The sequence below is a fragment of the Paroedura picta genome, chromosome 12 (genome assembly GCF_049243985.1).
Source record: "Paroedura picta isolate Pp20150507F chromosome 12, Ppicta_v3.0, whole genome shotgun sequence".
In the NCBI taxonomy this organism is placed as follows: domain Eukaryota; kingdom Metazoa; phylum Chordata; class Lepidosauria; order Squamata; family Gekkonidae; genus Paroedura; species Paroedura picta.
The window spans coordinates 2,136,710-2,197,151 of record NC_135380.1 but is presented as its reverse complement, the minus strand read 5'-3'; the positions used below and the strand labels follow the sequence as shown (position 1 = coordinate 2,197,151).

Genomic DNA, 60,442 nt, shown 5'->3' with positions numbered 1-60,442 from the left:
GCCAGGCCTCGGCCTGAAGGAATGCTGGAATGCTGGCCTTCTTGTCCAAAACCTCCGTCTTATTACCTCCCTGTTGATCACTGAACTTCTGTTTATATCACCCCCTCTCGCTAGAGAGAAGGACGTGGCAAGAGAGGGGAAAATGCCAGAGAGGGCCCCCAAATTGCTGCCACACTGCTGTGCCAATTCCCATCTGAAAAAGGCCTTGCCCTCATCAACAGGAGCGGTGTGGTTTTTTCTCAGCTTCTAAACATGCACAGTTTGTTTTCCGTTTAAGGGATTTGCTATCTGGCCAGATGGTGCAGAGCCGCAATGGGGGCAGCCATGAAGGAGTGGCTAATTGAGGCTTGGACGCGGCAGCGATGGCTCTCGACAAACAAAATGAGCAGACGGAGCAAACACGAGTGAAAAGTGGATTGCGGTGAAACTGGGGAGGCTTCCTTTTGTGTAGAATGTGCTTTGACCGAGGCAGGGACCTGCCCACTGGCCGGGCTGTAGGCCTCCCCGACTTAGCATTGCCAACTCTGGCCAGGGGCAGCTCTGCCGCAGAGACCCTTCATGGCACCTGTGGCCTGATGCTTCCACGGAGATGCCCCTGGGTGCTTCTGCATGGAAAGGCACAGCTCACCTCCAAGACGAGCGCTTTGTCCTGGAAAGCCGAGCAAGAAGGGCTGAGATGCTGCTCGGCCCAGAAGGTTGTCTGGTGTGCAGGCTGCAAGGAGCCCCAACTCCGCCCTCTGAACTCCTGCCTGCCGCAGTTCCACAGAAAGCAGATCAGCAGCGCCCCCTTTGGACAGAGTGGGTACCTGTAGAACGAGGCTGCCGGGTAGGGCTGATGGATGCCGGGCACCTGAGGGGCCAGGTGAGTTGTGGGCAGCCCCACCCAGTTCTTGGGGCTGCTGGGGTGGGGTGGGGTGGGGTGGGGTGGGGTGGGGGGAGCCCCGAGGCCTGTTTCCCGGAAGACTGTGCTGCTGGCCAGGGCATCCAGAGGACAAGAGCCGGCCTTGAATTCTGCCCAGACCGAAAAGGACAGCAGTGAGCATTTGGGCAGTCCCAGAGCAGCTTTGAAGTTCTCTAATTGACATTTAGAGAGCCAGACAAGGCAAGAACAAAGGCTCAGGAGCTCCCGTCAGTGTCCTTTCCCTGCAATTTTGGCACCAAATGCTGCCTGTTTGCAAATGGACCCAACACCTCGGGGGAACTCTGCCCCCCCCTTTCCTTTTTATCTTTTCTCTGTGATGTAAAATACTTGTGGTCTGCTGGCACAGCTGAGCCATTTGCCCTCAAGTGACAAAACAGGAGGCAGCCTGGAGGAGATAGAGTCCTTGCAAGATGAACGTTTGACCAGATGCCCTTCTCCAAGGGACGAGGGCAGCAGGATCAGAGTGGGGCTGGGGGTCACCAGGGGCCAGCACGAGATCTCTGCCATCCCTCCAGGGCTTTCTCTGGGCGGGCCCCTCCTTCCAGTGTGACTCCCCTCGCCCTGCCTCTTCTTGTCCTTTTGCATGTTCATTGCAGACTCACCTCAAGCCCGGTTGTGTGCGGTGATATTCCTGTAAAATATCGGACTGACTTTGATTCATGACCCAGCGAATGTTGCTAAGGCAAGCAGCATTTCAGGGAGTTTATCCCCCCCCACCCCCCGGCAGATGCACCTGGATTGAAACTGTCCCAAATCCAATTATTTCATCTGTTTGCATCTGACCTCTTATTTTTCCCAAGGATCCCACCAGAACTTTGGGATGCCAGCCTCCAGGTTCGACCTGGGGATCCCCTGGAATTCCTGCTCTTCTCCAGAACTGAAGCCAAGCGTGTTCACATGACTCATTGCAAGAGTGCAAAATTCCAGAGCAGGATCCTAATAATTTTTCCAGCTGACTTTGTGGATTGTTAAGTGCCCTCAGCAACCCTGTTGTCTGTGCAGAAAGAGCCTCCTGGACTATGCACTTTTGTGCAGTGTGTGGAAGGCCAGGTGAGGGGGCCTCCCTGATGTCCTTGGACAGGCCGATCCCACAGGTGGGGGCCACAACAGAGAAGGTGCCGCACGCCCAGATGGTTGCCAACCTTGCCCATCTGCAAGTTGGCAGTCTCAGAAGGCCCTGCTCTGAGGACCGAAGGTGTTGTGGTCTTACAGAGATAAGGGTCCAAGGCAGCCTTTCTCTGCTTCCTTAACACTGAGAGACCCCAGAAACCTCCTTCAGGCTTTGAGAAACCCTGGAAATAGCACAATTGTGCAGAATATGGCTGGGAAGCAGAGCTGGGTGGACACTCACCCAGGGCCCTTTCCTCCCCCCTCCCCTCCAGACCCATCAGTGGCCACTGGGGGGGGGTTGACACTCGATAAACGTTGAACACATATTAAATATATATTTTTTATTGTTAACCTGTGTGTGTGCAGAAAGAGGAAGAGAGGGAATGTAATTCTTTGACCCCTCCTTCTGTGTTTGGTAAAAGTTTTCCTTAATTGAAAAAAGGGCCGCTCCATTATCTCCCTATTTGCCAGATTACAGAGTAAACGTAGGCTGCCGACAGATAATTTTCCATCCCTTTTCATCTTTGATCCATTTCCCTCTAAATGTGCTTTTTTTTCTGACGTTAAAAAAATGGAGTGTGTATTCATTAAATGCACGGCAGTTCATTAAAGCTGCCTGTTAATTACATGATTCATGAATGAACGGAGCTCTTTCCCTCCCAGCTTGCTGCTCTGATGGGAACATCTGCCTCTCAGGCAGGCAGCAAAGAGGTTCAGAAAGAGAGGCTGGACCCCAGCAGGGCATGGCTGCTTTCTTCCCCCCCCCTCCTTCTCCTTACGTGAAGGGAAGTCGCAGGAGAATATCGGAAAACTTCCCTTAGCGCTAGGAGTCCTTTATCTTGCTCATCAGGAAAGGCCACATGGGTGGAAGTGAAACTCTCCAGGCGGTAATCGATTGTAGCACTTTGATTTCTGAAAAGCCCAAGGATTTAATTGAGTAACCAGGCACAAGATGGATCTGTAATAGCGTTTCATGTACAGACAGGACTCTGTCTGTGCCAGATTCCTCGGGACGCAAAAACACCACGGGCAAGACCCCGGTCTCCTTTTCTCAAAACGCAGTTTCTCATTTGTGATCAAATGGTACAGGCAAGATGGCTGCCCCAGAGCTCACCTGTCTGGATTTCAGTGAGGAAAACAGGAATGTTTCCTGGGAGAAAGCCAGGCATGCAAGAAGGGTCACAGAGCTCTAGCTGACCCTCTGCCAATTGCCTCCTTCCCTGAGATGCTTTGGAAGGATCCCCCAGGCTCTGCTTTCAAATCTGGTAATCCCATCCAGAAAGCCAGCCTGGGGCATGTCTCCCTTTTAAGGAAAGGGTTGACTTACAGTGAGACGCCGGCCATTCACAGAATCATAGAGTTGGGAGGGGTCAGAGAGGCTATTCCCAATTGAGAGCGAGATGGTTAGCCGTGTTTGTCTGTCTGTAGAAGCAGCAGAGAGCAAGATATCTGAAAAAGCGAGCAGCGACTCACAAAAGCTTCTTCCCGACCCCATCACAATTTTCTTTAGCCTTTCAGGCGCTCCAGGACTCTTCCTCTTTTCTGCTGCCAGAATTACGACTGATCTCCAAGTTGGCAGCGTTTGAACGTGCAGAGAGAGGGAATAAAATGGTTTTTATTCAGAAGAGAAACAACTTTGTATAGAAAGAGAGAGGGGGAGAGACAGGGAGAGAGATCTAATTACTTGGCTAGCTGCAGTCATTCTTCTGTTCAACCTCTGTTCTGGAGGCAAGCAGGGAGGAAGTAAGCAGGAAGCGTCCTGTTGAGCCAATCCGGTCACTGGAGGAGATAATTTTTAAATCACCTGGAAGTTTCTAGCCTATCTATCCTAAATACACATCACTGATGCCCCCTGCAGGGCACTCTTTATAGTCCGTTTGGTGATGCACCCAACAGATCTTGCAACAAATAGTCTAGAGCAGGGGTAGTCAACCTGTGGTCCTCCAGATGTCCATGGACTACAATTCCCTGGCAGGGGCTCATGGGAATTGTAGTCCATTGATATCTGGAGGACCACAGGTTGACTACCCCAGCTCTAGATCTCACAGATCAATTCCCCTGGAGAAAATGACCACTTCCGAGGGAAGATGCTGGGGCATTAGATCTCTGCTGAGCTCCTTTCTCTCCACAAACCCTGCCCTCTCCAGGCCTTGTCCTCAAATGTCCAAGAATTTCTCACCCCAGAGCTGAAAACTCTACTTAATGGCGGATGGGGGGGGGCTCCAAATGATGGTTTTGGATTCAGAGCTACTAACTTACAGATCTTTTAAAAAGGATTAGAGCAAAGACATCCACAGGATAAAGTGGTAGAGTCCCCAAGGCCTAGAATGGGCTGTACCACTTCACAGTGTTCCATAAGAGTCAGTGTGGTGTAGTGGTGAAGAGTGTCAGATTAGTATCCAGAAGGCCTGACTTTGAACCCCCACTCTGCCCTGGAAGCTTGCTGGGTGACTCTGGGCCTCTCAGCCCAACCTACCTTACAGGGTTGCTGTGAAGCCATGCAAGCTGTCTTGGGTGTCCACTGGGGAGAAAGGTGGGGTTATAAATGAATTAGCTAAAAGCTGTGTGGAGCAAGCCATATTTCTGGATATTTATGGATGAGCCCCTGTGGGGGGGAAAGTACCTTCCCAGGTGAACAAGACTTTCCCTCCTGCTGGAAGAAAACAATTTCGGTTGAAGAGGTTACCCTTGGCAGCAACTGGCAGGTGGGGGAGCAGTGATTTCAGCTGTGATTTCTTTCTCAGACTGTTGTTAACTCTTCATGGACGGAAGAAGATAACACAAAAAGCTTGTTCTTCAAATTAAAAAACAAAACGAGGAACAACTGGTCTTCCCTCCGTGAATGTTAGTCTTAAGCACAAGGAAAGAGATCTAGTGAAAAAGAATGGGGACAGAACTTTCTGCTAGCTTTGACTCGAGTGTGACAAACTACAATTGTGTGGGCGGACAGCCGCATTAGTATTCTTATGGAAGGAATTAATTCACTGAATTACACCCAGGTTCCGCTTGGTTTCCGTCACCTAGTCTGAGCCCATCAAATGTGGATCCATCTCCCAAATACTGCGAATGTAAGCCACCTTCAGCCAAATAAGTGAACATCCACCTTTGATTTGCTGTAATAATTAAAAAGCCGTTTCCCGGGAGGATTTTGCGGTTCTGCCAAAGAGGTTCCATATATTGCAAAGTGCAATTTTTAACAAAATAGTCCAGTCAGCTTGGCTGGTTTCTGCCCGGCTGGATTACTTATAATGGCCATATTCTTAACACCGGGAAAAAAAAAAGTCCTTCTGATTAAAAAGCCACAAAAGAAACGAAAACCATTATACAAACGTTTGTTTTGCTGGAACGTGAGGCAGTTGTCATTGGGGCCATCAGAGACTGTCCTGCAGTAGACTGTCTGCTCGGGGAGCAGAGAACAGGATTTCTACCTGCTCATCGGGAACGTCCTGTCCAGCTCTGCCTTTCCCCACACCAGCGATCTCATCCTGCTCTGCCATAATCAGAAGTTGAGCTGGAAACCTTTTGGATTTCCTCTCCGAACAACCAGATCAAGGGGAGGGAATCCCTTGGAGCAGGGGTAGTCAACCTGTGGTCCTCCAGATGTCCATGAACTACAATTCCCATGAGCCCCTGCCAGCAAATGCTGCCAGCAAATGCTGCCAGCAAATGCTGGCAGGGGCTCATGGGAATTGTAGTCCATGGACATCTGGAGGACCACAGGTTGACTACCTCTGCCTTGGAGGGAAGAGCCTAGCCAGGGCGGGGGGCGGGGGGGTGTCTCAGTGGGATGGAATGCCCTAGAGTCCCCCTTCCAAAGCATCCATTTTCTTCAAGCAAATTGTGCCCCCTCCCTTGCCTTCACCCCCATGCTGATGTTGCCCCCCCCCATGCCTGTGAAATTCAGTAAGATTGAGAAGCATGATTGGACAAGACAGCAGGTTTTAAAAATTGTTTTATCGTGTTTTAAATATGATTGTATATGTTGTTAGCCTCCCTGAGCCCGCTTGTGGGGAGGGGGCTCAGCCTGGAAATCAGGCCTTATTGAAAGCCTCAATGTCTCCTAAGTATGTGACCAGGATCACTTGCGAACGGCTCTGATGCGCAGGTGTTCCCTTGTACACCTCTGCATTTTTAATAGCCTCTGAAGATTCAGATGGGGACAATTTCCATTTTTCCCAATTACCTCTTTTATAGAATTCATTTTCCTCCAGTTCATTTATAATCCAGCCGTAGAGGAGGACATTCCATTCATCTGATAGCATTCATATGTGCTATTTATGTGCTACTGAGCCTTTGTGTGCACCCTCTCGCTCGCTCTCTCTCTCTCTGTCATGCTGCACTTTAAACAATTAAAAGAAGCCGCAATTAAAGAAAACCAATTGCTTTTAATTCAGCGACTCTCTTCCTTGAGGCCTTTTGTCTCCAGGTCGGCCTGCCTTTGATGCTGAAGTGGGGCCTCGGCCAGCTGTCCCACAAGCAAAGCGATGGGGTGGAGCAGACTTTGTGTTTGGATTGAGCAGAACGAGATAGAACAACGGCTTCCGGCAAGGCCAAGCATGGCTTGACAGACGCATACATTACTCCTGTTTTCGTAGCAGAGGAAAAGAAAAAGAAAAAAACAACAACTAGCCCTGTCTGGTACGTACAGTTTGGAGAAGAAGAGGGGCCTCGGAGTGGAAAACAGGGTTTTGCTTCCATGTGTTCTGGCTGGAACTTGGCTAGGGGCTTTCAGGAGGCCACCAGGAAGCTTAACCCAGCCTCAGCCTCCCTGGGCCGCCCCTTCTCACACCCATCAGGTGACCCTCCTTGCCTCTCAAGGTGATCCCTCTGCAAATGAGGTGGGCTCAGCGGGGAGGAAGCCAGCGCTGCTCTGGGGGGGGGGATTTTGGCAACCTGACAAATTGCCTGCTAGCCTGTGTGTACGTGAGGAAGCACTCTCTCTTGCTGACTCAGCCCTGCCCTGGGTACCCAGGCTGAGCATCCCCAGGGGCCACATGAGGAGGGTCAGACAGGCTGACCATGCCAACACAGCTGAGAACAAGAGCCCTAAGGGCTGGTTGTACCCCACTCTCCCCAAAGGAGTCTCAAAGCGGCTTCCAATCGCCTTCCCTTTCGTGTGAGGTAGGTGGGACCGAGAGAGCTCTGAAGAGAACTGCTCTGCGATAATAGCCCTAAGGACTGTGACTAGCCCAAGCAGCATGTGGGGGAGGAGTGGGGAACTACACCCAGCTCTCCAGACTGGAGGCTGCCACTCTAAGACTAGGGATAAAACCAAACATAGAAAATTAGAAACCATTTACTAGGAGAGCTCAAAAATGTTTACAAACCATAAACGAATGTCATGTCTGTTGGGCACACTTAAAACATCTCTGTGTGTCCAGCCAAATGCCGACAGGTTCAGGCCTAACACATTTCGATCACACTGATCTTCGCCAGGGGGCAATATAGAGATACACACGGGTGTATATGACATTCCCCCCTCCCCCCATTTACTCTTTAATCTGCTATGGCTGGTTCTGGTCCAGCAAGGGGCTGGTTTTGGCAGAATGCTCAGCCAGCACGTATTTCCTGTTCCTCCCCTGGGCACTGGAGAAGCCTGCTGGGGGCTTCTCTGCAAAAAGGTCCAAAGAGAGAGGGGGTGGGGCCTGCAGTGGGCGGGGTTTGGGAAAGAGCGGCACTTTAGTGGGTCCAATGTCGTGGAGTCTAAACCCCCAAAAGCTGCCCTTTTTCTCCAGGTGAGGTGTTGTCAGGAGATCCCTTGCAATCCCAGGAGATCTCCAGGAACCGCCTGGAAGTTGGCAAGTCTATTCTTTGCTGCCCCTTCCCCATAGTGCAAGAGCCCTTCTTCTACTGTTCTTTCTCTCCGCTTTTCTCAAGCCTCCAAGAGTACCCCAGACCAGGCATTACAGTGGGGCAGGGGAGGAGACCCCCAACCGAACCAGAACTGTTGGTCCTTTCAACTGACTGGGGGTGGGGGGTGGGGGGAGCTATAGTCAGCCCCAAAATTGCACCAGGCAGCTCCTGCTTCTGCCATTTCCTTTGGATCAGGAGGAATCTATTTGCCAGAGAACAAAGGCAGCCGGGAGGGAGGGAGGGAGGGAGGGAGGGGGGGAGAGGCAGAGGCTGGACGGCAGACCGGCTGAACGAAGTGGCCGAATCTCAGCACAAGCGGTCAGCCCGACCGGTTATTCCGTTATGCACGCTGAGAGCCGGAATGAAGCGCTGTCCTGCTAAACAGGCATCTAACTTTACCTTCTGGGTTCAGAGTCTGTGGGGTTTTCCCCGATCAGCCTTTCTCAACTCTTTTACCGTTGAGAAACCCAAGAAGTGGAGCAAGTGTGCAGAAGATGGTTGGGAAGCAGAGCTGTGGACATGCCCACCTGGGGCCCCTCCGTTTGCGGGGCCTGAGCCAGGGTGCTTTGCAGGTCAAGAACTCACAGAGCGATGGCGCTTGGCACATCCATATGCTCTGGGCATTAGGCCAGCTGGGGCCACGGAACCGGTTCCGGATCACACCAACTGGGCTGTTGCGAAAGTGCCCGAGAATAGCTGTCCGACCCCCACCTTTTCTCAGCCCCTCCTGGGCCACGTGGAGGAAGGAGGCAGCATGCAGCTAATCTACCCGCAGTGCAGCCCTGCCCACGGTCATTAGGCACGGCTTTGTTGAGCGAGCTTAACAGGATTACACAAAAGCGAAAGATTAATTTCTTCCATAAAACTCAGGGCGGCAACAAATCCTTTCCGATCCGGAAGCTGGAAATGCCAGACTTTGGGAGGTCTCAAGACAATGAGCACCCCCCCCCCTCCGTGCACCCGATCTTCAAAGATCCATGTGAATTTACGCAATCTGAGGAATCAATTTGCCACCCTTGTAATTAAAAGACTCAAACGCCCTAAATGTCAGCGCTTTTGAGAGAAAGTGAACGGTAATTTTCTGGCAAGCTCCAAACAGAGAAATGTCACCCAGAACTGCCATTCATGTCGTCAGCACCACATAGAAGGGACTGGAACCTCAACATCGTGGCCACAGTGCAAAAAAAGATGACCCCCCTGGAGCATCGATGGGCCTAAACTCTGCAAATCCCCTCATTTCATGCCGGATGGAATCGGTGAATTAAATCCCAGAGAGAACTCTTTCCATGTCATTTTATTAAGGGACCCTATAATATCTGCAGCAATCGTACGAAATGCACCGAACTGGGTACAGCTAGCCGCTAACAGAGCCGACAGAATTGCAGCCAATTTGGGGAGATGATTGCCAGCAGAGAGCAAAAGGGTGACTTGGAAATGATTCTGTAGAAAAATGCTGGGCTGGCTTAGCCAAAGACCCGCTGGAATGTTCCGGTGAATCCGGACCGTGGGGGGGGGGGGAATCCAGGCTTGGATTCTGCAGGCTAATTTGGGGGGGGGGGGGGGATATTCCTCTGTGGGAAGAAGCCACAAAGAAAGTTTGGCTCTTAGCGGGATAAATCGCATCTCCGGTGGCGGTGGGACGTGGCCTTGGGTCCCAGTTGCCCGTGGCAACCCCACCGGGTTTTCCAGGCCGAAGGCATTGCGAGGTAAATGGTTGGGGGAAATCTGGAGAGGCCCTGAAGGACATGGAGCTTGTTCCCCCAGGAGAAAGTTTTTGAGCTTGCTGGTGGAGAGCCAGAGCCTGACGTCAAACAGCAGATTTCATACAACAACAGCAGCAAATCTTCACCCTAAATAGCAGATTCTGTTTATCAAGAAATAAAAAACAGTGTTGCACCTGTAGGACCCTGATCCATTTCCTTCCTAAAAACAAAGACTCCCGTCTGTGCTCAGGGGGGGAAGCAATCTTGGGTAGCAAAGGAGCGAAAACAAGGAACGTGCCTCTCGCTGCCCCACCCCCACCCCCACCCCATCAGCGCATAATGGATCAACCCACCTCGGACAGGCAAATGGGCCCCTCGCCCTGGTCTTGTCTCTTGGAGCTGCTGGTCCAGGGCTGGGGGAGCACAGGGGCTCAGGAACTGGGGTTGCCAGGTCCCTTGTGGGCTACCAGTGAGGAGGGGGGTAGGGGTTACTGGATGCAGGTTGGGAAACTCCTGCAGATTTGGGGATGGGGCCTGGGGAGGGCAGGGACCATCTCAGTGGTGAACACTGCCAAAAAGTCCTCCATCCAAAGCATCAATTTTCTCCCGGGGATCTGATCTCTGTAGTCTAGAGATGAGCTATAAAACCAGAGGATCCTAAGCATTATTGAGAGGAGAAGGTTTTTCACTACCCAAAGGAATCCCAAAGCAGCTTGCCAATACCTGTGGCTTCCTCTCCCACAACACAAGCGATTAGAGAGCTCTGACAGGACTGCTCAGTCAGAACAGCTCTATCAGTGCTGTGGCGAGCCCAAGCCCCCCCCCCCCCCCCAGCTGGCTCACCAGATTAGAGTCTGTGCTGCTCTTAACCCCTTCATCCTGCTGGTTCTCGGGCTCCCTTAAACCACTGGTCTGCCTAAGCCCATGTGGATTCATGAGCAGCAGCTCCCCGGGTGGGAGATCTTCCCCAGACGAAGGTCTTTCTTGTCCCCTGATGCCCCAAAAGCTCTAACTGGGCTGCATCTGGGATCGTCTCCTTGCAAAGCATTCGCTGGCAGGGGCTCGTGGGAATTGTAGTCCGTGGACATCTGGAGGGCCGCAGTTTGACTACCCCTGGCCTACACAATGGCACCTGCTCAGAGAAGATGCTAGAGTGGAGACAACCCAGCTGAATACGAAGCACACCACACAAGACAAGAGTGTGGAGCTCTTGTTGGTTCACGTATCTGTTTATTTTTTTGGCTTGGGCTTTTGCTCAATTCATCCTGTTTATTCATATATACATTGGTGTTTCGTTATCCCCCACTGAGCCCTAAGGTCCCGTTTCCCCAGGGTGCCCTTCCCTTGGGTGCACCGGGCCGGCAAGTGAGTGCTCTTAGGGAGCCGGTCCCTCCAGGCCTTGGCAGTTCAACCCCACCCCAAGAGGACAGCGAATGTTTGAAGGCAAGCTCATGGCCCCCGAGGACGGAGGGGCTCCTATTGCAAAGCAGGCGGGGCGACGGGGGGGTCTTTGGTGGTGAGAATCGCATCCTTGGTGGCCATGCACAAGCGGTCCGTGATGCCATCCTGGGGCCAGCGCTGTGGAGGCCGCGTGGACCTCAAGGGGTGCCGTGGCGTGGGTGCCTGTGTCCGCCGCGCTCTTGTTTTTTTTAAAAAAGCACAGTGCATATGTGGCAATTGAAATGAACTCTGTTGCGCCGTTCCCTCCGAGGAGTCCCGGCATCACCGCTCCGGCCCGACAGCTTTCTGCCAAGGCGGCCGTCCAGGCAGGAAAGGAATGGCACGTGACTCTGCCAGCTTGTCTGCGGATCCAGCGCCCCCCGGGCCGGACTGCGTGGTCCACACACCCGTGGCCTTAGCAGTGGAGGATCTTGAGGAAGGCCTTTCGAAACTCCACGTTGAAAGTGGTGTAGATGATGGGGTTGACCGCGCTGTTGACGTAGCCGAGCCACGTGAAGGCATTGTACATGCCCTGGGGGATGTCGCAGTGGCAGTGCATGTTCAGGATGTGGGTGATGAAGAAGGGAAGCCAGCAGATGATAAAGACACCTGGAGGAGACACGTCGGAGGAGACACGTTAGCCCTGCGGAGGCCGAAGCACTCTCTGCAGCCAGGGTCTGGTCGTGCATCAGGGCTTGGAACCACCACGTGGGGCCGACTCGGAGCCCCGTCACCCAGGGCTTGCCAAGCAAAGGAAAGGCATAGAAAGAAAGAGAATTCCTGCATGGCACCCCCCCCCCCGGTATAATAAAGTCAGAGTCCAGGAGCACCTTTAAGACCAACAAGGATTTATTCAGGGCTCACGCCCTGAATAAATCTTGGTTGGTCTTAAAGGTGCTCCTGGACTCTGATTTTATTGTGCTACTTCAGACCAACACGGCTGCCCATTTGAATCTACCCCCCTCCCCCCGGTATGTTTGTCTAGGCATGGATTCACAGAACATTCTGGGGTTTAAGCTCCCTGTGAAGTTTTGCACACATGGGTTAGTTTGAAAACCTGTTCCCTGCAAGCATCAGCCTGTGGAAACACTACCTGGAGAGCGGCCGTCTGTAAGAAGGGTTCCTGGGAAGAGGACCAAGCAGAAATCCAGGTTCCTGTTCCAGGATTCCCCAGGAAAGGGTTCCAGACCCCCTTGCCATCTTTTCAAGTGTAGCTTACCTAGCACAATGGCCAACATCTGGGTGGCTTTCTTCTCCTTCTGCTGTGAAAATTTCCTCCTGCTCATGCTCTTGAGGGAGGTCCTGGTCTTGCCATTGGGCAGGGTCTGGATCTCGAAGACCTTGGCCGCCTTGGGTTGGCTGGCCGTGTGTCCATTCTTCTCCTGCATGGATGGGCTGCCCATGGGGGACTGCAGGCCAGGATGGTCACCCTGCTTGGAGGGGGCTGGTGGGGCCAGCTCGTTGTTTCCAGCTGCGGTGGACTTGTGGTGTTTGCTCTTCTCCGGGGGGCTGGTGCTGGTCGCCATCTCCACCTCTCCAATGTGATTCGCGGCCTCCTGGAGAAGGACCAAAACCATGAAAACAGAAAAGCAGATCGACATGAAGCCAGACAACCCGCAAAATGCCAAAACGAACCCACAGACCAGTCACAACGGTAGCAGCAAACAAAGAACCAGCTGGGGGGGCGGGGGAGAAGAGGGTTCTAAATTGGTTTTATGAAGAAACACAGAAGGGAGTGTCTCTCTGAAAGGAAACACACCTCTGGCCCCCTGAAGCAGCCACTTCACAAGAGCATTCGGAGAGCTGCCAGCTCTGGGCGCATTTTGGATTCAGTGAAGCATGAACTGCACCTGCATCCCCTGCAAGCCATCCAGGGCTAGTGGGACGGTCTGGTCTGTGGGTGTGGTCCCATAGATGCTAAATCTTGGTTGGGGGGCAGAGCCTGGGGCAGGGAGGGAACCTCAGGGGGTATCCTTAGGGCTGCCAGGGGGCACCTGGAGAGCCCCTGATATTACAAGTGACCAGTTTCCCTGGAGAAATTGGAGGGTGGGCCTGGGGCATGAGACCCAGCTTAGAAAGGACCAAGGGGCAGATGGTGTGAAAGACTTCTCTGCCTGGACCCTGGAGAGCCCCTGCCAGTCTGATGGACCCAGGTTCTAATTCTGTACACAGGAGCCTCAGGTGAGAATGCTGTGAAGATATTACGAAAAGGATAGAAACACCGTAGAGAAGGATTTCCCTGCCTCCCCTCTCTGGATTCTGGGGGTGCAAATCAACCTCCCAGAAGTTGCTCCTCTCCTCCCGCAGGCAGAGGAGACGGACTGCTGGGCATGAAGACGCCACTCACCCCTTTGTGCTTATTCCCCAGGAAGCTCCCATTGGACTTCACCATGAGTGGGCACAGCCTCACGTCTTCTGGGTGGGTGCATTTGTCCTAGGGGGAAGGGGCGGGGGCGGGACAGGAGGCAAGGAGGGATACACGGGTTACGTAAGAAGACCACCACTGGAGCCACAAAGAAGGATGGGGGGGGGGCAGAAAGCAGCAGAGGGCCCGAGACAGAGGCAGAAGGACTGCGCTAGGTCTCCCTGAATGTCAGGCGAATGGCTTGGCAGACTCGGCTTTGTCCCAGAGGAAAAAGGTGGGTGAAGGCATTGTCCAAGGTCCATCTCAGAACATTTTCTATCTCAGTCACACCTGGATACAACCCGGTCCATCCAAAGGGCATTGACCAGCCGTCCCCGTGTCCTGGCCTGCTGGGTGCTCAACCCTCCCCCTGCTTTCCAGGCGACAACAGGCAAGACGGGTTACGGCACCCGTCCCCTGGGGGAGGGGGGATGCTATACACATCTGGTGAGTGGCAGGTGGCAGGCCGGGTCCGAAACTACAAGAGCAGATCTTGTTAGGCATCCAGATGTTTTGTCCATGTGTCCACAGAACATTCTAGGAGCCCCTCTGCCACCTTAGCTGGTGCTTGCCTGGCTGGTGCCTGAATGGGAGCCCTGACCAGCTGGCCGGAGCTTTGCAGGGTGCTGAGAGGCATAAGAACCTGGGAAGAGCCCTGCTGGATCAGGCCAGCGATGCATGCAGTCCAGCATCTTGTCCATGCATTGGCCAGCCAGTTCTTCTGGAGAGCTCAGAGGCTGAGGCCTTCCCCTGATGTTGCTTCCTAGCACTGGGATTCCAGGCCAGCTTCCTCTGAACTTGGAGGTTTGCTTTATTGTCTACGGCTAGGAGCCACAGACGGGCCTCTCCTCCAGGCGCCTGTCTAATCCACCTGTGAAAGCTGTTGATCCCAGTGGCCATCATGAGATCCTCCCGCCACATCTGCCACATTATAGCCACTTCTGAGTCTTCTGCCCCTCTGGTTCATTGGATACCATTGAATTGTAGTATCTTGAGGGAGGGAGGGAAAGCTCTCTTTGCCCCCCCCCCCATGCCTAAGTGTATAAACCTCTACCTCGTCCCCACTTAAAAGATGAAAAAGATAACAGGGCACTTAAGGATTTGTGTAAGAGCCCATAAATTGGCTCTTATCCTCTGGGAAGGACTTGGTTTTTCCTTTAGAACTGTTGGACAATGGCCAAAGAGAGCCCAGCTTCTGTTGCCTTCCATGTCGCTCGGTAGACAGACGGGAAATCAATTAATGCTGCATCTCTGTGTCTCTGTTTCCTTCTCCTTTGTCTCTGCGCTTGCTGTGCCAAGTCGTTTCCTGGCCATCGTCCGTGGCTGGCCTTCCGAACGTGTGGCTCTTTGCTCCAGCCAGGCAGTTCTGCTTATCCAAGTCTGACAGGGCTGAGCCATGTGCCCCAAGGAGCTAATGGGAGGCGGCATCGGTAGCCCTCAAAGACGGTTGGGTAGAATCAGCCATGAAACAATAATGTGAAGAGCAAAGAAGACTGCGATCCAGAGATGCCCTTCAGGATGCCCAGGGCTCCCTTTCCTGTTGCCCACCACGTGATTTTGAGAGTGGGGTCAGGACCAGGAGGAGCTTTCAGTCAGCCAGACTTCCGGTTGGCCCCAGGAGACCTGGCTGGGTTTTCAGATTTCTAAAGATGCTTCCTTGGCCCCACAGCACAAGGCTCTTCTCAGTGTGGCTGAAGAAAAGCTGGGCCAGCCATTTTGTGCCCCAGAGGTCCTCAGGTGCCTGCAAGCTCTAAAGGGCTGGGGACCCCTGCTGTCATCGAAGGCCCCCACCCTGGAGAATATTCACCCTGGGGGCTGGAGAAGCGAGCAGCCACATTGTACTCTGCACGTCCCCTGAGGCCAAGCCACACAGACCAGGGAAGGGAGGAGGGGGAGGGGACCATCCTAGGGGCCAAGGAGGGCCGGGGTGGGGGAGAGCTGGTGGAGATTGGGGAGGGGGCATGCGGGCTCTTACCTTCAGCGGAGCCTGCGTGTCCGAGTCGGGGCCCAAGTGGGTGGCGATGCGCTTGGTGTTGACGCGCTTCCTGCGTTTCCGCAGCACTATGTATATCTGTACGTACACCAGCAGGGTGACAATGAAGGGGACGTAGAAGGAGACGATAGAGGAATACACAACAAAGGCAGGGTTGGCAATGATACACTCATTCTTCTCTGGAAAACACAAGAGAGTGCAGGAGCATGGTCCCAGCCATTAGGAGCTACTGCCAGCTTGTACGTGTCTGCATGCGTGAGACTAAAGGAGGGGGCGCTCCCTGGGGCACGGGGAGGATTCCACCCAGCTCTGTCCCAGGCACGGAATCCCAAGTCAAGGGTGGGGCCTTCCACGTGGGGGCTGCAAGCCACAGGGCAGAAGGAGCTTTGCGGTGGATGCCCAGCGGCCTCGTCCCCAGGGTCAAGATGGGGGTCACGAGAGATCATTCAACTAGTTCTCTCCGGGGGGAGGGAATTGGGCCTCTACTCCACTGCTGCTCTTGCCCCCTGCAGCCCTTTCTGCTCCATCGTGGCTCCCAAGGAAACTAAAGACAAGCAGTCCCTTCATGCCCCATTTGTGTGTGTTATTATTTGATTAAGTTCCGAATTGTGCAATCTCCCTCGACTTGAGGTGGGAAAGGTGGGGGATTTTCCTCATTTGGGTGGTCCGGGGGTTGGTGGGGGGGGGGAAACAGAGTTTCCAGGCCTTTCCAGCCTGCATAGAGCCAGCCTGGCATTTGGGTTAAGGGCAGAGGCCTCTAATCTGAGAACCGGGTTCAATTCCCCACTCCTCCCCCACAAGCAGCTAGCTGGGTGGCCTGGGGCCAGTCCCAGTTCTCTCCGTGCTCTCTCAGCCCCACCTGCCTCACAGGGTGCCTGTCGTGGGGAGAGGGAGGGACGGGGGTTTGTCAGCTGCTGCGGACTCCAGAGGTGCTCACCTGTGTTGTTCAGCCCGAAAAGCAGGGGGCAGGAGATAGCAAAAGACAGGACCCAAACCACCGCGATCATGACGGCGACTCTGCGCTTGGAGCTATAGCGGGTGTTATAGAGCATGGGCATTGCCACGGCGGTGTACCTGTGATCCGGGAGACAGAAAGGGAGGCTTCAGTGCAGTCTTGCTGCTCACCTGGAACTCCAGCAAGAGGCCCTGTGAGCCCTTTGGGCCCCAGCATGGCAGAAAGGTTTGCAAGGGCCTCTCTCAGGGTCCCCACTTTTGGTCTACCTTGGGGCACCCTTGGAATGCCAACACAGCCTAGGGGGCAGCTGACCTTCAGGCAGACCAGGGCGATCCTTGTGCTGTGGATTTTACAAACCTGCCCAGCCAATTTAATCTCCCAGGGACGATCACTTTGCAGGTGCCCCCAAAGGTGTCTGCTGGCTCCATGATGCCCAAGGCTGTCCCACTGGGGCACCTACCTGTGGAGAAAAGAGGGAAGGATTCTTTACCTGTCAATGCTGATGGCACACAGATTGAGGATGCTGGCCGTGCACATCATAACGTCCAGGGTGACAAAGATGTCACAGTGGATCTGGCTGAATCGCCACTCCCCAACCACCTGAGGGGAAAGAAGAACAGAAAGGAAAAACTTTACGGTCAAGTCGCACAGAGCCAAGCCCAAACCTGGGTGGCCCAGCCTAGCCTGACCTTGGCTGACCTCAGCTGCTAAGCAGGGCCAGACCCTGGCTAGGGTTGGAGGGGAGCCCTCCAGGGTCGCTACGCGGAGCCAGGCCTCGGGGAACCACCTCTGAACCCTGCGGGCTTGCCTCAGGTTGGCTGCAACTCGATAACAACATGAAAAAGTAAAATCAAAACAGCCAAGTGCTCTCTGTGCATCTGCGCTTCGACAGAACGTGTAACAGCCCAACACAATTTGTGGCCCTGTGCCATCTGTCCGCTAGTCTCCCGTTTTGACATTTTTATTCCCTTTACTATGTTTTTCCTCCCACAAGTGAACCCAAACGAATGATAACTTTTAAAAACTTGCCCTGTTATTTCTGCCAGACCCCCGTATCTCTTAAACAGCTTCATTATGCTGAGTAGCAATCCATGACCCACCCTTTGGCTATATATGCTCCCCCTCACTGGCAGTCTTCAAGCAAATGTTGGATACACACTTTTCTTGGATGCTTTAGGATGCTTAGGGCTGATCCTGCATTGAGCAGGGGGTTGGACTAGATGGCCTGTATGGCCCCTTCCAACTCTTATGATTCTATTATTCTAGTTCAGCAGTGGAATAGGCTGCCTAAGGAGGTGGTGAGCTCCCCCTCACTGGCAGTATTCAAGCAAAGGTTGGATACACACTTTTCTTGGATGCTTTAGGATGCTTAGGGCTGATCCTGCATTGAGCAGGGGGTTGGACTAGATGGCCTGTATGGCCCCTTCCAACTCTTATGATTCTATTATTCTAGTTCAGCAGTGGAATAGGCTGCCTAAGGAGGTGGTGAGCTCCCCCTCACTGGCAGTATTCAAGCAAAGGTTGGATACACACTTTTCTTGGATGCTTTAGGATGCTTAGGGCTGATCCTGCATTGAGCAGGGGGTTGGACTAGATGGCCTGTATGGCCCCTTCCAACTCTTATGATTCTATTATTCTAGTTCAGCAGTGGAATAGGCTGCCTAAGGAGGTGGTGAGCTCCCCCTCACTGGCAGTCTTCAAGCAAATGTTGGATACACACTTTTCTTGGATGCTTTAGGATGCTTAGGGCTGATCCTGCATTGAGCAGGGGGTTGGACTAGATGGCCTGTATGGCCCCTTCCAACTCTTATGATTCTATTATTCTAGTTCAGCAGTGGAATAGGCTGCCTAAGGAGGTGGTGAGCTCCCCCTCACTGGCAGTATTCAAGCAAAGGTTGGATACACACTTTTCTTGGATGCTTTAGGATGCTTAGGGCTGATCCTGCCTTGAACAGGGGGTTGGACTAGATGGCCTGCATGGCCCCTTCCAACTCTATGATTCTATGATTCTATAAATGAACTTATAATTCTCATTGCCCTGTGTCTAAGGTAGGGTGCTATGCACACAGAAGCTCACACCTTGAATAAAATTTTGTTGGTCTTTAAGATTCCACTGGTCTCTTACTCTTTTCTACTACTACAGAGTAACTCTGCTACCCATCTTGATCTCTATAACAGCCAGAACAGTTCAGGGGGGATTAACTCATTAACTTGCAAATTAACAGGTCAATCTCCCCCAGTTAAGGCTGTTGTTTAATCTTTCTGCACGTGTGAGCTCTATTTTTCAGCCAACAAGGGAATCAAATGCGCCAGCCCATGATAAATCCCTTCGGATAGCATTGGTTCAGCATAGGAAACTATGGATATTCATATCAATACAATGCCCATGGATCTGTTTGCCTCTTGTAAACCTGTCCGAACAGGCAAGTGAGTTAGGGAAGGAAGCAAACACATGCACACCTCTTCCTTTACAAGGAGAACGTTTGAGTTTCCTTGACAGAACCCTGGACTTGCTTTCCTTTAAAAAAAAACAGCATGCACCCAGCATATTCCCTTTACTGCACAAATCACACCTTTGAGCAAGCTCCCAGATGTTCCTTGCTTGTAACGTAAACATCGAGATGTGTCCAGAGAGATCAGCAGTGATCCCGTCAGCCGGAGAGAATTTGGAAACAGACAACATGGTCCGGAATCCTCATCTAGCAAGCTGTCAACAGCCTCCCTCGGCCAGCTCTGCCTGACCGGGTTTCTTGGGATCTGCCCCAACATCTCTCAGCATCACTGGCTTTATGGGAAGAGACGGGCTGCTTCAGAAGGGATTAGCAGACATTTGGCAGGGGTGGGAGGGGGAAACAGCTGTGGGAGGCTGCTGGAGACCCTCCGAAGAGCACTGCTGGATCAGGCCCAGCTGGATGCCTCAGGCAAGATCACCATCTGAAAGCGAGGCCTCCAGACTCCCTGCTCCGCTTTTCCCACACACCAGAGGTTTTTTGAGGTAGCGTACCTCTGGGCATGGAGGTTCCATTTAGCTGTGCTGACTGGCAGCTGTGATCTTTTTTCTCTCTGACCTCATCCATTCACCTAATATCCTTTAAAAAAAAAAGGATTTGGGTTTTAGAAGCTGGGTTCCCAACTCTGGGTCAGGAAATGCCTAGAGATTTGGGGGACAGATCCTGGGGAAGGAGGGACTTGGAGAAGACCTTCAATCCACCCTTTAAAACAGCCATTTTCGCCAGGAGAACTGAGCTATGAGACTTGGAAATGAGTTCTAATTCTGGGATATCTGCTTCCTCTAAATATTTGCCTTATGTACTACTTTCCTGTGCTGTTGTTCTCAGAAAATTAGCCAAGTTAGCTGACTTGTGCCATTTTGTATGTTCTTGTTGGGGGCCCAAAGATGAATGAGCCAGGAAAAAAATGTCTTTCTTCCTAGCAGAACAATCAAGAGCTGATAGGTATTTCTGGACTCAGACTGCCAAAGAAGAGAAGAGCTGGGCTATTTTATACCCCACTTTTTACTACCTAAATGAGTCCCAAAATGGCTTACAAACACCGTTCCCCACAACCGACACTTTGTGAAGTAGGTGGGGCTGAGAGAGCTCTAAGAGAACTGCTCTGCAAGAACAGTCCTAAGAGAACTGTGACTAGTCCAAGGTTATCCAGCTGGCTGCATGTGGAGGAAGAATAGGGACTGGAGAATCAAACTCAGTTCTCCGGGTTAGAGTCCATTGCTCTTAACCTCTCTACACCATGTTGGCTTTCCAAAGGGAGCACCTACAATTTGCATAAATGGGATTGTACATTTGCAAGAAATTGCCTTTCGGAATTCCCAGGGGCATCTCTTTTATGATCTCTGCCTTGCCCTGAAAGAGCTTTTGGGCAGCTTTGATTTATCCAAAACTTTGTTGTGAGAAATTCGTTTGAAATCCTTCACTTTTTGACGTTCTTGTAAAGGTTATTTTTTCCTTAAGTCACACAAAATGCCAACTAATTAATTGCAAAAAATAAAGCTTAAAAAAATTAATCCAGAAGGAGGCAAAGCCATCAAAATCCAATCAACACAATGAAAAGAAATCAATGCTTGATGGGGATGATTCATTGCTAACTTTTAATTTGATGCTGGCGTAAATCATATTTCTCTTCTCATGGCAATGACAAAGAGAATGATCATCCCTTTGGGGCGGGGTTGCCAGTTTTGGATTGGGAAAGACCTGGAGACTTTGGGGGTGGAGCCAGGAGGGGGTGGGCGGGGTTTAGGACAGGGAGGGACCTCAATGGAGTAGAATGCTATGGACTCCCCCCTCCTCCCCCAAAAAGCAGCCTCCCCCCCTCAGGAGAACTGATCTATGTCAACTGAAGAGGAGCTGTATAATCCAGGGGGTGGGGAGAGGCCCCTCCTTGGGACTGGCATCCTTAATACTGTCAGGTTTCCTGGAAGGAACAACGGCATTTCCTACGAGGCCAGGCCCTGCTTCTTGAGTCGGTCAGAAGCCAGTCAAATTCACCTGCTGCCCACCAATATGAAGTGCCCCAGGTGAGTTCTGCAGAGAGGGAGGAAGGCACAGGGCCAAGGTCTCCCATCAATCAGACACGCGTTAATTTGGGGTGGCCGGAGAAGGCAAGGCTAGAGCAGCCGACCTCCAAGTGGGAAATAAAAAAGCCAAAATCAGGTTTTAAATTTACATATATAACTGAATAAATAAATACACAAAAATAAAATCACGACTAAGAAGTATCCGATAGCCATCTCCAAGTACTTGAGGGGCTGCCACGTAAAGGAGGGAGCAGAGTTATTTTCTGTTGCTTCCAGAGGGTCGGACCAGAACCAATGAAATTAATTTAAAAGAATTTTCAGCCAAACATCTGGAAGAAATTCCTGACAGTGAGAGCGGTTCATCAGTGGAACAGGCTTCCCTGGGAGAGGGTGAGCTCTCTGTCTTTGCATGTTTCTAAGCAGAGGCCAGATAGTCATCTGACAGAAATGCTGATTCTGTGACCTTAGGCAGATGGTGAGTGGGTGGGTGGGCAGGAAGGGATGGGCCAGGGTTTGGCTCTTGTGGCCCTTCCTTGCAGACCCAGGATAACCCATTTGGGAAGGGAAGGGAATTTCTTCCAGGGGGGGGCTCACCTGGGATCCCTGTGGTGTGGTGGGCAGGTAGTTGCCAGTTTCCTGCATTGTGCAGAGGGTTGGACTAGATGACCCTGGAGGCCCCTTCCCACTCTGCGATTCTCTGTGCCACCCAGGATGCCCAGCGTCTCCTCTGCACGTACCTCCAGATAGACCACCCAGGGCATCACGAGGGTGGCCACCAGCAGGTCTGCCACGGCCAGGCTGACGATCAGGTAGTTGGTGGTGGTCTGCAGGGCCTTCTCCCTTGACACAGCCATGCACACCAGCACGTTGCCGAAGACGATGACGAAGATGAGGAGGGTGAGCAGCATGGCGTAGTAGTTGTATGGGGCCCCCCTCCGCTCCAGGCCAGACCCGTTGAAGGTCCTGTTCTCGTAGCCATCGTCATACAAGGACATATTTGGAAAATCCATGAGGAGAAGCGGCCCTGCTTTCGGATCTGCCTCGTCACAAACAGGAAAGGACAACGTCATTGATCATTAAGGGTGAGGGAGACAAGCAGCCCCAGCCACCCCCCCCCCCCGATTTCCACCCCGAATGGCTCAAGGGAGCCAAGTAGCTGACCGGGGACTCATTTGGAAGTGTCATTCTGATAACTGGGGCTCAACAGAGATGGCGAGAGCGGTCAGATAAAAGGCAGCAATAAGCTTGCCAGCCTCTGTTGTCACAGGAGGGCTCTGATCACAAGCAAGATGCAAAGCCACATTGCCGACTGGTCTTTGATCCGGGGCTACTCACCCCGCGTCTTACCGCATTTGGCCCGCTCCCACCCATCCGCCCCGGATTTTCCCTACTGCATATGGAAGCCAATGACCAGGAATTTAGGACTTCAGTCACTGTGGAGTGGGGGGAATTCCCCAATCACCTTCCAGCACCATTTGAGCACTCCCCCCCCCTCCAAATCCAAAATACTTAAAAAATAATAATTACCATGATTGCATTGTAACACAAAACCGTTACAACACACAAGGGGATTTTTTAAAATGGGCTGTGTTATCACACCATTCCCCCCCCCACACACACAGACTGTGCCAGATCTCAATACAACCAAACGGGGAAGGGGGGGGGTGCCATTTTGTGACTTTGGAATTAAGTTGTAACACGATCAGACTTCTTTCTTTTTTTTTAAGGTTGTGAGGGTAGATGATGGAAGTGACGCTCGGGAGGGGGGGTAGGAGCAAGGCCCCGATTGGGGATTTTCTGCAGACACATGGCCCAGGCCTGACAAGTCCTCTGTTGTTTTGTCCTCTGGGCAGAAAAGGGAATGTGGATTTATCCGTGTTCCCTTGCCACTGGCCAACTGAGGGCCTGAGTCACACCTGCCCTGGGACTGCCCATCAGCACCAATCCCCAGCAGGTGACTTTCTACTGCCAAACTGATTACCTACTTAGGTGCTGGCGGCGGGAGCAGGGGGTGGGGGTGGATCTCAGACCTGCTTGGGGCTAATTCACCGTCGCTTCCTTTTGGCTGCTGTAGCCCCCTGTCTTCCCAGCCCTTTAGCCTTCTTTTTCGGGGCCCTGTGAGCTGTTGCTGTTCTGTTTTCTCTCTCTTTTCTTCCCTGCGGGAGAGAATGTCTGCGATGCGGGGCCTCTTCCTCCTCCGACAAGATCCCCTGCTGAGCATGACTCACGGGACGTTGCTCAGGCACAAGCGAGATCTGATTTCTGGCTGGGCTGCCTTTGCGGGGAACAGCTGCTGCTCCCCGGGAAGCAAAGCGAGAGGCCCTTCCTCTTGGAGCAGCACTGCGACTGGCTGGGGTGCCAACTCCTGCTGGAGAAACACCTGGGGGTTGGGGGCAGGGGCTGGAGACGGCAGGGTTTGGGGGGGGGAGATCTCTGTGGCTTGTGGTTTGCCGTCCAGTCACCATTGACTGATGGCGACCCTGTTGGGTTTCTGGCCTCCGTGTCGTGACCCTGGTAGTCCTTGGAGCTCTCCCACCCAAATGCTAGCCAGGGTTCAAGCCCGCTATCCTGGCCAGGATGGAGAGGGACCTCAGCCATAGAGTTCCCCTTCCACAGCAGCCATTTTCCCCAGGAGGTCTGATCTCCAGACACTGGGATCGTAGGAGGTTCCCCCAGGGGGAGACTGTGCATCCCGTGGCACGTCCGTAAACATGACAGTTTAAGAACTTCCTCAGAGGAAGAGGCTCCCTCAGGAGGTGGTGGGTTCTCCTGCCTTGAAGGTCCTTTAGCAGAGACTGGATGGCCCCCTGACAGCAAAGCACATCCTGTGACCTCAGGCAGCTCTTGAGGGGCGTGGAGGGCAGGAAGGGTTGTGTTGCTTTTTGGCTCCAGTGGGTCTTTATTTTAGGATGCTTAGGGCTAATCCTGCGTTGAGCAGGGGGTTGGACTAGATGGCCTGTATGGCCCCTTCCAACTCTATGATTCTATGATTCTATGATTTTGTGCCCATTCTACTTTGGGGTCAGGAAGGCATTATCCTCCAGGCCAGATTCTGGAGGGTTTCCCCCCCTCCCCCGGGTATAAAGCAAGGGTCACCGGGGCACAGCTGTGAATTTCCAGTGTTGTGCAGGAGTTGGACCAGGATGATCTTTGCGGGAGGTCCCGTCCCACTCTACCCTTCTGTTTTCTACACACACTGACTGGTATTCAGCAGAGATTTCCTTACTGGACAGCACCCAATGCAGTCTCAGACAGCCAGCAATATAGGAAAAGATTACTTTCCAACCTAAATCTATTCAATTGTGCAAGCAAGATGCGTTCCAATTCCTCCCCCCCCCCAGTTCTCAAGTTTCCGTAGCTGCTCTGTTTCCCCCCCCCCCCAGCCCCGTTTGATTAAGCCCTTATCTATCCCTGCTCTAGAAGAGATTAAACACTGATTAGAACACTCCAGTAAACAAAACGATTTAGGAAAGGTTTATGCTAATTGGTTATCACCATGGTACTTTGACAAAAAGGGAAATGGCTCCCCCACCCCAATCATCCCTCATAATTGAAATAAACACACACACAAATTTTCATAACACTGGAGAAAGACACATAATGGGAAGTGATTGGAGAATCACAATTGGATTCAGGGAAAGAGAGCATCGGGGCCTCAGAATCCTGTCGACACGAGGAAATTACTCCTTCCGTCTAAACAGAAACGGAGCCTTTTGGTCTCAGAGATCAGACGCCCTCCTGCAGAAGATGGCTTCCCCTTCCATTCCATGGGGTCTGCACAGATCCATGCATCTGTCCTGGGGAGTGGTCAGCTAATCGGTCAGTAGTAAGGCCCAAAAGCTACAGGATGGAATTCCACTTTTAAAACAGAAATTTCAAAGATATTGTGAACCTCACTGGTAATTTTAGGGCATGCAAAAGAGCAGGGAGGGGCACAACATTTTAAAAACACTGTCATCTTTGGAGGCTTCTGGAGAGGCCTGATAAGGAGCCATTTCAAAGGCAGGGAAGGAAACAATGCCCGAAAAGGAGGGCATTGACTTCTCTATTCTTACCTGCCCAACAGATGACCCCATGGGGATCTGTGCAATCTTTGCAACATTTTGGACTCCCAGAACTGTGATATTATGGATATTTTTGGACTCCCAGAACTGTGACAGTAATTGAAGACACTGGTCTCCTTCCAACAGTGCTTGAAGTCACTCTTCTAATATATATGTATGGCTTTTGGAGCAGGGTATCTGATAAACTTTGATCTTTAATTACAACTTTTCAGCAAAAGAGTAATATAACTAATTCTGCAAACCTTTATTTTGGCAGAACAGCACTTGGCTGCTTTTCAAGAAAATATCAGCTTAATTAGCAGATTGACAATACTGAGTGATGCTCGTTTTAAATATTACTTGCTCTGCGGAATATATAACTGGTTGTTTTCATTTTTACTTTTTCTCTTTCTTATCTTTTCTGTATTTTATCGTTGATGGGAGACGTTTGTTTGAAACATTCAGTGTTCCAGCTGGAACATGACACACAACCTGACGAAGCCCCAGACAATTACTTATGGATTAAGAAATCGACTAAAAAGATCATAACAGAAGAAAAAAAAGTCACATAATCAGAGAGGGACTTTTAAGACTATGGATTACTTGCCGGGATTTATTGATCCCCTCAAATTCTTTGCTTATGTTCCCAATAGAAGCTCATTATGATAAGAATATGAAAAATAAACAAGATTTTTAAACTCATGGCATGATGATAAACACTCAAGGGGAAATCAATTCTTGGCAAGATATTCAAGATGAAGGTGTAAACATTCAGTGGCTGGTGTATTATCAATTAGTCTCAGGACTAAAGGAGATCAGGAGTATTGGGGGCTGAGTTCTAAGAGATGTGACTGAATTTGAGCAGCTGATGACAAAAGAAACCGAGCAAGACATGGAATGTGGACAAGGGCAAAAACGCGTGATTAAGTGAATTGCAAAACAGCCCTCTGAGGTAGGTTTAGGCTGATGGGGTCTGACTGTTCCTCGGTCACCTCATGAGTTGCACGGCCCAGCTGGGATTGGCGCTCCTCTCTGCAAAGATGATGCCTGCCAAGGAGCTTGCAGCTTAGCCAAGCCTCCTTGGAGCAGGGAGTGAGTGACTGTTCCCATTAACTCCTGGGCTTGGTCCCCCTTGGCCCAGTTTGTGGTAGAGTGTTAAGCAACTGTGACTGAGACACACCACTGATATCACAGCATGCCGTGTTTGGCATCCTGCACCCTGTTGAATTTCCTTTGCCAAGATGCATGCCGCTTACCCAAAAGCCCTGTTATGCTCAAGTAACACTCTCACTTATCCACAAACTTTCCCCTTAGCTTATATTTAGAGAGAATCAGCTCCCAAATGCCCACATGGTGCGGTGGTTAAGGTGCTGGGAGAGCCAGGTTGGAGCCTCTGCTCTGCCATAATAGTTGCTGGAGGACCCTGGGCTCTCATCCTTGCGTCCCTCGCAAGGTAAAGGTTGTAAGGATAAAATGGAGGGAGGGGGGACAACACTGTCTGTTGCTTTTACCTCCACTGAGGAGAAAACCAAAGTATAGATACAAATACATGCATCAGTAATGCAAGAAGAAGCTGTATTTGCAGCCAACGAACCCCCGTGTACTTGGAGTCAATGGAAGCCTTTTTTCTAGTGACTGCCGGAGAAAGTTCTCGGGTTCTTCCCGAGATGGCTCACCTTCTTGGCCCTTCAGCCACTTGGTCTTAGCACTTCACATCCCCAGGCTACATTTTCTTTTGACAGACAAGGTAACAGTAAGTGAATATGCAGACCGGTAGTTTAGGTGTGCCCTGGGGGAGTTCAAGAAAGCGAGGCTGGATGAAATGGGCTGCAGATTCAGCCAGGGAAACAGGGGGAAGAAGAAGTGGGGAGAATTGAAGGTAAAGATTTTGGGGCCTGAATTTGATCTGCTTGGAAGTGTTTTTCTTCTTCACTCCCCAAGACAGCTTTTCCTACAGAACCTGATTGGCACATGGGAATATGTTGAGAGAAGAAGCACCTCTGTTGTCCCTGTCAGAGCTTTGTGGAAAGTATTGAAGAAATGACAGCAGAGGGAATAGCAGACATGATACTGATTGATTAGCTATTTTATGCAGCCTGCACTATTGACAGGCAGATTTGCTGCGTTGTCAAAAGAAAGCTCCATGCGAACAGACAGGAAGGGGCAAAAGCCGCAGGGAACGGCATGTAGCTCACATCAAAGGCCAATGTTTTAATCTGTCTGCCGGCTTGGCATGGAGACAAAATTCACTGCCCACAGACCTGCATCCCAAACCAGGTATACCACTCAAGGCTGCAGAGAGTGGCAAGGGAATAAATTGCCCTGGAACATGGGCATGAGATGAAACCATCCCAGGAAAGCTCCACCAGGACCATTTATGCACTGGGAACTTCACTGCCCCAGCTCCACTGCAGGAGCACAAATCAGGGGCGGATGAGGTGCACCGGGCCAAATGCTCCCTCGAGTGGGTGCAGGAAGAGGTGGGGCTTCATGATTAATTAATCACTCCATGATTAATTTGCTCAACCTCTGCTCCAGCTCTGGCTTGCTCATTCCTCAGACTGCACCATGCCAGTCTCCCCTTTTCCCCACTCTGGGCAGAGGGTGTCTCAAGAACTGGAGCCTTGCCTTCAGGGAACAGGCCAGGCCCCATCGGCAGCGGGCAGGAAGCCGCTGGGTCACCCCAGCCTGGTATCTGGCCCAGGCAGCCCTGTAAGATCGACTGCCTGCCACAAACAGGTCTTGCCCGCTTGGCTCTCTCTCCACCCAAGCCCATGGTGGTCTCTTAGGCAGAAGGAGGAGGGAAGGGCAGAACTCTGCTTAAGGGAGAACAGGATGGAAATGCTGGAGTGTGGAGGGGCCACAGAGGGACGGTAAGAGGGAAAGGTGGGAAGGGGAGGACTGAGAGGAGCCAGGCTGAAGCAGACCATCTCAGGGCGGTTTACACAAGATAAAATTCAATAAAGCCAATGCATTTAACAAGACTATAATTAAGATAATTTAAGATAGTTTAAAACCACAATGATCACTGTCCCATAAGCAGAAGTAAAAGTAACTCACAGCCAGCTAGAAGTTAGGAATGGAGGGGGGAGGGCCGAAGGGGCGAGAGAGGGGTCTACGATTTGGATGTATTTGTTATTATTTATTACTTTGACTTATTGCCCGCCACTCCCAAACTGGCGCCTGGTGGGTGACAATTGTCCATGTTAAAAGCCCCACTAAAACCCCATTAAAACAATTAAAACAACATCCATATATGATGACATACTCCTAACAACTTTTCAAAACCATGGCGGTCTACAACCCACTAATCGCCCCCGGAATCTAGTACAGGAGTAATGTTGTTAATTATCCAGCCGGCCCCAACTGTAGTCTGGGAAGAAGACGATACGGTCTTGCAGGCCCTGCAGAACTGGGAGAGTCCTTTCCTGGGAGCACCCCCCCCCCACAGGAGCAGGAGGGGAGCGAGACCAAAAAGGGGAACGGGGGGGGGGGCTTGTGAGGAGGTGCTCACGAGGCAGGCTCTTGGGAAACAGGCTCCTGCTTGCCTGTCCAAATCTTTACATAACAACAACAACAACAACAACAACAACAGTGTTGGCGAGGAGAATAATACTCCAAACTGCGCTCCCCGTTTGAGTGATACAATCTTCGCTGCGAAGTGCTCCAGCGGTGAGACAATTTGTTTAATCTGAGCCTCGCTTCTGCTCCCTGTCAGCGGACAAAGTGCCCCAGGAAAGGAATTCTAAAAGCGGCTTCCAGCTTAACCCCAAGAACAATGGCGGCTTTCCGAGGGCTCTACAGCTGAGGAGGGCCGCTTGCAAAGGGAGCCATCCGTCTCCCTCTTTCACTCCCACACACCACCAGCCGGGGAGAGATTGCCGGCTTCAGCACCACGGAGAGCTCTTTGCTCGCTTCAAGGAACCCGACAAGAGCGGCTGTCCTTGTCGCTCGGCCTTTTACAGAGGGAAGAAAGGCATTCTGGCAAACGCACAGAGCTTTCCTTTTAAAGCATTGTCTCTCTCGCAGAGTTGTTACATCTCTTTACACAATCTGTGGGAAAGTTGCTGCATAAGATCACTTCCCTCTTCCTTTTCAACAAGGCGAAATGTTCTTGGGCAAAGCGCTTGCAAGTGAACGTGCTCCGAAAAATCAAACGTTTCCCAGAAGTTTAAGAAACACCCTTTATATGGGGTCAGGTCGTTTCGGGAAAGACGATATCGCTGCGGGATCGGTTTATTGGCAAGCATGCTAGCTGAGCAGTAGAACCAGGAAGTTTCCCAGGCAGAGTCCTTTGATCCTTAAAAGTCAGCAGCCGGTCTTGGAACATGAACCCACCCCCAAGGCTACTGCCAGGCTACGAGCTGCAAAACCCCAGACTCCCTCTCTTCTTTGTGGGCTAAATTCCAGGTGCTGAACATAAGAAGCCTGCTGGACCAGACCAGTGAAGGTCCCTCTAATCCAGCATCCTGTCTCCCACAGTGGCCCACCTGTTCCTCTGGAGGCTCAACAGGGCAGAGGAGATACAGCCTTTCCCTGACAAGAACAGAAGAGCCCTGCTGGATCAGAACAGTGGTCCATCTAGTCCAGTATCCTGTCTCACACGGTGGCTAACCAATTCCCCTGGAGTACATAGAGGCCAAGGCCTTCCTCTGGTAAGAACCTCAAAAGATCCCAGCAGGATGAGACTTGTGGTCCCTCTGGTCCAGCCTCCTGTCTCCCACAGGGGCCAACCTGTTCCTTTAGAGGTCCAGCAACCAGGCACAAAGGCCAAGGCCTTCCCCTGATTTTGCCTCTTTGCACTAGTATTTGAAGATATACTGCCTTTGAATATGGAAATCCCCTTTAGTCACTGTGGCTAGAAGGTTTAGACGGTTTAGTCATCTCTCCTCCATGAATCTGACTTCACCCCTTTTAAAGCCATCTACGCCTGTGGCCATCACTGCATCAGCTGGCAGCCAATTCCCCTTGTTGTGTACAGAAGTATGCGGGTGAAGTGTCCTCACTAGCTCATTGTGGATCGCCTAACCCATCAGCCATCCATGTTTGTTTCAAGAAGTTTCTGCTAGCAGCCTGAGAATGGGAAAGGGGTAACCCTATTCATTTAAGCAATGCTTCCTGGTAGCCACTGCCAAATGGTGCAGGAAGACCCTCTCTGGATGTGTGATACTTTCAGCGCAGTGTGATGTGCAGTGTCATGTACTCAGGCAGGTCACATTATGATGGATTGATGGGAATGGTCTTGAATAGCACGCATTTCTGAGCAGCTTTATTCCTCTGAAAATTCACACCAGATGGTACCCTGTTAATTGTTGCCTGTTTAACAAGCTTCACGCTGGGGGAACAGAAAGCATATTTGAGAACAAACCAAACAAAAGGGACCATCAATGACAAACAGGGGAAATCAGAAGGGGGAACACGGCACACTTTGCGAGATGCACTTGTCCAAACATTTCAGGTAAAGCACTTAAACATGTGACAAATTCATTTGAGGAGAGAGAAAGGGCTTTACTAAATGCAAGAAGGAAATGGGTCCTCTCGTTCCAATGGATGCAGACAAATCATCCCACAAAAGCGGGGAAATTGTAAGGAAACAATGTATGCTTGTTTCTTTGTTTGTTTTAATTTGCATTTCCTAGGTAGACAGAAAGATTCCTGCCCTGAAACTTCACCTTTGGACAAAAGGCCTTTCTCCAGTTTGGCAAACTAGCTGTGTTCTGTGCTCAGTGCAGGGCACAGCTGCCAACGTGTTGACCCTTTCCAATGAGAAAGTGTCCCAAGAGTGACATTCTCTTCCCCCTCGGCTAAAAGCAACATACTCTTACAGGAGAACCGACCAGCCTCATGGCCCGAGGCCTCCTGACTCTTCCTGCCACCCCCACTCACTCCAGGCCCTATTTAAAGTCACCAGCACCCTTCGAGGCTGAGGGGGACCAGCAGGAGGGGACTAGTTAACCCTTTCCCCACTGGCTCAACATGACCTTCCTCCAAAGGTGTCCTCCCCCCCCCGTACCTCCCCCTCCCACCACCAGCAAATCAGCTAAGGATGACTTCAAGGAAATACACAAACAGGGAAAGTGCAGCAGCCTCCAGGCCAGCTTTCCATTTAAATTAAAAGGAAGAGGGAACTCTCAGGGGAAAGAGGCACATGAGCATGCTCACAATCAATCCGGCCGCTTCACCCACGTCGGGTCATAGATAGGAGCGGTGGCCTCTGCTCTGGAGAACCAGGTTCAGTTCCCTACTCCTCCCTCACAAGCAGCCAGCTGGGAGATCTTGAGCCAGTCACAGTTCTCTCAGAGCTCTCTCAGCCCCTCCTAGGTCGCAGAAGAAGAAGAACCTATCCCGGGCTATATTCAACAATTTAACAATAAATACAAATAAACGTTTCTTATCTCTTCTTATATTTTTTCTTATATTTTTATGTGTATAAGCACAACCAGAACGGCCTCTAGATTAAAAAAAAATCAAAAGCCAGCCTTTTGGCTATTATCGTAAACCTTATAAAAATTATAAAAATTATACTAAAGGGCCAAGTCTTACCTTTAATAAGGTACCGATAATAGCCAAAAGGCTGGCTTTTGATTTATATATATATTAAAGAAACAATGACTGTATATTTATAAAAATTATAGGAGGTATGTACTATTGTAGACTAGAATAATGACTATGTTCAGTTAAATATGTTCTCTTCTGTTTTGTAAAAATGGTTGATAAGCCTGTATTAATTGTATGCTTTTGTATTTTAGAAGGACAACCACTGAGGAAAACAAAATTGAAAACGGTGTAATCTAGAGGCCGTTCTGGTTGTGCTTATACACATAAAAATATAAGAAAAAATATAAGAAGAGATAAGAAACGTTTATTTGTATTTATTGTTAAATTGTTGAATATAGCCCGGGATAGGTTCTTCTTCTTCTGTTACAATAATTTTGAACCGTCCCTTTCTTTTCGTGGTGTCCTCCTAGGTCGCAAGCAGGTAAAGAGTAGGCTATTGTAAGCTACTTTGGGACTCCTTTGGGTGGTAAAAAGCAGGGTATAAAAGACCAGCTCTTCTTCTTCTCCCCACCTCCATTTTTGTGCCTTTGGCCACTTCAGGTTGTCGTGTGTGTGTGTGTGTGTGTGTGTGTGTGTGTGTGTGTGTGTAAAGTCCGTCTAGCCACAGCCAATGTATGGCAGCCTCAGCAAGGGATGTTCAAGGAAAGGGAGAAGCAGAAGTGGTTTGCCCAGGAGTGGACCAGTAGCCAGTGGAACTGCAGGACTATCAGTGTCACATCTAGCCATGGGCCTAGACAGGCAAAATGTTTCATCTGGTGTGCCTGCTTGATGAATGATGAACTGTCATGAACATTAAAGAACCAAATGAACTGGTTTGGTTAATGAGGTTTGTCGTCAGGTAGAGTGGCTCCCACTTGGAATGCTGTTTCTAATGGAAGGGGGGAAACCAGTAAACCCCCCCCCCCAAAAGGGGGGCAACAGAAGCCTGGCAGAACAGAATCAAAGTCCTAGGTAATTTCTGCAATAGAGACTGAAGGTGATGTGTGTATTTGGGTGTGTGCATTTTTACAAGCCCAGCAGAACCAGAGCCACTGTGACGGCACAAACCCAACAGTACTAAAGTCAAAACAGAGAATCTCTGCAGTATAAAATGAAGTGAGAAAGGCATTTTGGAAGCCCAGCAGAACCAGTACAATGTACAAGTGCCCAACAGAACCCAGTGCCAGCTCAACAGCACTGATGTCAAGCACAGGATCACCATCCAAGTTTGTGCATATGGGGAGGGGGGTGGAAGCCAGCAGAAGCAGTGCAACCTGCTAGAGCCCTGCAGAGCATGATGGGAACATGACAATGCTAACTTAATCACAGTCCAAGCGGGGGAGGGGGCATTTTCCCAAGCCCAGCAGAACAAGTACCATGCACAGAGTGCCCAGCAGAACCCAGTAAGTTTAAAAGGACCAGTCTCGAAGCACAGAGTCTCAACTCTAAACGGGGGGGGGGGAGGGGATTTTGCAAGCTCTGTGCAAGAAAGAAGCCCAGCAAAGGGAAACTAACATTGAAACTAACACGACCAGTTTGAAACTGGCAACGGTATTTTCAAGAATGAAGAACCCACCCCCATTGCTTTGATGTTTGGTAAACATTTTGTTTGAAGGGAGACAGTCTGTCTGGAAATGTATCCATTCAGGAACCAGCAGGAACCTCCACCAACAGCTTGAAAGTTTGTGCCGGTTGACCTGCCACCAACTCCATGTTGCTACCCTTGGACCAACCAAAAATTCGACAGGAACTTTAGTTTGTGGGATTGTGAGATGTTTCATGCCATGACATGTTTCATGTCATGTCAGCCATATACCTCCCCCCTCTCCAGCCTCTCTCCTTTTTTAATGTTGAGCCCCAGAGACCCAGTGAGTTCTTCGGTGCATGAGCCCAATTTCCAAGTCTCTTTCTTCTCTTTTCCTTTATGTAGCATCACTGGCACCCTTGCCTCATTGCCTCCGACAGTAGTTTGCATTTCCCAGCTTGGCCTGTCTCTCCACCAGCCGTTCTGCCCAGATGGGCTCTGCTTTTTCAGCATTTGTTCCCTGTTTTTCTTTTGCTTCTGCTGGCAGCCCAGACTTTGATCTCTTCCCGATAAAGGGGCGGGGGACTAAACAACTCAAACACGAAAGCTGGTGAACAGGGCAGGGATGATCTTAATGAAACCTGACAGTGAAAAGCTTCATTTCACAGTCCTGAACTGTGCTTGACTCTGATTTCCTGGTCGGATGAGGCCACAGTGGGAAAACGAGCATCAGGACCCAGCCAATGGAAAGAAATGCTGGCAGCCAAGTGAGGCACCGCGTCCGGGGCACGACCTGTTTTGGACTCTCTGGTCTGCTTGGCCAGGGAGAAGCTAGGGAGCATGGAGAAGGGCAGCCACTGTTGCTCCCCACAATTCCGGTTGCCTTTTGGAGAGGAAGTAGCACACCCTGCCTTGAGTCTAGCTCTGGAGTCTAGCAAGCCACCCCTGAATGCCTCTGGCCTTGAAAAACCTATGGGCCCGTGAGGGTCTGCAGTGTCCTTCCTTCTTCCTGCGTCTGTCCTGCGCTACGTTCTTTGGCTCCACAGAGACAGCGAACCTTCTTCTGAGCATGACAGGAGGCAGCAGACGTCTCGAGGACATGGGCTAAGATCTCTCCCTAAGATCTCTCCCTCGTGATTCCCTCCAGATGCATTCTCTTGATGCTGCACAAACCAGCTGTGCATCGTCCAGAAAGCTGCCATCCTCCTTCTATTTGTATGTTCCAGCCCAGCCACCATGCCAAATGCCTCAAGCATCCTCTGAGGTGCACCACATCTCTGGCTGACCATCCCACAAGGTGAGCACGAAGCTGTGTGCCACAAGCGACCAGGACACAATTCCAACACCGCATTTTGCTCAGCTCACTGGATTTGGAAAGCTTTTTGCACAGAAAAACTTTTAGCTAGGATCCTCCTCTGGAGACCTCTTGAAGTCTTTTCCCCCACCTGCAGAGGTGAGGCAAGCAGTAGCCAGAGATTGGGGGGAGGGTCTGCAGGTGGCACCTCACACCTGGGAACCCTTTCCCCTGAAGCTCACCTGGTGCTGGACTAAAACATTTCTTTGCATCCGGCTTTTCACTGAGGGGTTCTGCTGTTCTTAGTTGTTTTTATGGTTTGCTTCTCACCTGAGACCTGTTACAAGTATCATTTTAGGCCTCTGAACATTAGCCTTTGATGTTTTTGTGCTTTTACTAGATCATTTTACTTTGTGTTATGCTGCTTTTAATGCTGTTGGAATGATTTTATAGTACTTTTAAAACTTTACAAGATGCTACCAAGCAGATCTCTGGAAATATGGGCTGCCAGGTTCCAGGTGGAGATTGAGGTCATTATGTTCCATTTACTCTCCAGCTCCTGTGGAGAACATGGCAGCTTCCAAGGATGGACAGTGTGGCATTGTCCCCTGCTAATGTCCCGTCCCACTGGCCCCCTCCTCAAATTCTGCCTTCTCCAGGCTCCAATGTCCCACCTCCAAGTTGGCACTCGGCATCCTACAAGATAAACAAGAAACTATAGAAAGGATTTTAGAACAGGCTCCAAATGAATTTGATGGTGTTTGATAATGTGCATAAGGCTTTCTCAGCCCTGGGTTTTCTGGATGGCCCTGGAAGGGTTTCCTGAATGGATGACAGTTCATTGATTATATATATATATACTTTTAAAATCTGGTATGACCATATATGGTCATGTCACACACACACACACCAATGGCCAATGATGGGCCTAGAGGGGGTGGGAAGGGGAGGGGCCCAGGGTGGGCGTGTCCACAGCTCTGCTTCCCGGCCATATTCTGCATGATGGCACCACTTCTGGATTCTAACTGAAATCCAGAGATCACTTCCCCTGGCTTAAATGGCTGCTTCAACAGATAGGTGAGGCCCCTCCCCTTCCTAAACTCCACCCCCAGACCTCCCAACCCAGGTTGGCCACCCTAAAAAGAATCATAGAATCATAGAGTTGGGAGGGACCTCCTGGGTCATCTAGTCCAACCCCCTACTCGACGTTCCGGAAGATGTCAGTTCTCAGGCTCCGATTGCCAACCAAGTGGCTCCAGACTAGCCAGGCTGCACTGTGCCTATAGCCTCCCCTCCCCACTCCGGATCCTTGGCGGAAAGTGCGCTCCTCGGGGGATGTGTATGGGAAGTCGCTCCCCCTTGCCCTTTCAAATTGGGGCATAAATAATAGATTACAAGAGACAAGCAGCTCCTTGAAGCCTTCCTGTTGAGCTCTTGTTATCAAGACAACCCTTGGCCTACTCTTGAATTAATAAATGGGGATGCTCATGTCTCCGTAGCAACCTAATCCCCATCTCCTTTCCATGAGTTTTCAGCAAGGCTCTCGCTCTCTGGGTCTCCCTCCCCTTGGGAGGTCAGCAGGCATAGAGACTTTAATTGTTTAATTTTTAAAAAATTGTAAACAACCTTGGGAGACATTCAAACTAGAGGGCAATCTGCTAATAAAGCCCATTGAGGAAAGAGTCTCTCTCTCTCGGTCTGCTGAACCAGGCATCCAGTGTCGGGATGCAAAAGGGCCGGTGAAATCCCCAGCTGGACCAGCCTAGGCCACTGGGCCCCTATTCCGTGGGGGCAGTGAAATCTTTGGCTTCAGAATAGAGTTTAACAGCTAGGCCAAAAAGTTTCTCCATGTGGAAGCAGGTGTGAGAATCTCTACAGCTGGGCTTTGGGTAGAAATGGCTGAGTCCATAAGGGCCTCCAAGCAAAGAGCGTGAACTTGTGAGGGGTTACGCTCCAGCATCACAGTCCTATCCAGACCTGGAGGAGATACCCAGCTGAGGCCCCTAAACTCTGCCCACCCCAGGCTCCACCCCAAAATCCTCGGAAATTTCACAGCCCAGGATTGGGAATGCTATTAGTAGGAGACCCTTTCAAAGTTGCTGTTGGCAGCCGGAGTTACCCCAGTTTGTTTTCATCCTCCCCAGGGATCAAGGTGAAGGGCCAGCAGCGCTGATTTGAGACTCAGGAAGGCTGCACAATTTTCCAACCTCTTGGGGACCAACAAGAAAGAACAAAAACCCAATTATGTTCCCCAGCAGGCTCTTTGATCGAGCAATGCTAACCGGCTGAGGAGCCCTGGCCCCAAGGAAACACAGCTGGCTTCAATCAGAGCCAGGGCTTTTTCTGATGGAACAAGCTCCTGAGTGAGATTAGGGCCCCGTTGGACCTCTCTGTAAGATGGGGCTCTTCCACCGGGCCTGTGGCTGACGGCAGCTGGACTGTAGATACACAGCTAGGAAACATCTATAGCAGATCCTGGGACACCCCCTTCTTGCCATCTGCCCCCCTCCTAATCAGCTAGAACTGACCTCAGAAATTCCGGGTTGCCGCAACAGTGTTAAAGCGTGGTTTTATACAACTTTTAATCTGCTTTTATTGATGAAGCATTGTTTTATTGTGTTTTATATTATGTAAACTGCCCCAAGATGGGTAACTGAGAGAGGATGGATGGATGGATGGATGGATGGATGGATGGATGGATGGATGGATGGATGGATGGATGGATGGATGGGTGGGTGGGTGGATGGATGGATGGGTGGGTGGGTGGGTGGGTGGGTGGATGGATGGATGGATGGGAAATCACTACAGAAAAAGGACGCCAGATTTGCTTTGATGCACGATAAAGTGAAAATGGAGGCTGTCTCTCTTTTCTTAAAGGGAAAGTTACCAAGATAGCAAAACATTTGCAAATATCAACCTCTCCCCTGAATAATGAGGGGCTTTTCAGGGGGCTTTTGTGTCATTTTTGATTCACTCAAGGCACCAGCTGTGTGGCACACCTGGGGAATGTGGGCATATAAAAATTAATAGCTGATAACTCCCCAAAGGGCCTTCTTGACAGTATTATCAATGCAGCTTGACAGAACTACTAATGCCTCCTTGCAAACTGTCAAAAGTGTCACAAATTAATTAAATGTTAGCTCTGATGATTCAATGCACAGGGGGCGGGAGGGGGGAGAAGGGGGGCAGAATGCTAAGTGAAGCAGAAGCTGTTTTCTGGTTGCCCTTGGTGAAGGCATGTGGTGGTGGGGGGGGGGGGTCTGAGCGTCCCATTCTGACCTAGGCAACCCTGATGTCTCTCCAAACAGTGTGCTCATGGTGACGTCGGTGGCCTTTGAATCCAGGGGCCCAAGCACCACGGCCACCAGATCCAAGCTGGGCTCAGGCACTTTGAGCAAAGGCAGGCCAAAACAGGCCCCTCTTGACCTCTGCCCATGCACAGAGGAAAGCAGAAACAAAGAGGCAGTAAAGGGAGAGCAGGAAGAACTCTGGCAGACGGTGGGACTGGAGGATGGGAGCCTTGGGGGCCAGCAGGGAACTGGAAGGAACTGGGACCACCCCATAAATATTAAGAAGAATCATAAATAGAGTTGGAAGGTACCTCCTGGGTCATCTAGTCCAGGTCATCTAGTCTAGGTGGCTGGGTGGGACTGGCCACCCTAGGTGTGGGGCACAGGCTGCCTAAGGCACTCAGTGGACCGGACTCAAGCACCTTTTTGTAAAAAGAGGAAAGTGTAGCAGGTGCCCTTTGCCGATGCAGGGAAGGGGAGGAAATCTCCTGCTCAATCCCCTCCTCCTTTTTAAAACCAAAGGTCCTTTCGCAGGCCTCTGGAGATTCCATTGGACCTCAGGGATGCCCTCCAGGAAGGGCACGTGGCTCAGTTGTGGAGCACCTGCTTGGCATGCAGAAGGTCCCGGGTTCAATTCCCAGCATCTCCCGTTCAAAGGATCAGCCAGGAGGGGATGGGAAAGACCTCAGCCTAAGACCCGGGGGAGTCTCTGCCAGGCTATTTGAGGCTGAAATACACTTGCAGGGGACTTCAGAGCCCAGGAAAGTGTGGCCAGGTCAGTCACTGGTGTGGCCTGTGCCGAGAGAACTGGAAAGAACACCTGCAGGCTTTGATCTAAAGCGCTCAGACCCTTTCCCTGCAGTCTCCTTAACCTTTACTTTCATTTCAGAGAAGGGGATAAAGGAAATGTAGCGGATTCGGGGGGATAGAAGAGGATTCGGGAGTTTATTGCTTTGCTCCAAGGCGTAGGGGCCGGGGACACTCCTGGTTCAGAAAATGACTTTCTTGTGCGGAAAGACACCTAAGGCCAAGAAAGCAAGCAGAGGCCAGATTGCCTGGATGCCACCTTGCAAGACAATAGAATTGCAGACCTCCAGGTGGAGCCAGGAGAACTGAAATTCTACATGACCTCCAGAGTAGGGAGAGGAGAGCCCCCAGGGGAAATGGCTGTGTTGGAGGGTGGAGACTGTGCCATTGCACCCCACTGAATGCCCCCCCTATCTGCAAGCCCCATCTTCCACAGGCCCCACTCCCAAATCTCCCAAAAATACACAACATGTAGCTGGCCATTCGAGCAGGGTTAGTCAAACTGCAGCCCTCCAGATGTCCATGGACATCTAATGCTGGCAGGGGCTCATGGGAATTGTAGTCCATGGACAGCTGGAGGGCCACAGTTTGACTACACCAGCATGAGAGGACTTAGGAGCTGTCCTTCCCCAGACCTTCCCAGGACTGTGTGCAAAGCCGGAACGGAGGTCTGTTTTCCCCATTATTAATGAAATTAATCTTACATTCGCTGAAATAACTTTATGCCAGTCGTGAGGCAATATCGATTCAGCTTTTGACATGCTCTCTTCCCTTCTTTCTGCTGCCTCCTTCCACCAGTGAATAAAGACCTTTTGTCTTGTTTGGCTCTCCCTCGATGAGCCTTCCTGGATTTTAGCTCCTGTTTAAATCATTTCAGTAATGGGGTTTTTGATGGCCTTCATGGTTTTTAAGATTTAACTTTGTTTTGCTTTTAATCTGAGGGCAGCGATGTGGGGTACAAGCTTTGCAGTTCAAGAAATGAATATAAATCCTTTCAGTAAACCCCACAGGCCCTGATCTGGATGTCCCAGGCTTCTAATCTGGCACGCCAGGTTTGATTCCCTGCTCCTCCCCTTGTGGCCAACTGGGAGGCCTTGGGCTCATCACAGTCCTGATAGTGCTGTTCTCACAGAGCAAATCTGTTAGAGCTCTCCAAGCCCCACCTGCCTCACAGAGTGTCTGTTGTGGGGAGCGGAAGGGAAGACAATTGTAAGCCACTGGGACACCTTTGGGAAGCGAAAAGCAGGCTATGAAAACCAGCTCTTCTGCTTCACCTTGCATACAAACTTCAGGGCTGGATTTTTGGACCGGTTGTGTGCCAAGACTGCAGCATCACACCCTGTGGCACCGGGTGGTCCTTCTGGATGCCACTGTGGTTTGATAGCCACTTTCCCCCGAAGGCAGCCTCAGGACCTGACTGGCCCTGCAAAAATGATCTCTGCGGTGCCACTCCCCATCAAGGGCATGGGGGTGCTTTCAGTGGTGGGCTCTGAGAAGGAAATGCTCCCTAGAAAACCTTTCCCAACTCAGCTTGCAGGTGCCATAATATTTAGCCAGCTCCCTGCAGCTCATTGCTGGATAATTGCATCTTTCCTTTGCCGCGTTCTGCACTTGTTCCAGAAAATGAATCAGATCCCTTGAATCCAACCAAGGACTCAGGTGAACTGGAGAGGCCTGAGATGGTAACCACCCCTTTCCCATGCTTTCCACCCAAAGGCCGGGAGGGGCAGTCCCAGAAATCTGACAAATCACTCATAAGTGCTGTGGGTAGCACCGACAGAATTCTTTAGGGTGCTTAAAGCACACAGAATCCTTTCCCATCATTTGAACCCCAGGCTCCTAGTCCTTGCCTCTAAAGCTGCAGGAAACAAGCTGGCCCCCTCTTCAACACATCTACCTTTGATATAGTTCAACACAGCTGTCATATCCCACCTGGCCCTCCTCTTCTCCAAGCAACACAGACCCAACTCTCTCAGCCTCTCCTCTTAGAGTGGGATTCCAACCCCTCAACCCTCTGAGTTGCCCGTCTCTGAACAAACCTGTCCATATCCTTCTTGAGCTCTGGCACCCAGAAGTGGGCACAGTATTCCCAATGAAGTCTACACAGAGTGGCGGAGGGTGGAGCTAGAACTTCCCTGGCTCAGCCTTCTCTGCTCCTCACAAGGCAGCCCTAATATCGCCGCCGTTGGCTCCTATTCAGCTTACTGTTTTCCAGAACTCCCCATCTTATGTTTATGTATCACATTTTTATTGCCCAAGTGTTCAGACACTTCTCCCTCTTAAAAGGCACTTTGTTGGCTATGGCCCAACTTCCCAATCTGTCCAGATTTCTTTGAAGAGTCAACCTTTCCTCTGGGGTGTTAGCCCCCCCCCCATTTAGTGTCACCTGCAGATTTGATCCATGTACCCTCTATCACTTCAGCCAAATCAGTAATCTGGCTGCAATTCTAGGATGACTCCAGGCCCCACCTGCACGTTGGCAACCCGGACACTACCCAAAGGGAGGCAAAGGCTGGGAGAGCTTTTGAAAGGTGCAGGCAGGCAATCGAGTGAACAAAGGACAGCTGGGCCGAAGGAGCTTGGGCCTTCATAGTTTAGCCGCGGGACTGCTAGTTCGGGTTTGGAAATACCTGGAGGTTTTGAGGTGGAGCCCGAGGAGGGGGGTCTTGGGGGGGGATGTCAAGGAGGCACAAATGCCCTACCACCTGCCTTCCCAAGTGGCCATTTTCTCAGAGTGATCTCTGTTGCTTGGAAACCAGTTATAATCCCACAAGATCTCCAGCCACCATCTGGAAGTTGGCAACCCTATTTAGCTATCATTCTTTACCCAAAGGAAAAGAGTCATTTCAAGGGAACACTTGTTTTTTAGCTGTCATGGAGAGAGGGAGACAGCAGCAAAAGAAAGAGCCCACCTAAAAGAAGTCAGCTACTGGCACCAGCCTTTTGCCCACTCAGCTGGCACTCCAGGAAAAGGACTCCCTTCCCCAAACACCCCTCACACACACACACACACACACACACACACACACACACGGGAGGGAGGGAGGGAGGGGAAAGGGGTGAAATCGTTGTCAAGGAAAGCATCTTCCCCTCCCGGCATTGGGCCACTTCCAGACATGATGTGATGTGGCACGCTGTGCCATCTTAGATCTCCTAATTCGAGCCAGCCCATGTGACTCCTCAGAGGTTAGCAAAATTGCCAGCCAGAATCGGAGAGGGCTGTGGAGGCAGGCTGCCCAGAGTTGCCAACCACCAGGTAGGGCCTGGAGAGTTCCTAGAATTCCAACTGGTGTCTGCTTTGGAACGTTGACCCTCTGCCATCGCATCCCTGCAGGGGTTCCTTCCTTCCCACCCCAAATTTTGCCCTCCCCAGCTTTGATCCCCAGCTCTCCAGGGAATTAGCACCCCTCAATCTCCTTCCATACGTCCACTTCCCCAAACTTGTGGGACTCAGATCCACTCGGGCATAAAGTCCGGCAGCGTGCTTGACGATGTGCAGGGGAGGGAGGGAGGGAGGGAGGCTGAGCCCTTCCAGAGAAAGCAGCAGTCTGAAGAAGGGAGGAGAGACAGGAACGAATCAAGGGACTGAGGAGAGCACTTTGGAGAGGAGGCATTTTGGTCGCTTGAAGCTGTGCGCAGTTCTTGGCAGGGTCGGTTTCTCTGGGAGGGGGGCAGCTGGGAGATACGCCGCAATTTTGTCAGTTCTCACAGCTCTCCAAAGTGATTCTTGCCAGTTTCTACCTCCAGTTCTGGTGGCAGGTGAAGGTATATTTGGCAGCTGTTTTGCTACTGGGAGCCATCCACACCACCATTAAGAGCCCCCCTTCGTTATTAGGCAACAACCCAGAAACGGTTCTTTCTTCATCCAAAACAACGGCAATCCGGTTACCAAACGATGCTCCGCATCATGACTTTATACAATAGAGACTTTCAGAGTTCACCCCTCTGCAAGGCAGCCCCAGAGGATGGTCCGGGAAGCACTTGTGTTTTTGTGAAGCCATCAACAGTATCTCAAAGATGCCGAAGAGTATGCCAAAGATACAGAGTCTGCGCTTTGCTAAGCCCAATCAGAGTAATAGAAGAGCAGTGTGTAAACGGAACATTTCCCTTTCTTCTTTGCCCTCCCTCAGTATTTGCCCTTTTGCCCCCTTGTATTCGATTCCAGCCCCCAAGAGAAGGCAGGAGGGACCAGCCCACACCTCAGTCTGCAGTACGGTGCTCAGGAAGGAATCAGTTCAGCCTCCCACAACAGCTTGCAGCTCTGGAGTCAGCAGCCAAAGCTTTTCTCAGCCGGTGGAACTAATCTTGACCACCTGTTAACGCTTCACCTCAGCATCCCCCTTCCAAAACAGCAGCCTCCCCTCTAAGCACCATTGTGGTTGATTTGCAGGTGGACAGCATTGGGGGATGAGATCTCCTTGCTGCCATCTCCAAAGGGCAACCTTTGGAAGGAATTTTTCTATCAATTTTAAGTTTGCACCCCTCGGAATAGTCAGCACCCAACTGGCCTTCAAAGAGTGGTACCTTCAATGCTGGTTTTCCCCTTCTGAGCGAGAGGGTGGGGCAGGACCCCTGCCTGCTGCTGCCTGCTCTGAGTCGCAGGTATTCCATGTCTCACTGCAGGTGGGGGTGGGGGGGGGAGCTATGCCTCAGGCTCTTCTCCATTTGCCTCATTAGGACTGGGAAGGGCAATTAAGAACTGTGTGCTGTCGCTTCCTAACAACCGTTCCCCAGGCTGCCAACCTGCAGGCAAAGCCCTTGGTGAGAGGAAGCCACCTCAAGGATGTTAGCCTCAGAGTGCCGCCCAGGCCGGGCGGAGGGTGACTTTCAGCGCATTCACTGCGTTCGGTCCCTAATGCAACTAATAGCAAATAATTCTGGCTCATAACAAAGGAGAGGCCTTTGCAACATCTTCCTCTGCTCCACCAGGAGCGAATCTTGAGGTCGAGGGCAAGAAACTCCAGGCCGGGAAAATCCTGGAGATTGGGAGGCGGAGCCAGAGGAGGGAGGGGCTGGGGGAAGGGAGGGGCCTCATTGGGGCATACTGCCCTTGAGCCGCCCCCCCCCCCCAGGGGACCTGAACTGTGCCTTTTGGAGAGCAGCTGCAATTCTGCAGTGGTGGGAATGGATGAGAAAAGCCCCTGTATACTGCTCAACTTTTCAAGAGATCTCCAAAATATCTGTGGACCTGTGGATGGAAACATACTTAGAGATGGCAAATCTAGACAGCATCCTAAAAAGCAGAGCCATCACCCTGCCAACAAAAGTGCGTTTAGTCAGGGCTATGGTATTCCCAGTTGCAATGTATGGCTGTGAACAAACCAGTCAGTCCTAGAGGAGATCAGCCTGGACTGCTCCTTAGAAGGCCAGATCCTGAAGATGAAACTCAAATACTTTGGCCACCTCATGAGAACGAAGGACTCCCTGGAGAAGAAGCTAATGCTGGGAGCGATTGAGGGCAAAAGAAGAAGGGGACGACAGAGAATGAGGTGGCTGGATGGAGTCACTGAAGCAGTCGGTGCAAACTTAAATGGACTCTGGGGAATGGTAGAGGACAGGAAGGCCTGGAGGATCATTGTCCATGGGGTCGCAATGGGTCAGAAACGACTTCGCATCTAACAACAACAACATACTTAGAGATTCCCCGGTGAAGCTGCCTGTGCCATGTACACGGATGCCGATTTCCAGGTGGCCCCTGGAGATCTCTCATTATCACAGTTGACCTCCAGATGATCAAGATTAGTTCTCCTGAGGAAATCGGCCACTTTGGAGGGTGGACTCTCTGGCATTGTATCCTGCTGAGGATTCTGCCTCCTTTAAAAAGTATTCATTCGAGACCCTTTCATTTTCCCCACAGGGTCCCTGCCGTTCGGCCTGGCCCTCTTTCATCAGGTTCTTTGAGACCCCTTTGGGTAGTAAAAAGTGGGGTACCAAAGATCAGCTCTTCTTCTCCCTGCTAGCCTCAGTAGGGTTGCCAACTCAGGGTTGAGAATTTCCTGGCGATTTGGGAGGGTGGAGTTGGGGGAAGGGAAGATGCCCTGTGGAGTGAAATGCCCCCATGCCCTCCACTCCAAAGTGGAATTTCCTCTAGAGGAACTGACCTCTGTTATCTCTGGAGATTAATTGTAATTCCAGGAGATCTCCAGGCCCCACCTGGAGGCTGGCAACCCTGTGCTTGCTTACCGGGTCTGCTGGCAGGAAAGCCGATGGGGCAGTTTCCCATGGCTCTGGGTGGGAAATCTCTGAAGCCTCTTTGTCTCATTCCGATTTGCTCAGCAGAGCCACAAGTAAAACCAGCTCTGGTTGGAGAGCACCACTTTGATCACAACGACCTCCAGGCCTGACGTCAAAGTCGACAGACATCAGCAGCAGGGAACGCGGGGGGGGGGGGGGGCAGATCGTGTTTGTTGTTTCCTACGTCCCTCATTACAGAGTTCTCTGCATCGAGCTGAAAGCTAGAAAGTTGCTCTGGGGACTGAAAGCCGGCTCGAGGCTACGTTGCACATCCAGCCAAGGCTCCAATCAATTGCAGAGGGACTGCGTGGCCTTGTAAAAAGAGACAGGAGATTGTTGCAGAGAAGAGTGTCAAGTCCCCAGCCAGAGGGGAAGGACACGATCGCTCATCCCAGGCCATCTGGCAGGACCCCAGTAGCTGCGATTCCTTGCTTTCACAGCCTGTTTTCCGTAGCATTTCCTGGGAGACGCAAGATCTGCAGTGTGCATTATCTCACAGAATACGGAGAGTTGCCTACAGGGGGCAGGAGAGGAGATGTGTTTTTAGCATAATTAGATTAGGGACTTCCTGGGGTTTTTCAAAAATCCTTCTTCCTGCGTCCTGCTGGGATCCTGCTCCTTTGAGGCCACTTACTCCCTGCTTGCCTCCTGAACAGAAAGAATGACTGCACATAGCAGTTAAACAGTTAATAAGGTCTCTCTACTTCTCTTTTCTGGGGAAGAAATTGAGATAGTGACAGATTTTATTTTCCTGGGCTCCAAGATCACTGCAGATGGGGACTGCAGCAAAGAAATTAAAAGACGCTTGGCAAAAGAAAGCTATGGCAAATCTAGACAGCATCCTAAAAAGCAGACATCACCCTGCCAACAAAAGTGCGTCTAGTGAAGGTTATGGTCTTCCCAGTTGCAATGTATGGCTGTGAAAGTTGGACCATAAGGAAGGCCGAACGTCACAGAATTGAGGCTTTTAAACTCTGGTGCTGGAGAAGACTCTTGTGAGTCCCTTGGACTGCAAGGCGAACAAACCGGTCAGTCCTGGAGGAGATCAGCCCTGACTGCTCCTTAGAAGGCCACATCCTGAAGATGAAACTCAAATACTTTGGCCACCTCATGAGAAGGAAGGACTCCCTGGAGAAGAGCCTAATGCTGGGAGTGATTGAGGGCAAAAGAAGAAGGGGGAGATGTGGGTCTAGTCTGTTCTCTGCTGGGAGAAGGGGGAGGAGAGCGAAATCTGACCATCCCATTGTCTAGAGTAGACCTGTTAGCAATTGCATGATGGTGGGCCAAGTCTTGCAAGTCATTGAACTGTCTTCCCTCCCCCAGCCTGTTCTTTGCCCAGAGAGCGGTGGGGGGGGGGAGCTTTTAAAGGTTTTGTTCAATTCAATCCTCCAAAGCCAACATGAATTTCTTCACAATTCCAAATAAATACTCTCTTTCATTTATGAAGCTCTTTATGGTGTGCATCCAGCCAACTGTCTACGTTCCTTGGAGCGGGAGAGAAAAAATTGGGCTGTTACCACCTCATTCCAAATCACTGGTGTGTGTTTGCCTGCGGAGCTTTAAATGGCCATTTCAGGAGCATCAAAACTCTGGCACTTTACTGCCCTCCCCCCCTCTCCTAAAATATGCCCTGCCCTCATCTCTGGTTCCTTCTGGAAAGTCATTAATGGTGTTCCATGTATTCATTAAAAGTTTCCATCCCATTGTTTTGCGAGTGTCTACTCTTTCAGAGACAGACGTCAGAGGGCACATTAATGTTTTTAATTACCGAAGGGCCTGGTGGGGGGTAACTGCAGAGACAAAGGCCGGGGGGGGGGGCAGTGGCCACTGTCATGAACCCAACAAATTGGACCAAGAACGCCATGCTGAGAAAAGGCAAACAGGGAGGCAGGCTCACTGGGAAAGGAGCAGCACTGTTTGTGTACAAAGGAAGCCTCCCAGAATCTGCCGAGCGTGTCCCAGAGCAAATTGGGATGCCACAGTTGCCTCCCAGTTTCCGAGACCCAAGACACTCTGCATTCTGACAAACATGGAGAGCAGATTTCCCCCTTACATAAAGTTTGCTTTTCGAGTGGGTCAGTCTAAGAGTAGAGCCCCAAACAGTCCTGTTCATGTCAACGAGGGTTGCCAACTCAGACCTGGAGAATTCACACTATTGCAGGGGGTGGACTAAATGACTCAGGAGGTCCCTTCCAACTTTATGATTCTATGATTCTATGTCTGGTGTCTGAGGCCAGCTGCATCACTCCAAGCATGGACGGGTGTCATCTTCTTGACTGGGATGTCTCCCTCTGTCTAAATCTGGAAGCCTTCTGCCCCTCTCCTCCCTACCTTTGACCTCTCACGCTTTGCACATGGCCTTCCATGGAGACATGCATCTCTGCCCTCCTGCTCCCACGCACACGCTGCTAGACAGGTTGGCCATTTGGGAAACTGAAAGTATGCTTTAGATTAGGCTTTTCTCCCTCTCCTTTGCGACGGCAGCCTGAATGTAAACTGGGTCGACTTGAATAAGCATAAGGGGTTTTTTGCTTGTTTGTATTTTTGTTTTTGCAATATACTTCTTGGGAGATTTATTCACTGCACTCAGTACGATGCTTCTGCGACTGGGCAAGCTCTGCTATATCAGCCAACTAGTTCTAGTTAAAAGGACCAGCCGGCAAGTGATGTGCAGGACCTTTGCGGGAGCCTGGGAGAGCTGCTGCCAGCATCGGCAGCCAAGCCAGCACTGACCTTGAGGGGCCAGAGGTCGGACTCAGTTGTGGGCAGCTTCATGCAATCGGCAGAACAACCCACAAGCACTAAAAGAAACCCGTCCCTCCACTGCAGAGTGCTTTAGTACAGGGGTAGTCACCCTGTGGTCCTCCAGATGTTAATGAACTACAATTCCCATGAGCCCCTGCTAGCATTTGCTGGCAGGGGCTCATGGGAATTGTGGTTCATTAACATCTGGAGGACCACAGGGTGACTACCCCTGCTTTAGTATACTGGAATCCCTACGGTGGAGTCCTAGGAAGATGAAAAGGAAGCTTTCGGGGGCCTAATTGGAATGGCGCACCCCAAATTGCCACATACATCACGAGCGGAGCTCTGTCTGCACAGCCCGGTCTGCACGTCACGTCCAATGGGAAAGGAGGCATCGCCCCTTGCGGCGAATGCTCCCGCCGTGCTTGGCCTGGCCCCTGCGTTGTCCTGAGCTGACTTGTTCGGGAGTTTGCTTTGCTAATGTAATGGCCCCTTTGATCCATCTTATCACTCCTCTGCTTAACCTAAAACCTGAGACCCGAGATGGAATCCGAGAAATGGATTGGGATGGCCACGCACAGAATTGTCAGGGCTTTGCCTCCGTGGGAGAGCCTCATAATCCCGGTTTTAGGCACAAGCAATAACCGTAATGCATGTGGCGTCTCCAACTAAGGGAGGCACAAAGTGAATTGCAAAGAAGGGGCCCGGCTCCTAGCTCCCCTCCGTCACCATGGCTAGGAGCCAGCACCCATAGATATTTCCCCCTCCACAGTTTCATCGCTCTCTGCATAAAGCAGTGTTTCCTTCTGCCCATCCTGAGTCCATCAGCAATGGTCTACCAAGGCCGGTCTTGTCTGCGCAGACTGGCAGTGGTTCTCCAGGGTCTCAGGCAGAAAGCGTCTTTCCCATCACCAGCAGCCCCATCCTTTCACTGGAGATAATGGGGATTGAACCTGGGACCTCCTTCATGTCAAAGTGAGGCCCTTCCATTGAGCCACAGTCCCTCCCCAGGGAAGAAGGGGGCAGGTGATCTTCCCTTGATCAAGAACCTGGAGACCGTCTGCTAGTCGGAGAAGACAATTCCAAGCTGAAAGGACCAAGGGAAGAGGCAGGAGTCTCTGTGTTTCAGTAATTAAGCGTCTGATTTGTGCTTACAAAGACCTAGGTTCAGTCAGGGGCATCTCCTCTAAAAGGGATCCCAGATTGCAGATATGGAAAGGGCCTTTTTGTCCCTGGTCTACAGAGATTGACAACGAAGTCTTCTGGATCAATAATCTACTTTGCTTCAAGTACGGTTCACATCTTTCCTTTGTAGCCACTCATCATATTACATGAATATATGAAGCGGCCGTATCCTGAACCAGAACATTAAGAATGCAAGATGAAGTCTGCTGGATCAGACTTTGGTCCGTTTAGTCTCACAAAGCAGCCAGCCAGTGCCACGGGAGGGTCAACAACAGGGCAGAGAGGCCGAGGCCTTCCCCTGGTCAAAATACAAGAAGAGCCCTGCTGGATCAGACCAGTGATCCACCTAGTCCAGCCTCTTTCCCCACACAGTGGCCAACCAGTTCCTCTGGAGGGGGAAGAGCTTCTGGAAGCCCTCCCCTGGTATTGCCTCATTGCTCTGGAATTCAGAAGAACGCTTTTAAGTTTCTTGATCATGGGAAGATCACCGGGCCCCGGGAGGCTCTGAACGGCCTCCATACTTAGAAATGTCTCCCCCTCTTTTATGGCGTCTGCTCCTAAAGCCCACCCAAGTGGTGCTCCCAAGTGCAGAGACAGACGAAACACGGACAGAAATCCCCACCAGCCCTCCCAACACTGTCAGCCGGCCTGACTTTTCGGGCTGCATGACAGAGGCGTGTTCTGCCAAGTTGAAAGTTAAGGAATTGTTGACTTTAGGTTTCCCTCTGGAGAACTGAGCTAATTGAAAAAGCTTTAATGGCTTTTGCCATCTCTGCACCATTCAAGGGGAAGGAGAAATTTAGCCAGTCAATTTGATTTCATTGTCAGCTGAAAGACCTCTCGGAATCCATCCTCAGGCCCGGGGGGGGGGGGGGGGGGGAGGAGTTAATCAGCGGCTTCCTTGCCCCGAGGCATGCAGGGAACAGCACTCTGCCTGCCAGGTGAATGGATACAACCCACCCACCCACCCACCCACCCACCTCTCCCCCGTCCTTCTTTCCATTAAGGCAGGCCAGGTCAACAGCTTCTCTGGGATGAAATGTGGGAGAGCGGCTGATTTGCCGGCTGTGGTCCTGGCATCTCATCTCCAGACAAACGGCCTTTCTGCATAGATAGCTCGCGGGAGCTACAGGAAAGGGTGCTCCTGAGCATTTGCTCTGTGCTCACCTGCATAGGAGTTTTTCTTTTAAGTGTTTCGGGAATCACTCAGAGTCATCCTTCTAAAAATCGATAGCAGGCATCTCTCTGCGCAGAAAGGCTCCTCCCGAGGCCCTTTTCCGATTAGTAATAAAACCCCCTAACAATTGTGCAACAAAAAATATTGAAATTGCCATCATGAGGTGGCAGCCCACGAAGACCCAGCCTCGGCCAAATCAATAAAGGCAACAAAGAAGCATCAGTGTTTATTCTTGGAGCCGCTGTGTTAGAACCACCGCGTGGAGAAGCCGGCACCAAGACATTCCTACATACCCAGTTCTGCCGAGGGAGCGAGAAAAAGGAAAGGGTTGGCAGCTCTAGGGAGAGAAATTGCAGGAGATTTTGGGGGTGGAGCCTGATGCCGGCAGGGTTTGCGTAGGGGAGGGGCTTCAAGGCAGGATTAGGGTTGGGTGCTTTGGCGTCCATTCGCGCCCAACCCTAGCCAGGATAGAGTCCACCTTCTCAAGGGGAACTGATCCTCATCCCAGGAGGCTGCCAGAGACCACCTGAAGGTTGTGAACCCTAAAAGGGAGTCTTCATCCAGGTGAAGAGCTGGAGGGAGAGAACTCCAGAGGCAGGGGCCATGACCATCAAGGCCCTGTCTCTGCTGTGCGCAACCCAGAAAGATGGACCAGCAGGCTCAAAGCAGGGCAAGCTGAACTGGCCAATTACTTTGCCTCTGTGATCACCCACCTTGAGCCAGAAGAGGCCCAGTGCAGGTAACAATTTCCTGCTTGATTGCGTGAGCCTACCCTTCAGTGTGCTTCATAAAAAGACTAGCTCAGGTAGAAGTTCCATAGCACCAGACACAGGTCAGCATAACCAAATATGCAGAAGTCAAGAGGTCTCACCCTTGTGTGATAGATTCAAATGGGTAGCCGTGTTGGTCTAAAGTAGCACAATAAAATCAGAGTTCAGCAGGGGCACCTTTAAGGCCAACAAAGATTTATTCAGGGAGTGAGCTTTCAAGTGCAAGCACTCTTCCTCAGACTATGATCTTCTTACATGACAAAAGGGTGCCAGATGGAGGATGGAGCAGAGTTCTTCTCTCTTGCCCCAGAGGGGCAGACCAGAATGAATGGGATGAAATTAATGCAAAAGAAATTCTATCTAAACATCTGGAAGAAGTTCCTGACAGTCAGAGCAGTTTCTCAGTGGAACAGGCCTCCTCGGGAGGTGGTGGGTTTTCCATCTTTGGAGATTTTTAAACAGAGGCTGGAGAGCCATCTGACGGAGAGGCTGATTCTGTGAAGGCAAAGGGGTGGCAGGTGACAGTGGATGAGCGAGAGGGGTGTGAGTGTCCTGCATAGTGTGTGATATTTAGAGTTCCAGCTCTGGGTTGGGACATATCTGGAGATGTGGGGGGGGGGGGGAAGGTGGAGCTCGGGGAGAGCAGCATTTGGGGAGGGAAAGGACCTTGGCAAGGTCTAATTCAATAGTCCCCCTTCCAAAGCAGCCTTTTTCTCCAGGGGATATGATGCCTGTCATCACCTTGAGATCAGTTGCAATGCCAGGAGATCTCCAGGCCCTGCCTGGAGGCTGGCAGCCCTAGGGATTGTCACATGGCAAGGTCTTCCAGGGCTAGGACCTCAGTTCGGTTCCCTTTAAAAGATGAAGCACCGGTGGGGCTAAGGCCCAGCGGCAGAGCAGAAAGCGTGCAGAAATTCCCGGGTTCAAATTCCCTGGATATTCCCGTGCAACGGATCAAGGATTTATGCATTTGTTTGTTTATGTTCCTTGCAATCAGCTTTTCTCACTGGGACTCAATCAAGGCAGATGGTAACCAAAATGTTTGAGACAAAAAAAAGAAATTAAAATATAGCTCCACACCTAGTGCTAATGTACAAAATAGCTTATATTTATGTATTTATAATTACATTTGTTTCCTGCTGTATCTTAGGAGACTCATGTACTTAATTATATATACAAAAGTACTAAAATAGCATTGAGAAACCACAGTCCAATGACTTTGAATATAAGTACCTAACCCTAATATAAAGACAAATATCTAATCATATAAATACAGGTTAAAAGGTACACATGTATTTATGCACAAGAACCAATACCGTCCACATTCTGGCTTCAAGCCTTCCTCAGGGGTAAAATTCAAACTTAGCACTCCATTAATTTAACAGAAATAGACATAAAACTCATGATACATAGATTGGACCTTACTCATACCGAGCTGTTCACCCGTGGAGTAAGTGGTGATAAATATTCTTGAAATGCCTCAGGGGCACCATATTGCGTCTGCCCTCGAGTCTGCTTAGGCCCGCCTGCAGTGCTCAAAGCACCAATGCAGTGCTCAGGTCCAAACAGAACAGAATCGGCTGCTAAGTCAACAGTGAGGCTAAACAGAGTGGAACTTCTAGCAGAGTGATGGGATTTGACCCGTAAGCATCCAGATGCAACCAGAAGAAAAACAAAAACATAGATATAAACAGGTCACATTAAATAAATCCAGAAATTACAGAGTTTGCTGGTCTTGGACAGTAATAAGTCACTTTGATTTGATAAAGCTGTTCTCATTGAGCAGTTCTGGCAGAGAACTTTCGTCCCCACCTGCCTCACAAGTGTCTGTTGTCGGGAGAGGAGGGGGAAAGTATTTGTAAGTCACTTTGGGACTCTTTCAATATCCCCCTTCAAGGATCGCTGCCTTGTCGTGGCAAGGGGGCTTGCGTAGTTCAATGAAGCTATGAGCTATGCCGTGCAGGGCCACCCAAGACGGACAGGTCATAGCTGAGAGCTCTGACAAAAGGTGATCCACTGGAGAAGGAAATGGCAAACCACTCCAGTATCTTTGCCATGAAAACTCTATGGACAGTTCCAGTTGGGACTCTTTCAGGTAGTGAAAAGCAGGGTGTAAAAAAACATCTCTTCTTCTTCACTCCAACACCTGTCTATCCAGGCAGGCAGAATACTCCCCTCTTCTAAGGACTTGCAGGGACTGACCCTGCTTCCTGACAGCTCATGGGCCACTGTGGAGCTATGCTCACTCTTCTCCCCCATGTCAGGCAAGAGAGACTGGACAGCATGGAACACTATGCGCTCAGCTTCCCTGGAGTTCTGGCAAGATTGCATCTAGTGAGTGTGCATGTGCATTATCTCCCCTCAAGTCCCTTGCAACTTCTGGCTTCCCCAGGAATGAAAGGCCTCCTGGACATCCTTTTGTCGACTGCCTTGCAAATGAAGTCAAGCCAGGAGCACCGGGGGCGGGGGGGGGGGAACAACTAGATTCCCAGGTTCCCAGTCTTCAGGAGTTTGGACTCCCAAAAGCATCTGCCTTGGGACCCAGCGGGTCTTTAAGGTGCTCCTGGACTCAGAACGTGTTGCTGTGCAGCTGGCCGACAAGGGCACCCACCTAAAACCAAGAGTTCTCAGACACGCCAACATTTTGCAAGCATCCTTAAAATGGTTCCATACAAGGCATAATTTCTCATGATCTCTCCCAATAACCTCTTAATCCTGCCCTTATGGAAAGGCAGGAGCCATGGAAGGGAGGCCAGGTGCAGGCTGGGAAATGCCTGGAGATTTGGGGATGGAGCCCACCTCAGTGGGGAACAAGGCCATACAGCCACACTCCGAAGCATCTGTTTTTCTCTAGGGAAACAGATCTCTGCAGTCTGGAGATGAGCTGTAATTCGGAGGGATCCCCAGCTCTCAGCTGGAGGCTGGCATCCCTTATCAGTCACAGTCTCTTATGCAGAATGTATGTCAGGTGAGCAACACAATTCTACAGAAGTCCTCCACCTATGAGGAGTCTGTCCAGTCATCTCAAAAATCTCCACACTCAAAAGTTCTTCCACGGCTTCCACAAGTATATCTGGAGCAAACTGGACTCCACGTAGGAGCCGGTTCCCCATCTGAGCCACAAATGCCCCATGATGCCTCCAACACCTCTGAGGAAGCCAATTTTCTCTGCAGCCTGTGTGGCACGCGAGATAAATGAAGGCACTCGCAGGCTGATAAGCACGCCGCAGAATTAATATTTGCTGTACAACCTGGCTGGGCGTCCTGCCTGATTGCCTGGGCCCTGGACGGTGAGTTCAGGAGGGGTTATCTAGGACTTTTACACGTCTTCAGCATGTTAATGCTGCGTCTTTGCTGAGCCCCAAAACATCCCCAACCGCGGCAGCATCCAAACGCAGCCCCCCCACCCTTGGTTATGGTGTCGCAACGGAGTCGTCCTCTCCCTCCGCCGCTCGGCTTGACAGCATTTACATTTTCTGAATGGGCTAATCACAAATTCCAGCTTTCTGCATGTTTTCCTCCTCCAGAGCCACATGGAAAGGTCTGCAGGAGGCGGGGACCCAAACCAGAAATAAATACCTCCCGATCGGGGTAGGGAGGAGATAATGAAGGAGATAAGGAGAAAAGAAACGGCACAGACGCAATTGCATCTCTGGCTTTTTAAAAAACACAGTACAACACTAAAAATAGAGGTGTGGGGGCCAGCTGAAGTCATTGTGATAGGGAAGAAAGAATTGGGAAAGGAGGAGGGTCTTTTAAGAGGAGCTGAAGGGAGAGACGTCGAGAGCTTTTTGTGAGGACTGACAGAACCGAGCAAGCCACAAAACCACAAAAGCCTTTATAAGTGACGATCTGCATCTTAAATTGAGCTGGGGGAATTAACACCAGCAGCCAAGGCAGATGATCTTTAAAAAACATAGGAAGGCAGAAATGATGTGATTTCCACTAAGAGACAAGCCACTACATTCCGCACTGATTGTTTTTAGTGGCACGGTTGTGGCCTGGCTGGCCCAGGCATGCCTGATCTCATCAGCTCTCAGAAGCTAAGCCCAGCTGGCCCCGAACATCTCTTGCCAGGCATCTAGACAATCCTACACACTGTGGGATCCCTGGGCTACCCCACACAAACACCATACAGCATGGGTAGTCAAACTGCGGCCCTCCAGATGTCCATGGACTACAATTCCCAGGAGCCCCTGCCAGCGTTCGCTGGCAGGGGCTCCTGGGAATTGTAGTCCATGGACATCTGGAGGGCCGCAGTTTGACTACCCCTGCCATACAATAAGCAATATCCCTGTCCATAAAGCACAGTACAGAAATCTTGCCTTGAGGATAGGAAGCTTCAATAAGTGCAGCCAACTCATTTGAGTCCAAAACTGTTCATCCCTGAACAAGATGCCCGGCCAAGAGCTCAGGCAAGCCCATTAGATCTCGGAAGCCAAGCAGGGTCAGGCCTGGTGAGCTCTTGGGAGGGTGAGTCGTGACGCCGGGGCAGGCAACAGGAAGCCACCTCCGAGCGTCTCCTTCCAGGCCACCGGACAAGCTGGGACCTCTTGGCTACATCACACACGTGCCATATGCTTAATGAATAAATTGGATAAGATGTCATTAAGCAAGGGGTCCAAGCGGCCTCTTCAATTTCAGGACTGCATCCCAAAATTGCCCCTGAGCTCTTTTCCTGTTCTGCCAAGGATGGGGTAACCATTAGGCGATGGCAAACTTCCTTCCGACAATCAGTTTTTGTGACCTCCGCCGTATCGGGACTCAGCCAGCTTGAAGCTGTCTTCAAACAATTTGTCTCTTCTTTGGAGAAAATAGTTCCTTCAACTGTGATCTAACAGCAGCCCTCTTCAGAAAGCTTCAGGTAGGGACCAATTTACTCTCGTAGCAAGAAGGCACCAACTTTCTCCCCTCAGATTGTGACAGCCCAGGAGGTGTGTGTGTGTGTGTTGAGTGTCCATCCCTCCCATGCGGGGTCCTGTCTTCATCTTCTCCGAGCACTGATCCTGTTCACAAGTTCGTGTTCGCAGTTCTTGTCATTCAATGCACAGTTTAGCAAGGCGACCCTTAGCTGTTTCTCTGGCTCTGTCGTGTGATGCCTTTCTGTTCTTTTGTTCTGTGTTAACTGTGCAGTAAATCTTCTCAGACCTTCCCCACCCCCATAATATCTCCTGGTCCTGACCGTGAGGTTGAGGTAGTCTGCATGGGATGTTGTATCATCTAGCACAGCTTGTGCAGGCTTTAGAAGAAGAAGAAGAAGAAGAAGAAGAAGAAGAAGAAGAAGAAGAAGAAGAAGAAGAAGAAGAAGAAGAAGAAGAGTTGGTTCTTATATGCCGCTTTTCCCTATCCGAAGGAGGCTCAAAGCGGCTTACAGTTGCCTTCCCTTTCCTCTCCCCACAACAGACACCCTGTGAAGTGGGTGAGGCTGAGAGAGCCCTGATATCACTGCCCGGTCAGGACAGTTTTATCAGTGCTGTGACTAGCCCAAGGTCACCCAGCTGGCTGCATGTGGGGGAGCACAGAATCGAACCCGGCTTGCCAGATTAGAAGTCCGCACTCCTAACCACTACACCAAACTGGCTCTTTAGTGTGGGAAAGCAGCGGGAAAACCATTTGTATGAGAAACCAGCTTGGTTAAAAGTGGTTCAAAGTGGAGGCTTCTAATCTTGGGAGCTGGGTATGAGTTTGCCTGAGGATGATAGCCTCAAATGAGTCATTTTAGCTTGTAGGAAGAGTTCAGGCTTGATTGGATCTTGAGCCTGGCTTGGTGTCGTGGTTAAGAGCAGTGGCCTCTAATCTGGAGAACTGGGTTTGATTCCCCACTCCTCCTCCTCATGCAGCCAGCTGGGTATCAGTGGGCCAGACAGTTCTCTCAGAGCTCTCTCTGCCCACTTACCTCACAGTAAGGAGAGGAAGGGAAGGCAATTGTAAGCAGCTTTGGGGCTTCTTCAGGTAGTGACAAAGGGGATATAAAAACCCAGCTCTCCTTCCTGACAGCCTGCTCAGCATAGTGGTTAAAGTGTGGCAGCCTCTGATCTGGAGAAACAGGTTCCCTACTCCTCCACAGGCACCCAGGTGGATGACCTTGGGCTAGTCACAGTTCCCTGAGACTTCCCTCTTTGTCTGGCCAGAAGCTCCCCAAAAGGTCCAAAGGCAGTGGCACATCCTGAACGTATGGCCATTCCTACGGGCCGACTAGAACTTTTCTTTTGCTTGGGCTTCGGCCAGCAAATTATTAATTTATATCATCACTGCATCCAAGTTTTGGTGCCATTGGTTTTTTCCTTTCCAGCACAAGAAGGAGTCCCGTGTCACCTCACAGGCAGTCGCAGTGTTCTCCCACAGTCCCCCGGAGCCACGCAGTTTTCCTTTCCCAAACTAAACTGCTCTGTCTCTACTTTCCTGCATAAAGAAGGAAGGATTTCTGATGTGCCCACTAGTGCAGTGGAAGTGTGGGCCATTTCGGTCATCCCAGCAGAGTTTAATATGCTAGGGACTCTAGATATCCTGCAGAAAGGAAGTTCTCTTGATTATCACAGAGACAACTTTTGAACAGTCCAAACTGGAGGTAGATAAAACCCTAAATCATTGCAGGGACTTTCTCTGCCAGCACAGTTTGCAGTATAATCAGCATTGTCTCTCTTTAAGCATTGCTCCTTTTTATTTATTTGTTTGTTTTCTACTGTTAAGGAAAAAAGAACACACACATTTCCCAAACCACATAACGAATTTATGGACCTGACTTGAAGAGCGCACCAGTTCACCTGCTTCAGTAAACAGGATCATGTTAACTTATTTGGATTTTAATGGTCCAAAATCCGACAGCAGCTAATGGCACTAGGAGCAAAACGAACATATCCCCTTGATGCGGTGTGAATATTAAATGTTAATTGAGGTTTCCTATGTAGGAAAGCAAATCTCTCTCTCTCTCTTTCTCTCCCTCCCTCATGGTGCCCAGAGGAAACCTGCATTTCTCCAGGGAAATAAAGGAACCAGACTTTTCTGTGTATTGAACAGTTCTTTCTTTTGTGGACAAAGCCAAAAAGAAAAAAGGCTGACAAATCCTTCTAGGTTGCCAGTGGCAACCCACCGAGAGTTGTTTGAGAAAGGCGTAAAAATACATAAACAGGGGACTACACATTGTCAAGGACTTTGAAGCGATTAATCATATTTACATGCAAAAAACGAGCAAAGCAGTGAAAGCACATCCCAGTCGGGCCAGAGGGCGAAGCACAAGTCTGTTGCGCAGGGCAGTTGGGCGGTTCAGCCACTTTTTATCGACAACTTTTCTTGTTCTTCCTCAGTAGGATCAAAACCGATCAACAAGTACAGGGGTAGTCAAACTGTGGCCCTCCAGATGTCCATGGACTACAATTCCCATGAGCCCCTGCCAGCATTCGCTGGCAGGGGCTCATGGGAATTGTAGTCCATGGACATCTGGAGGGCCGCAGTTTGACTACCCCTGAACAAGGAGAACAGGTTTTGACCACAGCGCTCTATGCCTGTAATGTTACCTGTGGTTCCATAGCAGGCTAGCAAAGGGACAATTCACGCAAGACAAGTTCCCACCAGGCCCCTCCAAGCTATACACAAAGGGTGCCATGCACCTCTAAAGACACCCTTGGGTGTGGTTCATGCCGTATCAAAATGGAGTGGACACGGGGGCAGATGCCAGCAACTCCTCACAATCAGGGCGGGACTGGGGAGGGGCTCTTCTATGCAGCCTCTGCATCTTGGGACCTACTGTCAGGTCTGCTTGTGGTAGCCCCGACCAGGATGGCCCTGAGAGGCTAGCCTTTGGAATTAAGCAGTTATCAGCCCAGACTAGAACTTGGGTGGGAGATCACCAAAGGAAGCTCGGGTTTGCCACAAAGAGGCAGGCAATGGCCAACTACCGATGTACAACACTTGCCTTGCAAACCCTACGCTGTTGACCGCAGTTGGCTGAGACTCAGTGGCCCACTCTGCCATGACCTTGTTCACATATAATAACATCCTTGCAAATGGGAACCCTGGGAGAGCTGGGACAGTTTGTGTAGAAAAGGTGTTCATCCTCTGAAAGAGATTCAGCTTTCTGGTTCATTTGCAAGGCAAGTTCTGGCGTAACCGTTCAGATGCCTCTCTGTCAGGTGGTGTCCAGAGAACAGGATGAGGGGCTAAAAATGGCCACGGAACAATTCCCACTGATTTCCAGGGAAAGTGATGACTGTTGAGGGTGGGGTTGAGTGGGGTGGAAGCATGGCCACTTATGCCTCAGTCTCCCAGCTGTGGAATGAGGACACCAGCCAACTTCTTGGGGCTGTGAGAGCGATCAAGATGAAGGCTAAAAATGGCTTCATGCATTCTCAAAGGTTGCGTGAAATGATGGATGAGAAGGAATCTGCTCTGATGATGGGGTGGATTTGCAAGTTGACAGAGCTTGGAAATCACACATCAGAGCTCATCTTAAGAGAGCCAGCCTGGTTGTGGTTGAGAGCAGCAGCCTCTAATCTGGAGATCCGGGTTGGATTCCCCACTCCACATGCGGCCAGCTGGATGACCTTGGACTAGACACAGTCCTGTTAGACCTGTTCTCACAAAGCAATTCTGTCAGAGCTCTCCCACCCCCCCACCCCTACCTCACAGGGTGTCTGGCAACTGTAAACTGCTTTGAGACTCCTTTAGGTACTGAAAAGTGGGGTATAAATGCCCCGGGTTTCCTTCTTCTTCCTCCTCATTAGCCCCTCTGCATTATTGTGTTGTGAATCCAAATTTATCAAAAGAAGCCTTCACTGTCCAGACAGGAGCTATTTCTCTCCTCCTCCCACAACTTTTGCTGCCTTATCCACGTGAGGGAGAAAGATGAGCTCTAAATGCCATTTGTGTAATTGCACACAACCGATAATCACCACTAAGCACCCACAAAGACTTCCTGGAGAAGGGAAGAAAAGGGGGCAGCCAGAACAGGCACCGAGAGATGTCTCCCCCACCACCAGGCATTCCGGGTGCCCCCCCCCGCCCTCTTCCCATTCTGGTGCAAAGGCATCTACTGAACCGGCGCCGGTTGCCTCATGCAAGAGCTATCTGCCCACCCTTCTCTTGTGCCCCCCCCCCATGTGTGTCTCTGGCCGCTTGTCTGCCCTGCCTAGTCCCGGGCATCTCCCCAGAGCCCTTCTTCCCAGGCCGGCCGGGACCCTTCCGCTCTTACCTTCAAGCCATAAGCGTGCCCAGAGCAGAGGCGGCGGCGGCGGCGGCGGCAGGTCCTCTTGTGTATCGGCCACTTTCCAGGGTCCCTGGAGCCTCTGCCCTTCCAGGCGGGTTTACCGGTCGCCCATTTCCACCGGCCGAACGGCCCGAGGGCAGGCGAGGCGGGGATCCTATTCCTCCCCCACCCCCCAAGGCAAAGGCAAAGGCAGGCAGGCTCTTGGCACAGCCCCCGAGGGACGCGGCCGGCTTCCAGGCGGAACTTTCCCCCTCCGGGCTGGACTTTGCCTTCTGCTTGGCGCGATCCTTGCCCTGCTCGGAGTTCAGGCGCTGCTCTTCTGGGGTTCCTCCTCTGGAGGTGGGGCCGCTTCAACTTCTCCCGTCATCTGACTCGGGAAGGGGGCGGCGGAAAGGGGGGGGGGTCTCGCAAGCGGGACTTCCCGGGCTGTCGTAGTCCGAGGGGCCGGGAGGAAGGAACTCCGATGGCGGGGGGGGGGGGGGGGAGTGGGGGCGCAGGGGGCGCGCAAGGCCCGCGGCCGGCGGAGGGGGTCGGGGTCTCGGGCGAGGGGCTTGGCCCAAGTGCCCCGAGCGGAGCCGGACTGCCTGCTCTCGACCGCCGCGGACGGGCGCTGCGGCGCATTCAGCACCAGCGGGGCGGACAGCTCCCCGGAGCCGGCGGCAGGGAAGGGAAGGGAAGGCGCTCGGGCTCCAGCGGCCGAGCGCAGGGCCGGGCCCCGG

At 51.1% G+C, this 60,442-nt stretch overlaps 1 protein-coding gene across 2 annotated transcripts; it reads right to left on the bottom strand.

Moving 5' to 3' along the window:
• Positions 1 to 10,796: 10,796 nt before the first annotated feature.
• Positions 10,797 to 60,019, bottom strand: DRD2 (dopamine receptor D2). 2 transcript variants are annotated; one of them, XM_077306165.1, is made up of 8 exons: positions 59,709 to 60,019; positions 21,652 to 21,950; positions 16,871 to 16,980; positions 16,363 to 16,499; positions 15,408 to 15,604; positions 13,376 to 13,462; positions 12,248 to 12,584; positions 10,797 to 11,637 (listed from the first exon to the last, which is right to left on the bottom strand). In XM_077306165.1, the coding sequence occupies exons 2-8, from the start codon at positions 21,922 to 21,924 to the stop codon at positions 11,444 to 11,446; spliced, it is 1,335 nt and encodes a 444-aa protein (XP_077162280.1). In that variant the 5' UTR covers positions 21,925 to 21,950; positions 59,709 to 60,019; the 3' UTR covers positions 10,797 to 11,443. The 2 variants fall into 2 exon arrangements, with proteins under 2 accessions (XP_077162280.1, XP_077162281.1); XM_077306166.1 differs by lacking the exon at positions 13,376 to 13,462.
• Between the last annotated feature and the right edge of the window lie 423 nt (positions 60,020 to 60,442).

Bases quoted from the DNA above. Each gene is read 5' to 3' on its own strand.
- DRD2 (XM_077306165.1), bottom strand. From the start codon at position 21,924: ATGGATTTTCCAAATATGTCCTTGTATGACGATGGCTACGAGAACAGG. The intron at 16,500-16,870 runs GTAAAGAATCCT...CCCGGATCACAG, and splicing joins TGTGCCATCAGCATTGACAG to GTACACCGCCGTGGCAATGC. The intron at 13,463-15,407 runs GTAAGAGCCCGC...CCTTCCCCCTAG, and splicing joins ACACGCAGGCTCCGCTGAAG to GACAAATGCACCCACCCAGA.